Source organism: Pollicipes pollicipes, unplaced genomic scaffold (genome assembly GCF_011947565.3).
Source record: "Pollicipes pollicipes isolate AB1234 unplaced genomic scaffold, Ppol_2.1 Scaffold_3087;HRSCAF=3621_pilon_pilon_pilon, whole genome shotgun sequence".
NCBI lineage: Eukaryota > Metazoa > Arthropoda > Thecostraca > Pollicipedomorpha > Pollicipedidae > Pollicipes > Pollicipes pollicipes.
The window spans coordinates 42,366,497-42,427,787 of NW_023596225.1; the positions used below are offsets into that span (position 1 = coordinate 42,366,497).

General features: G+C 49.2%; 2 protein-coding genes across 2 annotated transcripts; both read left to right on the forward strand.

Moving 5' to 3' along the window:
• Positions 1-31,167: 31,167 nt before the first annotated feature.
• Positions 31,168-53,933, forward strand: LOC119090194 (keratin, type I cytoskeletal 10-like). Its single transcript, XM_037212983.1, has 4 exons — positions 31,168-31,182; positions 32,189-32,256; positions 39,050-39,180; positions 53,902-53,933. The coding sequence occupies exons 1-4, from the start codon at positions 31,168-31,170 to the stop codon at positions 53,931-53,933; spliced, it is 246 nt and encodes an 81-aa protein (XP_037068878.1).
• Positions 53,934-58,748: 4,815 nt separating this feature from the next.
• On the forward strand, positions 58,749-59,088 carry Tmhs (Tetraspan membrane protein in hair cell stereocilia; the record flags this gene model as incomplete). Its single annotated transcript, XM_037213563.1, is given in 1 exon segment — positions 58,749-59,088. A coding segment is annotated over 1 exon segment (226 nt), but the record flags the coding sequence as incomplete, so codon positions are not given.
• Between the last annotated feature and the right edge of the window lie 2,203 nt (positions 59,089-61,291).

Below are 61,291 nucleotides of genomic sequence, written 5' to 3' on the forward strand. Positions count from 1 at the left end.
CTGTTTTCTGGTGGATACAGTGCTCCGTCCCAACCGTCTTCCAGTGCATACAGTGCCCCGTCCCAGTCATCTTCTGGTGGATACAGTGCCCCGTTCCAGTCGTCTTCTGGTGGATATATTGCCCCGTCCCAATCAATGAACACCGGTAGGTCACAAACCCTTATTCCGGTGTCTTACCGTACCCAGAAGAAGTCTCCATACGGTCATGTAGTGCCCCTGTTTAGCTTCCAAGTGGCCGCCGTGTCTCGTCTTCGCGAATAATGTTCGGGAACCCCAGACTTGACATGAGGGATTGTTTTAGACTCAAGTGGTATGTTAACACATATAGGTGCAGTGTTCATGCACAGAACTCCTGAAAAGAAATCGATGGTTATCAGTGTTGTATCAGTGTTGGATTGCCCACGGTCTCGCCCATTGGTCATTGCTGAAAGAAGGCTTAACCATATATGGCAATATTATATTCCGTGGTCGTTGATTGGTCGGCAGTCTGGCCGGTGACGGCTGATGGGTGCAAAGACGAGCATGCACGGGAGTGTGGGAACTGAGCTTTAATTCTTTGTCTGGTTAGTGGCAGTTTTCGCTGATTGTTGGCGCTTGACTGGCAGTTTACAATCGGTTGATGTTGCCAACGCTCGTTTATTGTTCCCGTTACTTAAGTGTGTGCTGTTGTAAATGTGCTGCGATGTTGACATTTCACGAAATAAAGCTCGAATTGACTGAACTGACAACGAAAATGAAACGAGCAGTCTCCACACTCTACCAATGGTTTGCGCGGCATGCTACGAAAATGAGTGTTGCAAAACCCAGGTTATCGTGATCGGCATTCAGCAAATGATGCGGCACGTGCCGCCTGTCTCAATGCAAGTCGGAGACAACGTGATTGAGGGGTGCGGCATGGCACATAACCTTGGGTTGACCTTCGACCGGTCACTCACCTTCTCGACGCATATTGCCAGGATGAAAGCACACTGCATTGGGTTACTTGTGGTCCTGTCTCACATAAAGCATAGATTCCCCACTGAACATAAAGGCGCAATGATGCAGAGCTTGGGGATCGCTAGCTCGCCTCTGCATGTCTGTGTACGGCAGCGCAAACCGGTCACACTTGAAACATGTTTAGTCAATTCTAAATTTGTGTGCGTGAGTAATGCCAGATAGACAGAGGTTCGAGCATATTTAAAACCGGATACATTAAAACTCAGCCCTGACTGTGAGACGGCTTGCATACTGCCACAACGTAACCTTTCTTCATACGATCATCACGACGGGAAAACCAACAGCATTGGAAAATATACTCAGCACAAACATCAACACGACAGAAAGACGCACCCGCCAGTCACAGAACATCAGGTGGTATGCGGTGCGTCAGAACAGTTGCAAACGGCTGGTCATTATCGGGATCCAGTCGACTACAACCTTCTGCCAAATTTCTTGAGGGCTCTTAGCCACTCATGCCTTGCTGCCGCAGTAAGTCGAAGTTTCTGTACACTATTGGAGCTTAAACAAGAATTTTTGATTATTGCAAGATGTGTATGCCTTTTGTTGAATGAATCATTGTTTTTATACTTGGGAATGCTTGAAGACGCTACATAGCTCAGTAATAGCCAAGCGTGTATTTTGTCTGTAGGATGCATGATATATTGTAATGTGCTGCAACATGAACACACACAAGCATAGAGTGTTCATTGCTTGGAAATTGGATTTCATGTACTACGTAGGGGAATCTGGTACAGTAATATTACACAGGGGCTGAATATATTGCAACATACACGATCAGTTCTCTTGTCACTACACCCGTAATGTGCTATGATGCATGATATGTCACAAGGTGCATTGCTTGTAAATGGGATCGTGTGAATTAAGTACGCATTTCGCAGCACAATATCACAGCGTTGTGCAACATACTTTGTATGCCAAACGCAGTTCTTTTGTTACCACGTGCCGATTTTTCTGAAAATTAGAAAGACTTTTAGTTCCTGCTTCTTCAGCAATATGAGTTGAAATATTTTGTGTTGAGTTACTGGCATCTAATACTTGCCAAGAGGTCCTGTTTCTACAGCGGAGTAACTACAAATAGCGATTACAATGACGGTATTCGTTGTTCGAGATGTGCTCGTTCCCTCTTGAGGATAAATACCTTCAGATATACTGAGCACTTCGAGGTGCCTACGAGGTTCACACCTAGCTTTTGGTGGCGTTTACTTGCATGATAAGGCGCACTCCTGTATACGTTTACTGATGCTTACATAAACAATTCACAAACTGGCCTATCTACTTATAGATATTTAGCTTCATTGTGCGTCTAGTGAAGGCTCAAGCATAGCCTTTACTTTCGACACGCGGCCAGCATTTTGAGCCACATTCAACGAAAACTGGCATGCAGCTATGTGGTACCAACAGCTATGGATGTGGCACATGAACCGGCATCGTGTAGCATATGTTGTCAGACGTATACTGAATGACGCCCATGGAAGGTATAAACTATGCAGGCTCGATTTGTGCATGGTTAAAAATTCAATGAAAACAAAAACAAAGTAAACCAACTGCATTCAGGGGAAGGGGTTTCGCACAGCGTACCCCGAGCGTAGTGAACGGGAGGAATGGTTAAACAATTGTACCAAATGGCTAATGTGGTTGTGGACAGCTCTCTCCATACATAAGTGTGTTGGCGACTCTCTCCTATGCCAACCCAACTTGAAAAGTTTTCTTAAGGGCAACACGAACGTCCCCCTACAATACGCTTAAAGGTAGTCTTTCATATTTGTATGGGGTTTTGAGCTGATTAAGCTATCTCGAAGATCATTCGGTGCAGTTCACATTCCTGCATTTTTTCCTAGATCCAAGCCCTTCTAGTTTCTGAGCTATGTACCCGGCAAGGTGTCCTCACTATTTCGGAGAGAGTATTTCCAGGTCACCCAGTTCTCCATGACGCCATGATAATGCGGTTTTGCTCCTGCCATTCCATTGGCAAAGTGATAATCAACGTCAGAATAAAATATTTGTTCAGACGTTCATATATGTTGTTCGTGAGGTCCATTTCCAGACATACCAGCCGTCAATTGACGCTCAATCAATGTTGTGTAAGGTAGGATGACGTCATCAAACAACGACGTTTTGAGGAGCATACGAACTAAACAGGGAAGCCGTGTTGTCAAGAGCACCATATTCCACCAAAAATTATGCCAATAGTTTCAAGTGAGCTCATTTCATCGCATCTGATGCTTACTTCAATATCGTCAAATGTGGAATGTTCCCTTTAACGGAGTGCGACCAGGGGCAGGAGTCTCGCTCAGCGTAACCAGTGCGTAACCAACAGGAGGGGGCCATTGCTAAGGAGAGGATTCAAAAATTTTCAAGATGCGTGACATAATTATGAACAACTCTCTCTCTCTCTCTCCCTCTCTCTCTCTCTCTCTCTCTCTCTCTCTCTCTCTCTCTCTCTCTCTCTCTCTCTCTCTCTCTCTCTCTCTCTCTCTCTCTCTCTCTCTCTCTCTCTCTCTCTCTCTCTCTCTCTCTCTCTCTCTCTCTCTCTCTCTCTCTCTCTCTCTCTCTCTCTCTCTCTCTCTCTCTCTCTCTCTCTCTCTCTCTCTCTCTCTCTCTCTCTCTCTCTCTCTCTTTCTCTCTCAAAAATATGCCGTTGCCGATGTTGGAAAGGGGAGGACAATCGCAAGGTGCCTCATGCCATCCATTCCTTGACTAATATTGCCCCAACTCTACCGTGGTCAACTTAGCAAAACCATTGGTGATACGCATCAACAAATTATCCAAATGCTGAACGGGTTCTAAAACCTAAATATATTTTGCTTAAAGCTGGTAAATGGGTTCAAGGCGGTTGCGTGGAGAGATCGGGGGTCACTTTAAAACCATTCCGGAGATTGATATTGTTTGACGTTATTTGGCACCAAGGCCATGACCAGGGAGCCTCAAATTTTGATACAACTTAGAGCACATGCACGTCAACTCACTCTGTAAAGATTATGTATGTGGCTTTCTTATTCCTTAGATCTCATGAGGCGCAAATAACCCTTCCACCTGATCAAAATGGACTCAACTGACCATGCGGGTGAGTGTTGAAGAAAGATGCCCGTCATTACTTCTAAGGCATGAGCTTATAGCTTTCACCGAAAACGTATCCTTTATTGCAACTTTTAGTGAAAACGTATTCACGGCTTCACTTCTACAACAATGACGCATGTGGGCCTTCCTCATATTCGACGATACTTTTACTACGACTTATATGTGGCATTAGCGGTACACAACAACGCTCAAAAGAAATGAAAATGTAAGCTTTCATCACCTATGCTCGTCAATGCGCTTACTATAAGAACTTATATATTATTCACCTCTAAGATATATTCCATTCGCTGTCAATACGTATGCCCCACACTTTTCTTTTACGATATAGGCCATCCCAAACTTATTCATGTCAGAACTTACATCCACAGGTTAAGCATCACCAAAATTCTAGACAGAACGAAGAATGACAACACCTGGACGGATGGATCAGATTAGAAGTCTCCTGCCCACCCCATGGTATCAGTACAGTAGATGCAGATATGGTGATCGACAGATTCACGACGATCATAATCCTAAGTAGCATTTCTTCTAGCAAAAAAACAAAAACGTTAGGTGTAAGGCCTTAATGGTTCAAATCATGCATGTTACCTGAGGAAAGAAAACGGCTCAACCTGCCATCAAATAAAGAAAAAATGGCGCTATCCCTCAATGTGGCACAATTGTGAAAAAAACACGTAATTGGTTGTCGAGATTTTCAAGATGGAAGTGATTTTCGAGAAGCATGCAAGTGTTGCGTCTTGCCTCACCCCCGGGCCAAGACGCCCCCGGCCGTGCGGCAAGAAGCCCCGGGTATTAAGGCAAAGGACTTCACCAGGAATAGTATCCCACCTCACACCAAAAGTTCAGGTCGGGGTTCAAGCAGATTTTGTGTCTGCCTGCAGTCATCAAACGAAGAATTTCCACCTTGTAAATATCACCTTCCTCAACATCAAAACAGATTAGTACCAAAACAATCAACATTTATGCAGATAACAGTTTTTTAGAGATCTACAAGTCTTTGGAGAACTATTGAGAAATCGAAGTTTTTGCAGAACCACTTTTGCCCTGCAGTACTTATGTGCATTGGCGGTGCATTGTGTATGCATTTAATGTGTGTAATGTCGTCTATCGTATGGCAACCAGAAGCAATGTAACAGCCTCGCCGGAAAGAGTTTGCTGTATCATTACTGTCGTGTCTACGGAATGAAAGTAGATGTAATGCCGTGGCACTCTTGCCGGTAGAAATGTTCGCTGCATCAATAATATTGTGGAACCGCTTGTCACTCGGCGTGGCCGAGCGGCTCGCCCACGGCTTCGCACTGACCGGGCTGGGGTGGGCGCCGCCCTCCCCTCACCCAGCACTATCACGCGGTCTGCGACGGAGGTATATAGCCGGCCGGCCGGCGGCACACGGCACACAGCTCCGGAGCTACAGCCGGCAACATGAGGCGGATGACGGTAAGCAGACGGCTAGTCAGTGGAGACACTCGGCGACTTCAGCAGAGCAAGCCGACAAATGTGATTGTTACAATTGGCAAGATGTATTTAGGCCAGGTGATCGCATGCTTTTAAAAACTTTGCCGTAGGAGAACAACCCGGCATAACATTGGCGGTAGGTCATCAGTATAACATGATAAATCTGGACTTGCCTTCTATTGAAAGGCAGATGCATTGCTGTGTTTATAGTTTTCCATGAGGGATTCCGCAGCGTGCAAGGCGTGAAGTGAATAATACTGTCCATCCATATCGCTGCGACCCCTTTTGGTCATGCTGCTACAAATGATTGGCAAGCATTTCACGAAGTCGCATCGAGCTTGCCGAACATGCTTGCAGGGCGTTAGGAAAACATTTTCGTTTTACATTTGACAAAGCCACCTTCCAGGTCTATATTGCACTGGCGGTGGTGGCACCCAGCTTCACTGGTGGAAGCCTCAGCAGAAGCGGAGCTGGATCATGCGTTTCTCTGTCCAGCGGAGAAGGTAGCAGCTCCACTGGCTACGCAGCTGATCCCAGCAACGGAGGTGGAGGTTCTAGTGGATATGGAGCTCTGTCCAGTAGCGGAGGTGGAGCTTCCAGTGGAGGCGGGTCTCAGTCGAGCCCTTTCGGGCTCGGTGACGTCTACACATCTCCCAGGCCAGCATCTGTCGGACCCTACGGAGGCTCTGGAGCAGCCAGGGAGTCCCAGGCATCGGGATCCTCCGGTGGATACAGTGCTCCTTTCCAGTCGCCTTCTGGTGGATACAGTGCCCCATCCCAGTCATCTTCTGGTGGATACAGTGCGCCGTCCCCACCGTCTTCTGGTGGATACAGTGCCCCGTCCCAGTCGTCTTCTGGTGGATACAGTGCCCCGTCCCAGTCATCCAATACCGGTAGTTCTCAAACGCTTTCCCCAGTATCCTACCAGGACCAGCGGAAATCTTGTCGCATTCAGTATATCGTGATCCTGTGGTCTCACGGAATTTGTTGTGATGGTCCATTCGAGCAAAGTATTACCTATAGGTCATCAGCGTCATAAGATAAACACGAACATGCACTTTCTTGATAAGCAGATTCATTGTTGTAGTCACAGCTTTGCTTTAGGTATGCCGCAGCATTGCAGCCAAATAAACAACAGAACTGTCTACCCGTGCAATGCTTATTACTCAGGCTGACACAATTCATCAGCAAAAAATCCACAAAATCACATCAAGTTTCCAAATATTACTTGCAGTGTGATAATCAAACGTTACAAGCTCGTACTTGAGGACCACCATTCCACGGCCACCTTTCAGGTATATATTGCGCTGCTGGTGGCGACACTCTGCCTCACTAGTGGAAGCCTCAGCAGAAGCGCAGCGGGATCTTACCCTTCTCTGCCCAGGGGAGGAGGAAGCAGCTCCACCGCGAACGCAGCTCATCCCAGCAGCGGAGGTGGAGTTTCTAGTGGATACGGGGCTCCGTCCAGCCGCGGACGTGGAGGTTCCAGTGCATACGGAGCTTCATCTACCGCCGAAGCTGGAGATTCCAGTGGATACGGAGCTCCCTCCAGCGGCGGAGCTGGGGGTTCTCGCGGATACGGAGGTCCGTCTAGCGGGGCAGGAGAAGGCTCCAGCAGATACGAAGCTCAGTCCACCAGCGGAGCTTGGGCTTCTAGTGGATACGAAGTTTCGTCTAGCGGCGGAGCAGGTGGAGCAGGGCACGGAGACTCGTTCATTAGCGGAGGAGGAGGTTCCAGTGGATACGGAGCTCCATCCAGCGGCGGGGCAGGAGTTCCAAGCGGATACGGAGCTCACTTCAGCGGCGGAGGTGGAGGTTCCAGTGGATATAGAGCTCCGTCCAGCAACGGAGGTGGAGGTTCCAGCGGATACAGATCCTCGCCCAGCACTGGAAAAGGCGAAGCCAATGGACCCGGGGCTTCGTCCAGTAGCGGAGAAAGAAGTTTCAGCGCATACGGAGCTCCGTCCAGCAACGTAGGTGACGGTTCCAGCAGATACGGGCCGTCCTATAGCGGAGCTCGATCGTCTGCTGGACACGGATCTTCTGTCGGCCCGTCGGGTGGAGGCGGGTCTCAGTCAATCTCTGCCGGACTCATTGACGCCTACGCATCTCCCACCTCAGCATCTGTCGGACCCTACAGAGGCTCTGGAGCAGCCAGGGGGTCCCAGGCATCAGCGACAGGAGGATCCAGCCGAGGAGGCTATGGGATTGGGCCCTCTGGCGGGAGCGGTGAATCGTCATCGGAATCTTCCGGTGGATACAGCAGCGGTCAGTCACAGGGATCCTCCGGTGGATACAGCAGCGCCCAGTCACAGGGATCCTCCCGTGGATACAGCAGCGGTCATTCACAAGGATCCTTCGGTGGGTACAGCAGCGGTCATTCACAGGGGTCCTCCAGTGGATACAACAGCAACCAGTCTAAGGGATCCTCCCGTGGATACAGCAGCGGTCATTCACAGGGACCCTTCGGTGCATACACCAGCGGTCAGTCACAGGGGTCCTCCGGTGGATACAGTGCCCCGTCCCAGTCCTCTTCTAGTGGATACAGTGCCCCGTCCCATTCGTCTTCTGGTGGATACAGTGTTCCATCCCAACTGTCTTCTGGTGGATACAGTGCCCCGTCCCAGCCGTCTTCTAGTGGACACAGTGCTCCGTCCCAATCATCTTCTGATAGATACATTGCTCCGTCCCAGCCGTCTTCTGGTGGATACAGCGCCCCGTCCCAGTCATCTTCTGGTGGATACAATGCCCCATCCCAATCGTCCAATGCCGGTAGTTCTCAAACGCTTTCCCCAGTGTCTTACCAGGTCCAGCAGAAGACTTCAGACGGACATACAGTGCCCCTGTTGAGCTTCCAGGTGACCGCCGTGTCCCACCTTCGTAAATAGAGCTCGGTAACTTCAGCCCAGAGAAAAGAGTGTTCTAGGCTCAGGTGATATCCTAGCACATACCGGTCGAGAGCTGATGCATACAAATTCTGCAAAGAGTTTGATAAACATTTTACCAATGATGGTTTGTCTAACGTCTTTTATGCTTGCTTTGTGTATGCATATTTGTTCGTAGCATGTGGCGGTGGAGCGTAGGTGAAGTGATTCATAGGATCTTAGTATGTTTATGTTCTATTCCAGCATAGCTAAGTATCACAAATGTTATCTTGAACCTCGACGCGCTAACCCGTCAAGCGAAAGATCTAAACCTGGATCCCATGTGTCTGCATGTGGCGTATGTGTCCATCGTCGGCTATTGACGGCCTCCCCTCTGGTGATATGAACGACGTCGATTGGTCAGCATTTAAAGAGGGCTAAACCATATTTGACAAGACAACATTCTGTAGCCGGCGATTGGTCGGTAGCCTGGACGCTGGTGAGAACGCAGACGGGTAAGCACTGGAGAGTGGGGACTGGGCTTCGAGTCCTTGTCTGGATAGTGACGGCTGTCGCTGGCTGTTGGTGCTCGGTTGAGAGGCAACATTTCGTTGTTGGCGCCATTTCTTGTTTGCCTTGTCCGCTACTAACGTTCTTGCTGTTGTGTGCTTTTTAAGCACGTGTTGTGCTTAACACAAAAACATGTGTTACATTTCACGAGGTGTACTGCTTGTAAATGAGACTGTATGAACTAAGGAGGTATTTGGCTGCACAATATTACAGTCTTGTACAATAAACTTTGAGTTGCACAGGCATTTCTTCTTAGCACGCGCCGATTTTTTCTGAAAATAAAGAAACCTGGTTTATTTGCAGGTTTCCAGCATTATGAGTTGAAATATGTTATATCGAGTTACCGACGTTAAGCACTTACTAGAAGTTCCTGTTTTCGCGACGAAGTGTTGGTAAATAGCGATTATATTGACGGTATTCATGATTCGAGATGTCCTTGCTCTATCTTGAAGATGAATAGCTTTAGAGCTTTAACGTATCTCGAGGAGGGTATGAAGACATTCACCACACACTAAGCCCTCGGTGGCCTTCACCTACATGGTGAAATACACTTCTGGATGCGTTGGATGATGCTCACATAAGAAATGCACGACACGGATGTTTATTTTATAGGCATTTAGCTACATTGTGTGTCTAATAGAGTTTAAAGTTCAGCCGCTTGCTCAAATCTAACCAGGAAGCACACACTTAGATATATCAAGTGTTACGATGTGTGCACGAATATTTTTACCACAAATCGATCTTTTGGTGGCTGGTAATGGCATGACAGGGTGCACTTTTCTGTGCGTCAAGTTTTGCGATACGGTAGCTCTGGGATAGCCAGGGAGTCCCAGGCATCCGCGACAGGAGGATCCAGCCGAGGAGGCTATGGGATTGGGCCCTCTGGCGGGAGCGGCGAATCGTCATCGTGATCCTCTAATGGATACAGCAGCGGTCAGTCACAGGATCCTCCGGTGGATACAGCAGCGGTCAGTCACAGGGATCCTGCGGTGAATACAGCAGCGGTCAGTCTCAGGGATCCTCCGGTGGATACAGCAACGGTCAGTCACAGGGATCCTCCGGTAGATACAGCAGCGGTCAGTCACAGGGATCCTCCGGTGGATACAGCAGCGGTCAGTCACGGGGATCCTCCGGTGGATACAGCAGCGGTCAGTCACAGGGATCCTCCGGTGGATACAGCAGCGGTCAGTCACGGGGATCCTCCGGTGGATACAGCAGCGGTCAGTCACAGGGATCCTCCGGTGGATACAGCAGCGGCCAGTCACAGGGATCCTCCGGTGGATACAGCAGCGGTCAATCACAGGGATCCTCCGGTGGATACAGCAGCGGTCAGTCACAGGGATCCTCCGGTGGATACAGCAGCGGTCAGTCACAGGGATCCTCCCGTGGATACAGCAACGGTCAGTCACAGGGATCCTCCGGTGAATACAGCAGTGGTCAGTCACAGGGGTCCTCCCGTGGATACAGTGCCCCGTCCCAGCGGTCTTCCAGTGGATACACTGCCCCGCCCCAGCCGTCTTCTGGTGGATACAGTGCCCCGTCCCCGTCATCTTCTGGTGGATGCAGCGCCCTATCCCAGTCATCTTCCCGTGGATACAGTGCCCCGTCCCAGGCATCTTCTGTCGGATACAGTGCCCCGGCCCAGTCATCTTCTGGTGGATACAGTACCCCGTCCCAATCATCCAATACCGGTAGTTCTCAAATGCTTTCCCCAGTGTCTTACCAGGTCCAGCAGAAGACTTCAGACGGACATACAGTGCCCCTGTTAAGCTTCCAGGTGGCCGCCGTGTCACACCTTCGTAAATAGGGCTCGGTAACTTCGGCCCAGACAAAAGAGAGTGTTCTAGGTTCAGGTGATATGCTGACACATACCGGCCGATTAACCATACACAAACCCCATGATAAGAGCGTGATTACCATGCTATTAATATTTACTTGTGCAAAGGCCTTTCAAATTTGCGTTGTGTATGTATATATTTTTTTTACCCTGTGACGGGGGAGCACAGAGGAAGTGGTTCATGGCTGTCAGGGTGTTTAATATCTTGTTCTGGGACAAGCATCACAAATGTTATCTTGAACGTCGAGATAATCATCGTTCATCGTTTTACTATCATAAGTATACTATCACACTATCATAATCATCGTTCAATCATCGTTATACTATCGAGCGAAAAATTTAAACCATTCCCTGTGTCCGCTTGTTGCGTACGTGTCCATTGGCAGCCATTGACGGCCCCCTCTGGTGACGCAGGCGACGTCGCTTGGTTAACATTTAAGGAGGGCTAAACCACATTTTACAAGACAACGTTTCGTGGCCGGTGATTGGTCGGGAGCCTGGGCAGTAACGGCTGGCAATAACTCAGACGCGCAAGCGCGGGAGAATGGGGACGGGGATTTAATACCTTGTCCGGATGGTAATGGCTGTCGCTGGCTGTTGGCGCTCGGTTTAGAAGCAACAGTTCGTTTTTGGCGCCATCTCTTGTTTGCTGTGGCCGCTACTAAAGTTCGTGCTGCTTTAAGTGTGCTATGATGTATGACATGTCAAAAGGTGTATTGCTTGTAAATGGGATCGTGTGAACTAAGTATGTATTTCGCAGCACAATATCACAGCGTTGTGCAATACACTTTGAGTTGCGAAAGCAGTTCTCTTGTTACCACGTGTCGATTGTTCTGAAAATACGGAAGACCTTTAGTTCCTGGTTTAGTTCCTAGTTTAGTTCCTAGTAAATAGTATAAGTTGACATATTTTGTGTTGAGTTGCCGGCATTCAGTACTTACCAAGAGGTTCTGTTTCTACAACGGAGCAACCACAAATAGCGATTATAATGACAGTATTCGTAGCTTGAGATGTGCTCGTCCCCTTGGAGGATGAATATCTCCAGAAGTTCTGAGCATTTTGATGTGCTTACGAGGCTCACACCGAGCTTTTGCTGGCTTTTACTTGCATGATAAGGTGCACTTCTGTATGCGTTTAATGATGCTTACATAAACAATACACAGACTCGCCTATCTACTTTATGGATATTTAGCCTTATTGAGTGTTTAGTAAAGGTTCAAGCTTAGCCTTTATTTTTGACACGCGCCAGCATGTTGAGCCACATGCCACGAAAACTGGCATGTAGCTATGTTGTACGAACAGCTAAGGCTGCGGCACATGAACCAGTATTGTGTTGCATCTGTTGTGAGGCGTATACTGAATGACACCTATGGAAGAGATAAAACATGCAGGCTCGATTTGTGTGTGGTGAAAAGTGAAATCGAAAAAAAGAACAAAACGAATCGATTGCATTCAGGGGGAGGGGTTTCGCCCAGCGTAACCGGAGCGTAATAAAGGGGAGGATTGGTTGAAAATAATGTCTAAAATTGGTGATATGGTCGTGGACGACCCTCTCCCAAGAACGTGCGGACGACTCTCTCCTATACCAACTCAACTTGAAAAGTTTCTTTAAGTGCAACATGAACGTCTCTCTACAATACGCTTAAACGGAGCCTTTCATATTTGTATGAGGTTTTGAACTGAAATAACTATCTTGAAGATAATTCGGTGCAGTTCGTATCCCCGCATTTTTCCTTAGAGCTAAGCCCTTCTAGTTTCTGAGCTATACACCCGGCAAGATGTGCAAACTATTTTGGAGAGAGTATTTTAATTCGGAGATATTCGGAGACAATATTCCGGGTCACCCAGGTCTCCATGACGCCATAATAATCCAATTAAGCTCCCGTCATGCCATTGGCAATGTGATAAGCCAACGCCAGAATAAACTATTTGTTCAGAAGATCATATATGTTGTTCGTGAGGTCCATTTCCAGACATCCCAACCGTCAATTGGCGCCCAATCAATGTTGTGCAAGGCACGATGACGTTGTCAATCAAGGACGTTTTGAGGAGCATACCAACTAAACAGGGAAGCCGTGTTGTCTCGAGCAGCATTTTCCACGTAAAATTATGCCAATAGTTTCAAGTGAGCTTATTTCAACACATCTGATGCTCACTTCATTATCGTCAAATGTGGAATATTCCCTTTAACGGAGTGCGGCCAGGGGCAGGTGTCTCACCCAGCGTAACCACTGCGTAACCAACAGGAGCGGACATTTCTAAGGAGGGGTTCAAAAATTTCCAAAATGTGTGACGTAACTATGAACGACTTTCTCTCCCTCTCTCTCCCTCTCCCTCTCTCTCTCTCTCTCTCTCCCTCTCTCTATCCCTCTCCCTCTCCCTCTCCCTCTCTCTCTCTCTCTCTCTCTATCCCTCTCTCTCTCTCTCTCTCTCTCTCTCTCTCTCTCTCTCTCTCTCTCTCTCTCTCTCTCTCTCTCTCTCTCTCTCTCTCTCTCTCTCTCTCTCTCTCTCTCTCTCTCTCTCTCTCTCAAAAATATGCCGTCGCCGATGTTGGAAAAGGAAAATGGCAAGGATATCGCACGGGGACTCATGCCATCCATTCCTTGAGTAATTTTGTCTCAAGTCCACCGTCGTCAATTAAACAAGGCTATTGGGATACGCATCAACAAATTGTCAAAATGCTCGACGGGTTCTAAAGCCTAAAAATATTTTGCTTAAAGGTGGTACATGGGTTTAAGGCGTTTGCATGAAGAGGTTGGGGGTCACTTTAAAACCACTCCGGAGTGTAATATTGTTTGGCGTTATTTGGCCCCAAGGTCATGACCAAGAAACCTCAAGTTTCGACACAACTTAGAGCACATGCAGGTCAACTCACTCTGTAAAGATTATGTATGTGGCTTTCTTATTTCTTAGATCTCACGGGGCGCAAATAATCCTTCCACCTGAGCGAAGTGTATTCAGCCGACCAACCAGGCGAGTGTTGAAGAAATCTACCCGTCATTACATCTAAGGCATGAGCTTGTAGCTTTTATTGAAAACGTATCCTTTATTATAGCTTTAAGTGAAAATGTATTCACGGCTTCACTTCCGCAACAAAGACGCATGTGGTCTTTACTTATATTCGGCAATATTTTTATTACGAGTTGTATGTGACATTAGTGGTGCACAACAACGCTCGAAAAGAAATTGAAATGTAAGCTTTAAACAGCTATGCTCGTTAATGCGCTCACTATAAGAACCTATATAGTACTTACTTCTAAGATATACTCCTTTCGCTGTCAATACGTATGCCCGACACTTTTATTTTATGATATAGGTCATCGAAAACTTATGCACGTCAGAACTTCCATCCACAGGTTAAGCATCACCAAAATCCTAGACAGAGCGAACAATGACAGCACCTGGGCGGATGAATCAGATTAGAAGTCCCCAGGCCACCCTATGGTGTCAGTCCAGTGGATGCAGATATGGTGATGGGCAGATTCACGACAGTCATAATTCTAAGCAGCATTTCTTCTGGCAAAAAAGAAAAACGTCAGGTGTACTGCCTTAATGGTTCAAATTATGTGTGCAGCCTATGCAAGGACAACAGCCAAGCCTGCCCTCAAATATAGAAAAATAGCTTTAGCCCTCAATGTTTTCGGAAAACATGCAACGGGTGGATAGAGTCCCCGACAAAACATGAATCTACTCCACTAGCCTGGTGTTGACTAAATCGCGACATTACTTCTACTGCATCGTCTCATAAAACAATGAGATCTCACACAACTAATGCCTCACATGGCCACCATTAATATTCTCCTACCAATGCTGCAGCCTTCAATCAAACGCCAAGACAAATCGACAAAATACGGTAAGAAAATGACAACATACCGTTTTGCGTCAGGGCCATGATTTGTCATGGCAGTTGTACCCAGCAGGGTCTGCTCCTAACCTGCAATACAAACCTAACCTAACCTAACCACTAAAAGCCTTCCATGCGCTTTGCACTTCCCGGTTAACTATTGGACAAATAAATATTGTTGCGTGTAGGTACACACTAGGCTGCGTGAAGGCAAACGCATTTGTGAAGTAAAAGCAATGCCAGGTCACCATTTATGAAGTTTAGGTTTTGTCGGGTTATGCTAATGACTGCATAAGCTTTTGCAGCAGAAAGAATGTCCTTGGATAAGAATTGGCTGCATAAGTTTTTGCAGTGGAAATAATGACTGATATAAGTTTTTGAAGTAAAAGGTTTTGTTGCGCAGTATTGATGTCGCGCATAACTCTTGTAATATATATAACGTTGTGTGTACACAACAACCCTGAAAACCTTTCCAGTCTTCGTAATGAAGGGCATGCGTTTTTCAAGCAAATTTGGTAGCACATAACTCACGTCGCGTATAGGCTCTTACAATAGATGAGATGTGTGCATCAATGAATGTAGAATGAGGTGGGGCAAGACGCCCCAGAAAATGCCTTTTCCTGAATATCCTTCGTCCTACCTTACTGCCATTGCAAGTGCAATTATTGAAGCATTCTTGGAGCATTTTTACTGATTCATGAAAGATTAACTTCACTTGCTTCATTTCATACGCTTCTGGGAAGTGATTTTAGAGAAGTCTGCAAGTGGGGCGTCTTGCCTCACCCCTGGGGGAAGACGCCCCGTGCCGTGGAGCAAGAAGCCCCGGGCCATGGGGCAAGAAGCCCCGGGTATTAGGGCAAAGAACTTCACCAGGAAAAGTACCCCATCTCACACCAAAAGTTAAGGTCGAGGTCCAAGCAGGTTTTATGTCTGCCTGCAGTCTTCAAACGATGCATCTCCACCTTGTAAATATCATCTTCCTCAACATCAAAACAGATTAGTACCATAACAATTAACGTTTATGCAGACAACAGTTTATTGCAGACCTACAACTCTTTGCAGAACTAATGAGAAATCGAAGATTTTCTAAAGCAATTTTTGCCGTGTAGCACTAATGTCGTGCATTGGCGGTGCATCGTATGTGCATTTAATGTGTGTAATGTCGTCTATCGTACTGCAAACAGAAGCAATGTAACAGCCTCGCCGGAAAGAGTTTGCTGTAGCACTACTGTCGTGTGTAAGGATTGGCACTAGACGTAATGTCGTGGAAGTCTTGCCGGTAGAAGTGTTCGCTGTAGCAATAATGTCGTGGAACCTCTAGTCACTCGATGTTGCCGCGCGGCTCACCCATTGCTTCGCGCTGACCGGGCCGAGGTGGGCGCCGCCCTCCCCTCACCCAGCACTATCATGCGGTCTGCGACGGAGGTATATAGCCGGCCGGCCGGCGGCACACGGCACACACAGCTCCGGGGCTACAGCCGGCAACATGAGGCGGATCGCGGTAAGCAGACGGCTAGCCAGTGGAGACACTCCGCGACTTCAGCAGAGCAAGCCGACAAATGTGATTGTTACAATTGGCAAGATGTATTTAGGCCAGGTGATCGCATGCTTTTAAAAACTTTGCCGTAGGAGAACAACCCGGCATAACATTGGCGGTAGGTCATCAGTATAACATGATAAATCTGGACTTGCCTTCTATTGAAAGGCAGATGCATTGCTGTGTTTATAGTTTTCCATGAGGGATTCCGCAGCGTGCAAGGCGTGAAGTGAATAATACTGTCCATCCATATCGCTGCGACCCCTTTTGGTCATGCTGCTACAAATGATTGGCAAGCATTTCACGAAGTCGCATCGAGCTTGCCGAACATGCTTGCAGGGCGTTAGGAAAACATTTTCGTTTTACATTTGACAAAGCCACCTTCCAGGTCTATATTGCACTGGCGGTGGTGGCACCCAGCTTCACTGGTGGAAGCCTCAGCAGACTCGGACCAGGACCATACGTTTCTCTGTCCAGCGGAGAAGGTAGCAGCTCCACCGGGTACGCAGCTGATCCCAGCAACGGAGGTGGAGGTTCTAGTGGATATGGAGCTCTGTCCAGTAGCGGAGGTGGAGCTTCCAGTGGAGGCGGGTCTCAGTCGAGCCCTTTCGGGCTCGGTGACGTCTACACATCTCCCAGGCCAGCATCTGTCGGACCCTACGGAGGCTCTGGAGCAGCCAGGGAGTCCCAGGCATCGGGATCCTCCGGTGGATACAGTGCTCCTTTCCAGTCGCCTTCTGGTGGATACAGTGCCCCATCCCAGTCATCTTCTGGTGGATACAGTGCGCCGTCCCCACCGTCTTCTGGTGGATACAGTGCCCCGTCCCAGTCGTCTTCTGGTGGATACAGTGCCCCATCCCAGTCATCTTCTGGTGGATACAGTGCTCCGTCCCAACCGTCTTCCAGTGGATACAGTGCTCCTTCCCAACCGTCTTCTAGTGGATACAGTGCCCCGTCACAGTCGTCTTCTGGTGGATACAGTGGTCCGTCCCAGTTGTCTTCTGGTGAATACAGTGTTCAGTCCCAGTCGCCTTCTGGTGGATACAGTGCCCCGTCCCAGTCGCCTTCTGGTGGATACAGTGCCCCGTCCCAGTTGTCTTCTGGTGGATACAGTGCCGCATCTCAGTCATCTTCTGGTGGATACAGTGCCCCGTCCCAGTCGTCTTCTGGTGGATACAGTGCCCCATCCCAGTCATCTTCTGGTGGATACAGTGCTCCGTCCCAACCGTCTTCCAGTGGATACAGTGCCCCGTCCCAGTCGCCTTCTGGTGGATACAGTGCCCCATCCCAGTCATCTTCTGGTGGATACAGTGCTCCGTCCCAACCGTCTTCCAGTGGATACAGTGCCCCGTCCCAGTCGTCTTCTGGTGGATACAGTGGTCCGTCCCAGTTGTCTTCTGGTGAATACAGTGTTCAGTCCCAGTCGCCTTCTGGCGGATACAGTGCCCCGTTCCAGTCGTCTTCTGGTGGATATAGTGCCCCGTCCCAATCACTGAACACCGGTAGGTCACAAACCCTTACTCCAGTGTCTTACCATATCCAGAAGAAGTCTCCATGCGGGCATGTAGTGCCTCTGTTTAGCTTCCAAGTGGCCGCCGTGTCTCATCTTCGGGAATAATGTTCGGTTACCCAGACTTGACATGAGGGAGTGTTTTAGGCTCAAGTGGTATGTTTGCACATATAGGTGCAGTGCTCATGCACAGAACTCCTGAAAAGAATTCGATGATTATCATATCAGTGTTGGATTGCCCACGGTCTTTCACATTTGTGTTGTGTATGTACATGGCATCGTAGCACTTGGTCGTGCGCGACGGGTGAAGTGATTCATGGCTCCTCTGTGTGCTTAAAGCTCTTTCCAGCATGCCTACGTAGCAATATGCTACGGTGAAAAAATCGACGGCCGTCCATGACGATATAGGCGACGTCCATTGGTCATTGCTGAAAGAGGGCTCAACCATATATGACAATATTATATTCCGTGGTCACTGATTGGTCGGCAGCCTGGCCGGTGACGGCTGATGGGTGCACAGACGAACATACACGGGAGTGTGGGAGTTGAGCTTTAATTCTTTGTGTGGTTAGTGGCGGTTTTCGCTGATTGTTGGCGCTTGATCGGCAGTTTACAATCGGTTGATGTTACCAACGCTCGTTTATTGTTCCCGTTACTAAAGTGTGTGCTGTTGTAAATGTGCTGTGATGTTGACATTTCACGAAATAAAGCTCGAATTGACTGAACTGACAACGAAAATGAAACGAGCAGTCTCCACACTCTGCCAATGGTTTGCGCGGCATGCTACGAAAATGAGTGTTGCAAAACCCAGGTTATCGTGATCGGCATTCAGCAAATGATGCGGCACGTGCCGCCTGTCTCAATGCAAGTCGGAGACAACGTGATTGAGGGGTGCGGCATGGCACATAACCTTGGGTTGACCTTCGACCGGTCACTCACCTTCTCGACACATATTGCCAGGATAAAAGTACACTGCATTGGGTTGCTTGTGATCCTGTCTCACCTAAAGCATGGATTTCCCACTGAACATAAAGGCGCAATGATGCAGAGTTTGGGGATCTCTGTAGCTCGCCTCTGCATGTCTGTGTACGGCAACGCAAACCAGTCACACTTGAAACATGTTTAGTCAATTCTAAATTTTTGCGGGTATGTAATGCCAGATAGGCGGAGGCTTGACCATATTTCAAACCGAATACATTAAAACTCAGCCCTGAACGTGAGACGGCTTGCATACTGCCACAACGTAACCTTTCTTCATAAGATCATCACGACGGGAAAACCAACAGCATTGGAAAATATACTCTGCACAAACATTAACACGTCAGAAAGACGCACCCGCCAGTCACAAAACATCAGGTCGTCTGCGGTGCGCCAGAACAGTTGCAAACGGCTGCTCATTATCGGGATCCAGTCAACTACAACCTTCTGGCAAATTACTTGAGGTCTCTTTGCCTTGCCGCCACAGTAAGCAAAAGTTTCTGTACGCTATTGGAGCTTAAACAAGAATTTTTGATTATTGCAAGATGTGTATGCCTTTTGTTGAATGAATCATTGTTTTTATACCCGGGAATGTTTGAAGACGCTACATAGCTCAGTAATAGGCAAGCGTGTATTTTGTCTGTAGGATGCATGATATATTGTAATGTGCTGCAACATGAGCACACACAAGCATAGAGTGTTCATTGCTTGGAAATTCGATTTCATGCACTACGTAGGGAGATCTGGTACAGTAATATTACTCAATGGCTGAATATATTGCAACATACACGGGCAGTTCCCTTGTCATTACACCCGTAATGTGCTATGATGTATGATATGTCACAAGGTGCATTGCTTGTAAATGGGATCGTGTGAATGAAGCATGCATTTCGCAGCACAATATCACAGCATTGTGCAATATACTTTGTATGGCAAACGCGGATATTTTGGTGTCACGTGCCGATTGTTCTGAAAATAAGGAAGACCTTTAGTTCCTGGTTCTTCAGCAAGATGAGTTGCAATATTTTGTGTTGAGTTACTGGCATTTAATACTTGCCAAGAGGTCCTGTTTCTACAACGCAGTAACTACAAATAGCGATTACAATGACGGTATTCGCTGTTTGAGATGTGCTCGTTCCCTCTTGAGGATGAATACCTTCAGATATACTGAGTACTTCGAGGTGCCTACGAGGTTCACACCTAGCTTTTGGTGGCGTTTACTTGCATGATAAGGCGCACTCCTGTATACGTTTACTGATGCTTACATAAACAATTCACAAACTCGCCTATCTGCTTTATAGATATTTAGCTTCATTGTGCGTCTACTGAAGGCTCAAGCATAGCCTTTACTTTCGACACGCGGCCAGCGTTTTGAGCCACATACAACGAAAACTGGCATGCAGCTATGTGGTACCAACAGCTATGGATGTGGCACATGGACCGGCATCTTGTAGCATCTGTTGTCAGACGTATACTGAATGACACCCATGGAAGGTATAAACTATGCAGGCTCGATTTGCGCATGGTAAAAAATTCAATGAAAAAACAAAAAACATACCGATTGCATTCAGGGGAAGGGGTTTCGCCCAGCGTTACCAGAGCGTAATGGACGGGAGGAATGGTTAAACAATTGCACAAAATGGGTAATGTGGTTGTGGACAGCTCTCTCCCAAAAGCGTGTGGGCGACTCTCTCCTATACCAACTCAACTTGAAAAGTTTCCTTAAGGGTAACACGAACGTCCCCCTACAATACGCTTAAAGGGAATTGTATCATGATGTTACTGGCGTACCCCTGAGGCCGCCCCTGCTCGCGCCGCCAGTGCTGCTGCACTTTGGTACGCCGCGGCCCCGAATGGCGGTGTACTGCCTGGGGCGCCACCCGCCGGAGTCGGCGCCGCCCGCTCGCTTCGCGGGATAATACAGTTGCCGTCTCGCAGCGCTCGTGTCTGGTCTGGGCAGACAACACGTAGACTTGAATAGGAATATTTCATATTTGTATGGGGTTTTGAACTGAAGTAGGTATCTCGGAGATCATTTGGTGCAGTTCACATTCCTGCATTTTTTCCGAGATCCAAGTCCTTCTAGTTTCTGAGTTATACACCCGGCAAGGTGTGCTCACTATTTCGGAGAGAGTATTTCCAGGTCACCCAGACCTCCATCACGCCATAACAATGTAATTAAGCTCCTGTCGTGACATTGGCAATGTGATAATCAACGTCAGAATGAAATACTTGTTCAGACGTTCATATATGTTGTTCGTGAGGTCAATTTCCAGACATCCCAACCGTCAATTGGCGCCCAATCAATGTCGTGCAAGGTAGGATGACGTCATCAAACAAGGACGCCTTGAGGAGCATACCAACTTAACAGGGAAGCCGTGTTGTCTAGAGCACCATATTCCACCAAAAATTATGCCGATAGTTTCAAGTGAGCTCATTTCATCGCATCTGATGCATACTTCAATATCGTCAAATGTGGAATGTTCCCTTTAACGCAGTGCGGCCAGGGGCAGGTGTCTCACCCAGCGTAACCACTGCGTAACCAACAGGAGCGGAAATTTCTAAGGAGGGATTCAAAAATTTCCAAAATGCGTGACATAATTATGAACGACTCTCCTCTCTCTCTCTCTCTCTCTCTCTCTCTCTCCTCGCGCTCATCTCATCTCTCTTCTCTCTCTCTCTCAGGACTTCTCTCTCTATCTCATCTCTCTCTCTACTCTCTCTCTCTCTCTCTCTCTCTCTTAGAGATCTCTCTCTCTCTCGCTCATCTTCTCTCTCTCTCTCGCTCATCCTCCTCTTCTCTACTCTCCTCTCTCTTATATCGTTGATTCTAGAGAGAGAGCGAGAGCTACGAAGAGAGATCCTCTCCTCCGATCGATCTCTCTCTCGAGCTCCTCTCTCTCTCTCCTTCTCTCTCTTCTCTCCTCTTCTCTTCTCTCTCTCTCTCTCTCTCTCTCTCTCTCCTCCTTCACTCTATCTCTCTCGCTCTATCTCTCTCATTCTCTCCTTCTTTATATCTGCCGTTGCCGAAAGGGGAGGACAATCGCAAGGTGACTCATGCCATCCATTCCTTGACTAATATTGTCCCAACTCTACCGTGGTCAACTTGACAAACCCATTGGGATACGCATCAACAAATTATCCAAATGCTGGACGGGTTCTAAAACCTAAATAAATTCTGCTTAAAGCTGGTATATGGGTTCAAGGCGCTTGCGTCAAGAGATCGGGGGTCACTTTAAAACCAGTCCAGATTTTGACATTGTTTGACCTTATTTTGCCCCGAAGCCATGACCAGGGAGTCTCAAATTTTGATACAACTTAGAGCACATGCACGTCAACTCACTTTGTAAAGATTATGCATGTAGCTCTCCTATTCCTTAGATCTCATGGGGCGCAAATAACCCTCCTACCTGAGCGAAGTGTACTCAACTGACCATGCGGGTGAGTGTTGAATAAATCTACCCGTCATTATATCTAAGGTATGAGCTTGTAGCTTTCACTGAAGACGTATCCTTTAATATAGCTTTTAGTGAAAACGTATTCACGGCTTCACTTTTACAACAAAGACGCATGTGGTCTTTACTTATATTCGACAATACTTTTATTACTTGTATGTGAAAATAGTGGTACACGACAACGCTCAAAAGAAATGAAAATGTAAGCTTTCAACACCTATGCACGTTTATGCGCTCACTATAAGAACCTATATCTTATTTACCTCTAAGATATATTCCTTTCGCTGTCAATACGTATGCCCGACATTTTTGTTTTATGATATAGGCCATCCCAAACTAATTCATGTCAGAACTTCCATCAACAGGATAAGCATCACCAAAATCCTAGACAGAGCGAACAATGACAGCACCTGGGCGGATGAATCAGATTACAAGTCTCCTGCCCACCTTGTGGTGTCAGTCCAGTAGATGCAGATATGGTGATCGACAGATTCACGACGGTCATAATCCTACGTAGCCTTTATTCTAGCAAAAAAACAACAACAAAAACGTTAGGTGCACTGCCTTAATGGTTCAAATCATATATGTTGCCTGAGCAAGCAAAACGGCTCAACCTGCCCTCAAATAAAGAAAAAAAAATGGCGCTATCCCTCAATGTGGCACAACTCTGAAAAAACACGTAATTGATTGTCGAGATTTTCAGCATGGAAGTAATTTTCGAGAAACATGCAAGCGTTGCGTCTTGCCCCACCCCCGGGCCAACACGCCCCGGGCCGTGGGGCAAGAAGCCCCGGGCTATGGAGCAAGAAGCCCCGGGTATTAGGGCAAAGGACTTCACCAGGAATAGTGTCCCAACTCACACCAAAAGTTCAGGTCGGGGTTCAAGCAGATTTTGTGTCTGCCTGCAGTCATCAAACGAAGAATTTCCACCTTGTAAATATCACCTTCCTCAACATCAAAACAGATTAGTACCAAAACAATCAACATCTATGCAGATAACAGTTTTTTAGAGATCTACAAGTCTTTGGAGAACTATTGAGAAATCGAAGTTTTTGCAGAACCACTTTTGCCCTGTAGTACTTACGTGCATTGAAGGTGCATTGTGTATGCATTTAATGTGTGTAATGTCGTCTATCTTATTGGAAGCGGAACCAATGTAACAGCCTCGCCGGAAAGAGTTTGCTGAATCATTACTGTCGTGTCTACGGATTGAAACTAGATGTAATGTCGTGGCACTCTTGCCGGTAGAAATGTTCGCTGCATCAATAATATTGTGGAACCACTTGTCACTCGGCGTGGCCGAGCGGCTCGCCCACGGCTTCGCACTAACCGGGCTGGGGTGGGCGCCGCCCTCCCCTCACCCAGCACTATCATGCGGTCTGCGACGGAGGTATATAGCCGGCCGGCCGGCGGCACACGGCACACACAGCTACGGAGCTACAGCCGGCAACATGAGGCGGATCACAGTAAGCAGACGGCTAGTCAGTGGAGACACTCGGCGACTTCAGCAGAGCAGGCCGACAAATGTAATCGTTAAAATTGGGGATTTGCATTCAGTATGTCGTGATCCTGCGGTCTCACGGAGTTTGTTGTAATGGTCCATTCGAGCACTGTATTACCTATAGGTCATCAGCGTCATAAGATAAACACGAACATGCACTTTCTTGATAAGCAGATTCATTGTTGTAGTCACAGCTTTGCTTTAGGTATGCCGCAGCATTGCAGCCAAATAAGCAACAGAACTGTCTACCCGTGCAATGCTTATTACTCAGGCTGACACAATTCATCAGCAAAAAATACACAAAATCACATCAAGTTTCCAAATATTACTTGCAGTGTGATAATCAAACGTTACAAGCTCGTACTTGAGGACCACCTTTCCACGGCCACCTTTCAGGTATATATTGCGCTGCTGGTGGCGACACACTGCCTCACTGGTGGAAGCCTCAGCAGAAGCGGAACGGGATCTTACCCTTATCTGCCCAGGGGAGGAGGAAGCAGCTTCACCGGGTACGCAGCTCATCCCAGCAGCGAAGGTTGAGGATCTAACAGATATGGTGCTCCGTCTACCGCCGTAGATGGAGGCTTCAGTACATATGTAGCTCCTTCCAGCAGCGGAGGTGGAGCTTCTAGTGGATACGGGGCCCCGCTCAGCGGCGGACGTGGAGGTTCCAGTGCACACGGAGCTTCATCTACCGGCAAAGCTGGAAATTCCAATGGATACGGATTTCCCTCCAGCGGTGGAGCTGGGGGTTCTCGCGGATACGGACGTCCATCTAGCGGTGCAGGAGAAGGCTCCAGCAGATACGAAGCTCAGTCCACCAGCGGAGCTTGGGCTTCTAGTGGATACGAAGTTTCGTCTAGCGGCGGATCAGGTGGTTCCAGAGGGTATGGAGTCTCGTTCATTAGCGGAGGAGGAGGTTCCGGTGGATACGGAGCTCCATCCAGCGGCGGGGCTGGAGTTCCAGGCGGATATGGAGCTCACTCCAGCGGCGGAGGTGGAGGTTCCAGTGGATATAGAGCTCCGTCCAGCAACGGAGGCGGATGCTCCAGCGGATGCGGATCCTCGTCCAGCAGTGGAAGAGGCGGGGCCAGTGGATCCGGAGCTTCGTCCAGTAGCGGAGACAGAAGTTTCAGCGCATACGGAGCTCCCTCCAGCAACGTAGATGACGGTTCCAGCAGGTACGGACCTTCATCTAACGGAGCTGGATCGTCTGCTGGATACGGATCTGCTGTCGGCCCGTCGGGTGGAGGCGGGTCTCAGTCAATCTCTGTCGGGCTCATTGACGCCTACGCATCTCCCAGCCCAGCATCTGTCGGACCCTACAGAGGCTCTGGAGCAGCCAGGGGGTCCCAGGCATCAGCGACAGGAGGATCCGGCCGAGGAGGCTATGGGATTGGGCTCTCTGGCGGGAGCGATGAATCGCCATCGGGATCCTCCGGTGGATACAGCAGCGGTAAGTCACAGGGGTCCTCCGGTGGATACAGCAGCGATCAGTCACAGGGATCCTCCAGTGGATACAGCAGCGGTCAGTCACAAGGGGCCTCCGGTATATACAGTGGAGGTCAGTCACAGGGGTCCTCCGGCGGATACAGCAGCGATCAGTCACAGGGATCCTCCAGTGGATACAGCAGCGGTCAGTCACAGGGGGCCTCCGGTGGATACAGTGCCCCGTCCCATCCGTCTTCTGGTAGATACAGTGCCCCGTCCCATCCGTCTTCTGGTAGATACAGTGCCCCGTCCCAGCCGTCCTCCGGTGGATACAGTGCCCCGTCCCAACCGTCTTCTGGTGGATACAGTGTTCCGTCCCAGTCACCTTATGATGGATACAGTGCCGTGTCCCAATCGTCTTCTGTTGGATACACCGCCCAGTCCCAGTCATCTTCTGGTGGATACAGTGTCCCGTCCCAGTCATCTTCTGGTGGATACAGTTACCCGTCCGAATCATCTTCTGGTGGATACAGTGCCCCATCCCAGCCGTCTTCTGTTGGATACAGCGCCCCGTCCCAGTCATCTTCTGGTGGATACAGTGCCCCATCCCAGCCGTCTCTTGGTGGACACAGTGCCCCCTCCCAATCATCGAATACCGGTAGCTCTCAAACGCCTTTCCCAGTGTCTTATCAGGTCCAGCAGAAAACTTCAAACGGACATCCAGTCCCCCTGTTGAGCTTCCAGGTGGGCGCCGTGTCCCACCTTCGTAAATAGGGCTCGGCAGCTTCGGCCCAGACAAAAGAGTGTTCTAGGTTCAGGTGATATGCTGACACATACCGGCCGATTAATCATACACAAACCCTTTGAAAAGAGCGTTTCACCGTGTTATTGATGTTTACTTGCGTAAAAGTCTTTCAAATTTGCGCTGCGTATGCATATATTTTTTTCTAGCATGTGGCGGGGAGCGCAGCTGAATTGGTTCGTGGCTTTCACTGTGTGTTAATATCTTTTTCTGGCACAGGCAAGCCTCACAAATGTTATCCTGAACGTCGATACGCTACACCATCGAGCGAAAAATTTAAACCTGGTTTCCATGTGTCCGCTTGTTGCGTCTGTGTCCATTGGCAGGCATTGACGGCCTCCTCTGGTGATATAGGCGACGTCGCTTGGTTAGCATTTGAAGAGGGCTAAACAATATTTTGCGAGACAACATCTCCAAGCCGGTGATTGTTCGGGAGCCTGGGCAATAACGGCTGGTAAGAACGCAGACGCGCAAGCGCGGGAGAGTGGGGACTGGGCTTTAATACCTTGTCTGAATGATGACGGCTGCTGCTGGCTGCTGGCGCTCGCTTTACAAGCAACAGTTCGTTTTTGGCACCATCTCTTGTTTTCTGTATCCGCTTCTAAAGTTCGCGATGTTTTAAGTGTGCTATGATGTATGATATGTCATAATATGTATTGCTTGTAAATGGGATCATGTAAATTAAGTATGTATTTCGCAGTGTAATATCACAGCGTTGTGCAATATACTTTGTGTTGCGAACGCAATTCTTTTGTTATCACGTGCCGATTTTTCTGAAAATAAGAGAGACCTTTAGTTCCTGGTTCTTCAGCGATATGAGTTGAAATATTTTGTGTTGAGTTACTGGCACTCAATACTTACCAAGAGGTCCTGTTTCTACAACGGAGTAGCTACAAATAGGGATTACAACGACGGTATTCGTTGTTCGGGATGTGCTCGTCCCCTCTTGAGGATGAATGCGTTCAGATATACTGAGTATTTCGAGGTGCCTGCGAGGTTCACACCGAGCTTTTGGTGGCGTTTACTTGCATGATAAGGTGCACTTCTGTATGCGTTTACTGATGCTTACGTAAACAGTACACAGACTGTCTACTACTTTACGCCTTCTTTACTTGACGCCTATCTACTTAATAGATATTTAGCTTCACTGTGTGTCTAGTGAAGGTTCAAGCTTAGCCTTTACTTTCGACACGCGGTCAGCATTTTGAGCCACATACCACGAAAACTGACATGCAGCTATGTGGTACCAACAGCTAAGGATGTGGCACATGGACTAGCATCGTGCAGCATCTGTTGTCAGACGTATACTGGATGACACCTATCAAAGAGATAGCAAAATGCAGGCTCGATTTGTGTATGGTGAAAAATTAAATAGAAAAACAAAACAAAGCAAATCGATCGCATTCAGGGGAAGGGCTTTCGCCCAGAGCAGCTAGTGAGGAATGGTCGAAAAATTGGCAAAAATGGGTATTGTGGCTGTGGATGACTCTCTTATACCAACTTAACGTGAGAAGTTTTCTTAAGGCAACATGAACGTCCCTCTACAATACGCTTAAAGAAAGTCTTTTATATTTGCATGGGGTTTTGAACCGAATTAGCTATCTTGAACACCATTCAGTGCAGTTCACACCCCCGCATTTTTCTTTAGATCTAAGCCCTTCTAGTTTCTGAGCTATACACGCGGCAAAATGCGCACACTATTTCGGAGAGAGTATTTCCATGTCATCCAGGTCTCCATGACGCCATAATAATGCGATTAAGCTCCTGCCATTCCATTGGTAATGTGGTAATCAACGCCAGAATAAAATATTTGTTCAGGCGTTCATATATGTCGTTCGTGAGGTCAACTTCCAGACACACCAACCGTCAATTGGCGCTCAGTCAGTGTTGTGCAAGGTACGATGATGTCGTCAAACAAGGACGTTTTGAGGAGAAGCTGAAGCCAACTGACCAGAGAAGCCGTGTTGTCTAGAGCAGCATATTCCACCTAAAATTATGCCAGTTGTTTCAAGTGAGCTTATTTCATCACATCTGACGCTTACTTTAGTATCGTCAAATGTGCAATATTCCATTTAACGGCGTTCGGCCAGGGGAAGGGGCCTCGCCCACCGTAATCAGTGCGTAACCAACAGGAAGGGACATTACCAAGGAGAGGGCTCAAATTTTTTTCAAAATGCGTGACGTAATTATGAACGACACTCTCTCTTTCTCTCCCCTCTCTCTCTCTGTCTCTCTCTCTCTCTCTCTCTGTCTCTCTCTCTCTCTCTCTCTCTCTCTCTCTCTCTCTCTCTCTCTCTCTCTCTCTCTCTCTCTCTCTCTCTCTCTCTCTCTCTCTCTCTCTCTCTCTCTCTCTCTCTCTCTCTCTCTCTCTCTCTCTCTCTCTCTCTCTCTCTCTCTCTCTCTCTCTCTCTCTCTCTCTCTCTCTCTCTCTCTCTCTCTCTCTCTCTCTCTCTCTCTCTCTCTCTCTCTCTCTCTCTCTCTCTCTCTTTCTCTCTTCTCTTAAAAATACGCCCTTGCCGATGTTGGAAAGGGGAGGGATATCCTACGGTGACTCATCCATTCCTTGAGTAATATTGCCCCAACTCTACCGTGGTCAACTAAACAAAACCACTGGGATGCGCATCAACAAAAGGTCCAATTGCTGGACGGGTTCTAAAAGCTAAATATATCTTGCTTAAAGCTGGTATATGGGTTCAAGGCGGTTGAATGAAGGGGTCAGGTTTCAGTTTAAAACCAGTCCAGAGTTTGATATCGTTTGACCTTATTTGACCCCAAGCTCATGACCAAGGAACCCCAAATTTTGACACAACTTAGACCACATGGAGGCCAACTCACTCTGTTACGTTCGTGTATGTATCTCTCTTATTCCTAAGATCTCATGAGGCGCAAATAACCCTTCCACCTGATCAAAGTGTACTCAACTGGCCATCCGGGTGAGTGTTGAAGAAAGATGCCCGTCATATCATCTAAGGCATGAGCTTATAGCTTTTACTGAAAACGTATCCTTTATCATAGCTTTTAGTGAAAACGTATCCATGGTTTGACTTCTACAACAAAGACGTATGTAGTCTTTACTTATATTCGACAATACTTTTACTACGACTTATATGTGGCATTAGTGGTACACAACAACACTCAAAAAGAAATGATACGTAAGCTATAAACAGTTATGCTCGTTACTGCGCCTACTTTTAGAACCCATAAGTATTTACTTCTAAGATATATTCCTTTCGCTGTCAATACGCATGCCCGACACTTTTGTTTTACGATATCGGCCATCCAAAACTTATACACGTCAGAAATTCCATGCACAGGTTAAGCATCACCAAAATCCTAAACAGAACGAAGAATGGCAGCACCTGGGCAGATGAATCAGATTAGAGGTATCCGGCCCACCCCATGGTATCAGTACAGTAGGTGCAAATACGGTGATCGACAGATTCACGACGGTCATAATTATAAGCAGCATTTCTTCTAGCAAAAATGATTTTAAAAAACGCTAGGCGCACTGCCTTAATGGTTCGAATCATGTCTGTAGCCTGAGCAAGAAAAATGGCCAAACCTGCTTTTAAATACAGAAAAATAGCGTTAGCCCTCAATGTGACACAATTTCGAAAAACATGTAACAGGTGGATAGAGTTCCCGACAAAATATGAAGCTACACCAATAGCCTGGTGTTGACTAAAACGCGACATTACTTCTACTGCATCGCCTCATAAAACAATGAGATACCACACAACTAATTCTTCATACGGCCACCATTAAAATTCTGCTACTTATACTGCAGCCTTCAATCAAACGCCAAGACAAACGACATCAGGTAAGAAAATGACAGCATAGCATTTTGTATCAGCGCCGTGAACTTTAATAGCAGTAGTATCCAGCTAGGGTCTCCTCCTAGCCTGCAAAACAAACCTAACCTAACCACTTAAAGCTGTCCACGCACTTTGCACTTCCCGGCTAAGTATTGGCAGTAGAAATATTGTTGCGTGTGGGTACACACTAGGTTGCGTAAAGATAAACGCATTTGTGAAGTAAAGGCAATGGTAGGCTACCATTTATTAAGTCTAGGTTTTGTTGGGTAACGCTAATGACTGCATAAGCCTTTGCAGCAGAAAAAAATGTCCTGGATAAGAATTGGCTGCACAAGTTTTTGCAGGGAAAATAATGACGGGTATATATTTTTGCAGTATAGGTTTTACTGCGCAGTATTGATGTCGCGCTTAACTCTTGTATAGTTATATCTTGTAATAGATATAACGTTGTGTGTACGCAATAACCCTGAAACCTTTTGCAGTCTACATAATGAGGGGCATACGTTTTTCAAGCACGTTTGATAGCATATAACTCACGTCGCATATAAGCTCTAAGAATAGAAGTAATGTGTGAGTCAATGAATGTAGGGCAAGGTGGGGCAAGACGCCCCAGAAAATGCGTTTTGCTGAATATCCTTTGTCGTATCTTACTACCATTGCAAGTGCATTTATTGAAGCATTTTTCGAACATTTTTATTGATTTATGAAAGATTCACTTCCTCAGTCTTCGTTTCATATGCTTCTGGGAAGTGACTTTCCAGAAGCCTGGAAGTGGGGCGTCTTGCCCCACCCCCGAAGCAAGACGTTCCGGGCCGCGGGGCAAGAGGCCCCGGGCCATGACGCAATAAGCCTCGGGCATTAAGGCAAAGTGACTTCACCAGGAATAGTACCCCATCTGACACCAAAAGCTCAGGTCGGGGTTCAAACAGATCTTGTATCTGCCTGCAGTCATCAAACTAAGCATTTCCGCCTTGTAAATATCGCTTTCCTCAACAGCAAAACAGATTAGTACGAAAACAATCAACGCTTATGCAGACAGCAGTTTATTACAAACCTACAAGTCCTTGCAGAACCAACAAGAAATAGAAGTGTTTGCAGAACAACTTTTGCCGCGTAGTACTAATGTCGTGCATTGGCGGTGCATCGTATATGTATTTCATATGTGTAATGTATATTGTATCGGAAGCAGAAACAATGTAACAGCCTCACCGCAAAGAGTCTGCTGAAGCACTACTGTGGTGTATAAGGATTGGCACTAGAAAAAGTGTCGTGGCACTCTTCCCGGTAGAATTGTTCGCTGTAGCAATAATATTGTGGAACTGTTTGTCACTCGGCGTGGCCGGGCGGCTCACCCACGGCTTCGCACTGACGAGGCCGAGGTGGGCGCCGCCATCCCCTCACCCAGCACTATCATGCGGTCTGCGACGGAGGTATATAGCCGGCCGGCCGGCGGCACACGGCACACACAGCCCCGGACCTACAGCCAGCAACATGAGGCAGATCACGGTAAGCAGACGGCTAGCCAGTGGAGACACTCGGCGACTTCAGAAGAGAGAGCCGACATATTTAACTGTTAAAATTGGCGATATGTATCCCGGATAAACGACCGTGGGCTTTCTCAGACTTTGTCATAGTAGAACATTTAAGCATTACATTTGCGGGAAGTCATCAGCTTAACATGATAAATCTGGACTTGCCTTTTATTGAAAGGCACGTGCAATGTCATTTTCATAGTTTTTCATGAGGGATTCCGCAGCGTGGAAGGCGTGAAGCAAATAATACTGTCCACCCATAACACTACAGCCCTTCGTGGTCAGGCCGCTACAAATAATTGGCAAGCATTCCACGAAGTCACATCGAGCTTCCCAAGCATACTTGCAGTGCGTTAGGTAAACATTATCTTTTTGTACTTGACAAGACCATCTTTCAGGTCTATCTCACCCTGCTGGTTGCGACACCCTGCCTCACTGGTGGAAGCCTCGGCAGAAGCGGAGCAGGATCATACCCTTCTCTATCCAGCGGATGAGGTAGCAGCTCCACCGGGTACACAGCTCATCACAGTAGCAAAGGTGGAGGTTATAGTGGACACGGAGCTTTGTCCAGCAGTGGAGGTGGAGCTTCCGGTGGATACGGGGCTCCGTCCTGCGGCGGAGGTGGAAGTTCTAGCGGACCTTCTTCTAGCGGAGCTCGATTGTCTGCTGGATACGGATCTGCCGCCGGTACGTCGGGCAGAGGCGGGTCTCAGTCGAGCCCTTTCGGGCTCGGTGACGCCTACACATCTCCCAGGCCAACATCTGTCGGACCCTGCGGAGGCTCTGGAGCAGCCAGGGAGTCCCAGGCATCCGAAACAGGGGGATCCGGCCGAGGGGGCTGTGAGATTGGGCCCTCTGGCGGGAGCATTGCATCGTCATTGGGATCCTCTGGTGGATACAGTGCCCCGTCCCAGTCGTCTTCTGGCGGATACAGTGCTCCGTCCCCGTCCTCTTCTGGTGGATACAGCACCCCGTCCCAGTCGTCGTCTGATGAATACGGAGCTTCGTCTCAGTTATCTTCCGGTGGATACAGTGCTCCGTCCCAGCCGTCTTCTGGTGGATACAGTACACCGTCCCATTCATCTTCTGGTGGATACAGTGCCCCGTCCCAATCACTGAACACCGGTAGATCCCAAACCCTTACCCCAGTGTCTTACCATAGTCAGAAGAAGTCTCCATACGGACATGCAGTGCCTCTGTTCAGCTTCCAAGTGGCCGCCGTGTCTCATCTTCGCGAATAATGTTCGGTAACCCTAGACTTGACATGAGGAAGTGTTTTAGGTTCAAGTGGTATGTTAACACATATAGGTGCAGTGCTCATGCACAGAACTCCTGAAAGAAATCGATGATTATTATATCAGTGTTGGCTTGCCTAAGGTCTTTCAGATTTGTGTTGTGTATGTACATGGCATCGTAGCGCTTGGTGGTGCAGGACGGGTGAAGTGATTCATGGCTCCTCTGTGTGATTAAAGCTCTTTCCAGCATTCCTACCTAGCGATATGCTATCCTGAAGAAATCGACGGCCGTCCATGACGATATGGGCGACGTCGATTGGTCATTGCTGAAAGAGGCTCAACCATATATGGCGATATTACATTCCGTGGTCGCTGATTGGTCGGCAGCCTGGCCGATGACGGCTGATGAGTACACAGACGAGCATACACGGGAGAGTGGGAACTGAGCGTTAATTCTTTGTCTGGTTAGTGGCAGTTCTCGCTGATTGTTGGCGCTTGATTGGTAGTTAACAATCGGTTGATGTTACCCACCCTCGTTTATTGTTCCCGTTACGTAAGTGTGTGATGTAAATGTGCTGTGATGGCGACATTTCACGAAATAAAGCTCGAACTAACTGGACTGACAACGAAAGTGAAACGAGCAGTCTCCACACTCTACCAATGGCTTGCGCGGCATGCTACGAAAATGAGTGTTGCAAAACCCAGGTTACTGTGATCGACATTCAGCAAATGATGCGGCACGTGCCGCCTGTCTCAGTCCAAGTCGGAGATAACGTGATTGGGGGGAGCGGCATGGCTCATAACCTTGGGTTGACCTTCGACCGGTCACTCACCTTCTCGACGCATATTGCCAAGATGAAAGCACACTGCAATAGGCTGCTTGTGGCCCTGTCTCACATAAGGCATAGTTTTCCCACTGAACATAAAGGCGCAATGATACAGAGTTTGGCTATCTCTATAGTTCGCTACTGCATATCTGTATACGACAGCGCAAACCAGTTAAACTTGAAATATGTCTAGGTAATTCTAAATTTTTGCGCGTGAGTAATGCCAGACCGACGGAGGTTTGACCATATTTAAAACTGGATACAGCCCTGACTGAGACGGCTTGCATACTGCCACAACGTAACCTTTCTTCATAAGATCATCACGACGGGAAAACCAACAGCATAGGAAAATATACTCAGCACAAACATTAACACGCCAGAAAGACGTACCCGCCAGTCACAAAGTCACAGTCAGGTCGTCTGTGGCGCATCAGAACAGTTGCAAACGGCAGTTTATTGGGATCCAGTCGGCTACAACCTTCTTCCACATTACTTGAGGGCTTTTAGCCACTCATGCCTTGCTGCCGCAGTAAGCGAAAGTTTCTATACGCTATTGGAGCCTAAACACGCATTCTTTTTATTAATGCAAGATGTGTGTGCCTTTTGCTGAAAGAATCATTGTTTTTATACCCGGGAATGTTTGGAGACACGACATAGCTCAGTAATAGCCAAGCGTGTATTTTGTCTGTAGGATGCTTGATATATTGTAATGTGCTGCAACATGAACACACACAAGCATAGAGTGTTCATTGCTTGGAAATTGGATTTCATGCACTACGTAGGGGAATCTGGTACAGTAATATTACTCAATGGCTGAATATATTGCAACATACACGGGCAGTTCTCTTCTCACTACACATTGAACTATGGGCAGTTTCTACTAACATCGTAAGCTGTGCATCTATATGCACTAAATCATATCGCGGTATTCAGATGAGAAAGACACGGATTTGCCTTGTCTACACTACCTGGCACTTACGGCGATAGGGTAACATTTCGAGTCACGTTCTTGCAAACATTGCGTGTAGCCATATAGTACCAAAACCTAAGGATGTAGAACATGTCCAAGCATGGCGGAGCATCCCCTGGTACTTCTATGCTAAATTATATCTATGCTAAACATGAAAAATGCATGTTCGACTGGTGATTTCATGCGATCAGCTCAGCACCTCATAACCAGTTACAAATATAACGCCTGACGACAGAGCCTCGTGTTTTTAGACCGACACTTCACTTCAAGACACTTTAAGCCGCGCTTATGGTCACTGGCAAAAGTATACTTTTGCTCCCCCATACTTTCAGGTGGCCCAGGAGGCTCGGGCACGTGGTGGCACTTGCTCATTGTGTTTCCAAAGCAGGCGTGGAGGGCCCATATCTGGTCTGGAAAAAGTTCATCGTACACTCAGAAGGAAGTCGCTTCTTGCCCGTGAAGAGCCCATCTCAGGCTAGAAAGGACTCATTTCAAGACGGGAAAACACTCATGGTCACTTCCAGGCAAGGTATGGGCCCTTTTCTGGCCGAGAAAATGGCTCATCGTGAGCTCAAAAATGGTCCGTTTCAGTTCGGGGAAAAGGCTTATCGTAGGCTCAAAGGGCCCTCTCAAGTCTGGAAATGCCCATCACAAACTCGAAAACGGCATGTCTCATATCAGGCAAGCCCCGCATTACTGCATTCTGGGTTGGGATGCTGTGACGTCATCCTGGGACTAAGTCACATAGCACCAATGCTACGGCCGCGTGAAAACGCTTTTTTTGTGGGCTGGTTTTAACATAAATATTTCCATAAATCGATTATTTGAAGACCTAGGACATTAAATGAAGTATTTTCACCTGGAAAATGGCGTTGGTTTGCACCAGAGCTATAAACTTATTGCTGAAATGCGCTACCAGTCTGCCCCTGGCAGTGAGATGTGGTAACCCATTCTCCAGTGATTTGTCCCGGAGAAGTCTAGCCGGAAGTGCTGAGAAACAGTCTGTGTAAAAGAGAACAACAAACAACAACAACAGTATGGGGTGGAGATAAGAAACGGCGGCGCAGACGGGCTTGCGGCGCCCTGGGACGCGCATTGAGAAGTTGGAGTGCACTTCCTGTAGCCTTAAGAGGAACATTGCCGGCGTGGATGCAGGGCTGGCTTGCCCTAATGGAGGCAGTAAATGGTGAGCCCCGGGAGACGTAAATGCAGAGTGCGCCATTTCAGTTCAAGATAGCAAATTTTCCTGTCAAATGGGACAATATCTGGCAAGCTTTGCAATTTCGGCGGCGATAAAAGGACGGTTACTGCCCATTTATGAATTTTATGTAAACATTATGCATGATAGCCATTTTTTACAAATAGATATGTGTTTCATAAATAGGCATTACATCTAAATGTTCAGGCACGTTTACTTCGACGAATATGTCGCGGGCACTGAGCCTTGAAAATGTGGTTTAGTAGGATCTATTTTCGGAAGCAGATCGTAGTACTGATTTGGCTTTAGAATGTTTTGAATGCAAAATGTACAATATCTATTCACATAACATTTAAATAAAGATGTAAAACAAGATGGCTACCCAGTTCGAAATCTCCTTGGCGAAATCTCCGTTCGTAATCATGTTGATATTATCTACCAACTTTTGCGTAGTATCAGCCAAAAACCATACTACGGGCTACTAAATTTCAGTCCCATGGTGACGTCACGTCTGCGTGGCTTTCTCTAGTAGCCTTAATATCAGGTTATGGGCCCAGTATAGGGTAAAAAACAGAAAACTTTGGGAAGGCCTATCTCACTTTTCGGGCCTAGAAAGGGCCCATCTCTGTTCTCCAATGGGCCCATCTTGGCTCGGAAAGCCAGTAAAGATGGATCTGCGGGGTAAACTATTCTCATGTCTGAGGTAAGGGTCAAAACTTTCCTTTCACTGATAGTGCAGATGGCCCAAGCGGAGCTTCTGGCAGATTTGGGGAAGAGATTCGTTTTTTGTTTGCAATCAAAATAGGAGTGGGGAATCCATCTCAGGTCCGGAAAGGATCAATTTCAGGCAGGAAACCCTTAGAGCTGTTTCAGGCGAAGAAAGGGCCTTTTTGAGACCGGAAAAGGACCCATGGTAGGCTCAGTATGGTTCGTCTCCGCTCGGGACTGGCACATCACAAACCCAGAAGGAGTCAGCCTCAGATCTGGGTGGGGCTCATCGTAAACACAGAAAGGACCCTCTCAGGCCTGGAGAGGGCCCTTCGTAGACACAAGAAGGGCCCTAATTATGTCATGAAATGACTTATTTTAGACTGAGAAAACGGGCATCTCAGGTCCGGAACAGCTACAGCAACATAAAAACAGTGATTCTGCTTTACTTCTCCATTTCTACTAAGACATTCCGGCACCATTTCGCGGTGCTGCAAAAGCCAATCCGTTCAACTCATTAAGCTAGCAGTCGTAGAAGTGAAGTATATACATGGCTGCCTTATAAATTATACGACTTAATGCTCTAAAGTGTGCATAGACAGTTCTTTGAAATGCGCCATCATTTTCGTCCATCCATTGGCCACGGCTTAATGTCAGCCTCGGGACCGAAGCTGTGCAGCCTATGGAGACCGCAACGCCTGGTGTCAAGGCTTTTTAACTAAGGCTTGCGAGCGCGCATGCTCAAAACAGGGTCACACAATTTTTGTCACTGACCAATTCTGCCTGAATGTTCAACATTTCCATTTCCATCTCTTGGCGATGCTAGTGAAATTGTTTACCCGTTTCGATCCATATTCGTGGGTCCTTAATATCTTTGTACAGCCCAGATAAAGATTTTGACAAAGCTTCTGAGTTCTATCGGCTTAGAAACAAGCAGCAGGACCAGCGCCGGCGACTTATTACATGCAGCCGTTTAACGTATGGTTTCTTTAACTGATTGATATAAATAGCAGGTAGAATTGATCTCACCGCAGTTTATGGTTTACACTCGTGTTATATAGGGTGAATATAAAAATATCACAGGAAACATGCGCCAATTGATAAATGGGCCATATTTGACGATTTTGGTGGATTTTACTACCAGAGGATCTTTGTCAAACCTCTGCCCCTCCTTTACCAAGGCTCTGTTTACGCGCCTGTTTTGAAATATGCGGGCCCATCGGTTTTGGGAACCTCGTTAGCGCTTTGCCCTCCCCCATCCCAATTTTGGGTACGCCGCCCCTGTTTGCAAGGCTCAACACGGTGTGAATAGATCTGCCACACGTCTGCCTATTGCCTGCAATCGTTTTTTACAGCATTTTCTCTCACCCGATTGTTTCCAACCAGCAAAACCATTCCGATCTGCTTTGTTTAGGTTCGCCGGAACTCATAGAGTGTACTCTTGATGACCGTTGTATCTGAGTGTGAAAGGCGAATGTGTAGCTGTGTGAAATGTGTATGCTTATGTTTCGCTAGGTTTTTATGTGTGTATCGTTTATTTATTGTGTTAAAGCTGGACTGCCTCTGCCGTTGGGCTTTTGCCTGGGAAAAGCACTTTAATGTTCTATGTATGCTGCAAAAACGTAGGCCCCTCATTACTTCTGCAACAATGATCTATACGGTCTTTACTTATCCTTGAAAAGATTTGTACTGTAACTAAGATTTGTGCTGTACTGTAAGCATGACATTAGTGCCGCACATTAGCACCACCACAATAAATGGCATTATAAGTTTTTGTATTAAAAGCGATGACAGGCATCACTTTTTGTAGCGTTACTTTGGCCGCGTACCACTAATTTCGCGAGTAAGCATTGGCACTTGAGGTAGTATAGCACCCCTGCCGGTAGAAGTGTTCGCAGCATCAATAATGTTGTGGAACCGCTTGTCACTCGGCGTGGCCGAGCGGCTCACCCACGGCTTCCAACAGACCGGGCCGGGGTGGGCGCCGCCCTCCCCTCACCCAGCACTATCATGCGGTCTGCGACGGAGGTATATAGCCGGCCGGCCGGCGGCACACAGCACACACAGCTCCGGAGCTACAGCCGCCAACATGAGGCGGATCACGGTAAGCAGGCGGCAAGCCAGTGGAGACACTCGGCGTCTTCAGCAGAGGAAGCCGACAAACCTGATTGTTAAAACTGGGAATATATATTTAGGACAAGTGACATTATGCTTCCACTGAACCTGCCACAGTGATACATTCGACCATTGCATGTGTGGTAGGTCATCAGCATCGTATGATAAGTCCAGAGTTGGCCAAGATAGATATGCAGATGCAATGTTGTATTTACGATTTTTTAAGTGCCCTTCGTACAAAGGCATTCGTTGACCAGTGTGTGACTATAAGCCGTATTTGACAAAGCTACCTTTCAGGTCTATATTGCACTCCTGGTGGCGACACCCCGTCTCGCTGGTGGCAGCTTCGGCAGAAGCGGAGCAGGGTCATATCCTTCTCTGTCCGGCGGAGGAGGTAGCGGCTCAACCGCGTACACAGCTCTTCCCAGCAGCGGAGGTGGAGAATCTAGCAGATATGGTGCTCCGTCTACCGCCGTAGATGGAGGCTCCAGCAGCGGGGATGGAGCTTCCAGTGGATACGGGGCTCGGTCCAGCAGCGGAGGTGGAGCTTCTAGTGGAAACGTCGCTTCGTCCAGCAGCCGAGATGGAGCTTCCAGTGGATGCGGCGCTTCGTCCAGGAGCGGAGGTGGAGCTTCTAGTGGATACGGCGCTTCGTCCAGCAGCGGAGGTGGAGCTTCTAGTGGATACGGCGCTTCGTCCAGCAGCGGAGGTGGAGCTTCTAGTGGATACGGCGCTTCGTCCAGCAGCGGGGGTGGAGCTTCTAGTGGACACGGCGCTTCGTCCAGCAGCGGAGGTGGAGCTTCTAGTGGATACGGCGCTTCGTCCAGCAGCGGAGGTGGAGCTTCTAGTGGATACGGCGCTTCGTCCAGCAGCGGAGGTGGAGCTTCTAGTGGATACGGCGCTTCGTCCAGCAGCGGAGGTGGAGCTTCTAGTGGATACGGCGCTTCGTCCAGCAGCGGAGGTGGAGCTTCTAGTGGATACGGAGCTCCGTCCCGCGGCGGAGGTGGAAGTTCTAGCGGACCTTCCTCTAGCGGAGCTCGATTGCCTGCTGGATACGGATCTGCCGCCGGTACATTGGGCGGAAGTGAGTCTCAGTTGAGGTCTGCCGGGCTCGGTGACGCCTACACATCTCCCAGGTCAGCATCTGTCGGACCCTACGGAGGCTCTGGAGCAGCCAGGGAGTCCCAGGCATCGGGATCCTCCAGTGGATACAGTGCTCTGTCCCAACCATCTCCTGAGGGATACAGTGTCCCGTCTCAACTGTCTTCTGGTGGATACAGTGCCTCGTCCCAGCTGTCGTCCGGTAGATACAGTGCCCTGTCCCATTCATCTTCTGGTGGATACAGTGCTCCGTCTCAGTCATCTTCTGGTGGATACAGTGCTCCGTTCCAGTCATCTTCTGGGGGTTACAGTGCTCCATCCCAGTCGTCTTCTGGTGGATACAGTGCTCTGTTTCAACCATCTTCTGGCGGTTACAGTGCTCCGTCCCAGTCGTCTTCTGGTGGATACAGTGCTCTGTTTCAACCATCTTCTGGCGGTTACAGTGCTCCGTCCCAGTCGTCTTCTGGTGGACATGGTGTCCCGTCCCAATCATTGAATACCGTTAGGTCTCAAACCCTTCTCCCGGTGTCGTATCAGGTCCAGAAGATGTCTCCATACGGGCACACAGTGCCCCTGTTGAGCTTCCAGGTGGCCGCCGTGTCCCACCTTCGCAAATAGGGTTCGATGATACAGTGCCCCTGTTTAGCTTCCAGGTGGCCGCCGTGTCCCACCTTTGCAAATAGGGTTCGATGATACAGTGCCCCTGTTTAGCTTCCAGGTGGCCGCCGTGTCCCACCTTCGCAAATAGGGTTCGATGATACAGTGCCCCTGTTTAGCTTCCAGGTGGCCGCCGTGTCCCATCTTCGCGAATAGGGTTTGATGATCCCAGCCAAGATCTAATGGAGTGTTTTAGGATCAAGTGGTACGTTGGCACATACCACTACGGTGCTCATGCAGTGAATTCCTGAAAAGAACTCGATGATATTATGTCAGTGTTGGCTTGCTGAATGTCTTTCAGACTTGTATTGTGTATGCATGTGTTATCGTAGCACACCGCGGTTCAGAGAAGGTAAAGTGGTTCATGGATCTTCTGTGTGCTCGCATCTTGTTTCAGCGTGCCTATGTAGCAATTTGTTGTACCAAAACTCGGCACACTGAGATAAAAAGCACAAAAGCTAAACTTGGTCTTCCCTGTGCCGGTACATGGGATATGCCTCCACAGGCAGCAATCGACGGCCGCCAATGACGATATGTGGGCCTTCGATTGGTCAGTGCTGAAAGAGGGCTTAGCCATTGAAGGCAATTTTGTGCGGTAACGTCATATGACAATATGAGATATATATATATATATATATATATATATATATATATATATATATATATATATATGTACATTTCGTTGTCACTGATGGTTCACCGGCCTGGTTGGTGACGGCAGAAAACAATGCTTGACTTGACGGTGACGGCTGCCGCTGGCTGTTGGCGCTGGGTCAAGTGGTAACAGTTGGTTGATGGCGCCATCCCTTGTTTGATGTCTCCGCTATTAAAGTACGGCATCTAATAAGTGACGAAATTTGATAGAACAGCATTTTTCCACGGCTTAATGTATTGCGAGGCGCGAAGGCGGGTCTTTGCTTACCACGCGTTAAATTTTTTTACTGTTTCCACATGTATTATAGGCTGTACATTTATATGCACCAAATTACATGGCAGCATTTACATCACAAAGATAAGTATTTGCCTCCTTATTTTTCAGGTGGCGTTCTTGCGTGCTAGGTGCATTTTGAAGTGTAGCTAGTACTTTCCATACCAGAGTTCCACTTTGAGCCACATGCTTGTAAACATCCCGTGCACTCGAGTATTACCGACAGCTAAGCTTGAACAAGCATGCCTGAATATCTCCTGTCAGGCGTAAGCTGAATAATATCTATGCTAACCATCAAAAATGCGGGTCGTGCTGTGATTTCCTGTCGTCAGCTAAGCTTTCATAACCAATTGCAAAAATTCCAACGGCAGAGCCTCGTCTAAGCAGTGGCGGCGAATCGAAAGTTGAGAAGGGGGAGGGGCAGTCAACTATTCTGGGGTCCCCAAACTTCGTGGGCCCTCTTTGACGTTAGTTGGCCCTGCCCCCCAAGGCATCGGGAGGGACTGTTCTACATTTGTATGGTGTTTTGAACATTTTCAAAGTGATGCCCTGCAGTTCACATCCCAGCCCTTGCTAATGCCTCGAGCCTTTGAGTTTCTGAGCTAGACTCATGCCAAAGATGGTCTACATTCCAAAGCCACTGGTCGAAGGACTTCACGCAGCAACCATCGGTCGCATTGACAGCGCTGACATTTCCAAGCCCTGTTTATGGTCACCCGGGCCTCAAGCCGTGCTTATGGTCACGGGTGACTCAGGCCGTGCTTATGGTCACGGGTGACTCAGGCCGTGCTTATGGTCACGGGTGACTCAGGCCGTGCTTATGGTCACGGGTGCCTGAAGTTGTGTCAATAATCACAGGTATTTCAAGCCCTGAGGATCGGATTGCGAGAGTGACTTCTCAAGACTTTTCAGTGATCATTCCTTAAAACGGAGGGCATTGCGAGGCAAACATCCGTCAGCCATGTCTATAAATGTTTCCCCCGTTGGAGAAACAGCTCTTCCCAGCAGCGGAGCTCTTCGGAGCTCCGCTGTGCTCCGCGGAGCAGCGGAGCTCTTACACAGCTCTTCCCAGCAGCGGAGGTGGAGAATCTAACAGATATGGTGCTCCGTCTACCGCCGTAGATGGAGGCTCCAGCAGCGGGGATGGAGCTTCCACTGGATACGGGGCTCGGTCCAGCAGCGGAGGTGGAGCTTCTAGTGGAAACGTCGCTTCGTCCAGCAGCCGAGATGGAGCTTCCAGTGGATGCGGCGCTTCGTCCAGCAGCGGAGGTGGAGCTTCTAGTGGATACGGCGCTTCGTCCAGCAGCGGAGGTGGAGCTTCTAGTGGATACGGCGCTTCGTCCAGCAGCGGAGGTGTTTCCCCCGTTGGAGAAGCATTTATAAATAAACTAGGGAGACCCTTTGGCCACGGCAGTTTGCCCTGGATCGAAGCGCGGTCCCCTATTGACGTAACAGGATCGCTTACCGGCGTAGAGGGTCCAGTACATGGTACAGGGGCACGATCTTGTCTTAACGAGGCCTGAAATAAGCTGGCTAACCCACCTTCGATACTGGTGCCCTAGGCCTGCAAGGGCACTCCCATTGTGACAATACAGGCCTGTCATTACAACTGATCATATCTGCTTTCATTTTTAGAGCGTTCCATCCAACGAAAAAGACCCTGTGGCACCCGGGTCACGTTCCGTCCCGGCTCAGTAATTGTGCCCCCCATGTCGACACAGGCTGCACAGTCAGGCACTGTGGGCTACGAACCAACGCAATGCTTCAGGCACCCCGACCTATGCAAGAGCCGATCAGTGACAGTCGTGGTCCCATGTCTCTCCTTGGGAGGCGTCTCCAATGTCAAACCGACACGGAGCGGACTGTTCAGTATCGGTGGTCCCTGGCCGACATAGAGGCCCTCACGGCCCCAAGGCGCCCGATGGGCGCAAGAGGCCCCCTGGATGTAATTTGAGCGTATTTCCCTCACATTTGGAAAAACCTGGTCTTCCGCACTCTAGAGGAAACCTTGAGCTCGTCATTGCAGTGGGGCCAGCAATGTACCTACAGGTTCATTCGACACCAGGGCCCCTGTGACTGCTGAAGGTCCATTGGAGACCCGGCTTTCAAACGGTCAATGGATGCTCCAGGGGGCCCTGTCCCTCTTCCCGGTTCCCGACCCGTTAAGTTGGGGCAGTCTGCCTGTGCCAGCCATCCGATCTTTCTGAAGACTCTGCACGGCTAAGATATGGGAATTCCAGTGCTTCGCCGGCCAGCCCAAGACCGCCAATCACGATTTAGGAATTACATCCACTCGCCGCATTGCCATGAAAGTTTCAGCAAGAAGAATAATCAGGCGCATGACGACATCCATGAGTGAATGGGGCCCGTAGCCCTTGGGAACTCGTTTGGATCGGACAAACCAGCGCACTGGGGTAGCTTCATTTGATGAGTTCAGCATGCAGATGTGTGCTGATGACTGTTCATGACTGACTTGCGTGAGGCCTGCCTTGATGCAACAGTTTTGGTGAGAAGGATGGATGAATGTTCAGTATTTGACGTTTACTTTTACTGACGACGTTTTGCAAAAACCGCTTATTTGTGGGTAGCCACCTTAGCAAGCCACTAACTTGGCTGCGCGCTTGCGTACCTTCCACAGACCAATTTCTGTCAGTATAGGTCACCACGTGTTGTATTTGAAGACGGTTTCGGAATGGTGTCTGTGGGTATTTTTCCGGCCCATTGTTGACACACCTTTGGAATGTGCTGTGTTCAGATGTCTTAATGGTCTGCAGCCGACATATTCGCGCATGCGGTGAGCAGATTCAGTCTGTCATGCAATACACTTTGTAAAGCTCCTTGCGAACACTGAACAATATATTATGACAAGTGGGCTTTAAAAGCATTGTTACTTCCCATCCTTCACGGTTTCTGAAGGCAACGAGGTTCCTTTGTTTCTGTTTCGGTATCGTCGACATGATTATACAGCAACGTTTGTTGTAATGTGACTCGCCTTAGCCCAAACAGGTGTTAATCCGGTGTCGTAATGAAAAGCTGCTGAAATGTGTTATCGGCGATTTAAAGACCACTGGGTCAGCGACACGCCATCAAAGCCTTAATAACCGTCAAAAAGAAATGTTGATAGACGTTTCACAAAGTGACGGCTTTGTTAAACTCTATATGTTCCTTTTTGAGCAGATGGTAGTAGCGAACGTGTGATTTGGTATCGTATTATCGTATATTCGATTATTTAAGGCAGATGATCGCATACTTTGACCATTGGTCTGCTTCCATAAGCAAAGCTAAGCATGGAGGGCAGATCGCTCCAGTAAAGCACGTCAACCGTGAGGGATGCTGAAGAACGACCCGAGTCTAAAAATACAACTCACTTTTATGCTTAAGGCAACGGGGGGGGGGAGATGGGGGGATGGGGGATGGGGGAGAGGTCGCCAAGCATAGTCAGAACACAGGTGGGGGCGGGACGGCTAAAATAGACACCAATGTGTAACGTAAGTTTTGGACAGCCTCGCTTAAGACTTATATGTTAATGTACGAACCATTTCTCCAGTGCAATCGGCGTGGAATCGTCAGTATGTCGGTCCTCCGTCTTAGGCCACGGGAAAAGGAGGATCGGCGAGGGTGGACGGATTTGTCCCCATCAAAACAAACCATCAAGGATACGGCGTGCTCTGTCGGCGGATTACTACGCCGCCGGAGCGTGGCGGCCTTGTGGTCATGGCGCGGGTGGGAGCGGGGAGGGATTGTGCATCCAACTCCGCCACAGCAGTTCCGCCGCCAGAACACGACTCATAAAAGCTCCCGGCAGCTCTCCCAGCGCCAGTCCGGTGGCGGAGCGGGTGGCGCGTGACCGGGCGGCTGCCGACGGCGCGGCTCGCTTCCACGTCCGGTACAAGATGGCACGAGCTTGGCTCTGCCTGGCGCTGGCTGCCGCTCTTGACGTGACCACCACGCGCTCGGACCTGCGGGCGGACCAAGGTGAGGCTTGGAGACCAGGCTGATTACAGGGAGGCCGCGTCAGACAACGGCGGAGATGTTTACAAGACACTGGAAATGAGAACCACCCCATCCATGCGAAAAGTCAGTCAAACGTCACAGATGGAGAGGGGGGGGGGAGAGGTCGCCAAGCATAGTCAGAACGCAGGCGGGGGTGGAAATGCTAGAATAGACGCCAATGTGTAACGTAAGTTTTGAACGGCCTCGCTTTCGGGGAGGGGGAATTTTAGGATAATCGATTGCCTGTCCCGAAATTGTTAAAGAGGGCCTAATTTGTGCTGTTATTATAGACAACGCCAAATTCGCATTTCCTCACCCAAGGCTCTACGAATATCGTCAGGTAGGTGTTTATCGTCATTAATGGAGAGTCTGGAGCCCTGTGGCATATCAAATAATGAGAAATGGACACCCGAATTCGGACCAAATCAGTCCCAATGACGTCATTTCGACGTGACCCAGCATGACCTGGTCACACAAATTTGACATCATAGCCGCCGGTAGTTGGTGATCCTGACGGTTCTTTAGGTACTGGTAGTTGTTCTTTGCGCGATGTAGTCCGTGGTATAGGTAGGAGAGCCCACGATTTGGATGAATATAAACAATCAGCAAACTGACTCTCGATCTTGATGAATTGGTCCACAGCATGAATTAATATTACAAATAAGGGAAATTTGTGTCAATTCATCGCAAGTGTTCTTATCGAGCACCCCTCCGCACGTGTTCTTTATGAACAATGTTCATCGGCTACGTCCGAGCCAGTCTTGACAAGGTCAACAGCCAAGGCCACGTCAACAAGCCCGCACAAATCTTGATGGCACTGCTGTGGTGTTTAATGAACGTTCGCAATTGTTTTAATTACGATAGTTCGTTACTTCCAGGATCATTGACCTGCTCACTAACACGCTGCCCCCCCCCCCCCCCCCCCCCCCCCCCCCCCCCCGGTTGGGTTTCTCAGAGGTTTCGCTGTCGACAGGCGTCGCTGGCTTGCTCTGCCTGACGTCTACCGGTCACCTGGGCACGTGTCAATCAGCCGACAGCTGTTCCATCTCAGAAGACATCACCGCCGCCGCCTGTCGGACCGGGCAGCGCTGCTGTCTGGGCGACAGTGGCGCCGCCCCGCGGCCGATCCTCCCGCGCTCTGAGGGCGGCGGCGCGCCCACGGCCCCGGCCCCGGCGGACGGCCGCACCGGACGCACTCGGCGCCAAGCCGGCAGGCGGCGCTGCCACCGACAGCGCGATGGCCTCAGGCGGCGCAAGCACCGCTGCCGCCCGCGCCAGCAGCCGACCCGGCCTGGGCCGCCGTCCTTCCTCGCTGGCATGGACTCGCGGGAGGATGAACACGGCGGCCAGGTCACGGGCGGCGTCCCCTCCCACCCTTACTCCGACCGTAGCAGCTTTCGGTACGTCGGGGGTGATGCGGTGGACAGGCTCGGCGGTCAGGGCACGGGCTTGGTCCAATTCCGCCCGTACTCCAACCCCAGCTACCACCAGGTGTGGCGTCGCCTATATGCCCCGACTAGCCGGAAAACGGCGTGGCACGTCTCGCCGTGATTGGCCGCCCGTGCAGTACGGGTGACTGGGCCGTACGCAGCTGGCGGAAACACAAACTCCCGAGCCGTTGTTGCGCTATACGTTTGGCGCGTCACTGGACGGCCTTCAGCGGGTGGCCGTGGCCGCGCTAAATGTCAGCTCATGTCAGAGAGCAAGCGCAGTTTGTGTGTTTGTTGTTTATTTTCGGTTATGAACAAGGAGCGGTGCATGATACGATGAAAACATTGGTGTCGTGTCGACGTATGTGTCAAGCAGTGCTGCACGCTGTGCTTCGCTGCGAAATTTTGCCTTGACCGTGAACTTCACGACCAGATGATAAGGTCCTGGCTTCCGCGTTAAGAATTGTGGAGCGTGGGCGCTGGTCCCAGATATAAGAGTAATCAGGTTAGGGCCACTTCTTGCGTAACGTATGCACCGGAAATGCTTTCAAATCATTGTAAAAACAATGGTGAATATGGCGAACACACTCAATATAAAGATATGATTGATCTGTGGGAGATCAAACAGAGGCGTGTGATAACTGTCGATAGCTCAAAGAATTATCTATTGAAGTGATGGTCATTATATTTCCCAGTCAGTGTGTGAGGCCTAAGGCAGAACGAAATCGGTTGTGGAGACCAAGGTGGCCATTTCAAGAATAGCGTGAGAAATAAAAAAAAACACAAAAATCACTAATCTGTTTAGAACGACAAAGTTAGAGTTCATCCCCTTCAATGAGAAGCATACCATCTACGCTACGAATACTGGTGGGCGCTGCTTTAACGAGTCGTCGACATATTACACACACGGTCCAGGACGAATCTCAGTTTAGTTATAACAACTCGTCTGGTTTCGTCATGATGGCCTGGTCGCCACCTTAGTCATCATGATTATACGAAACGACCATACATCTTAACACCTCATGCAACACATCTGAAATTCACCGTGAGGCTTCAGCCTTAATTTTGGTTGTCTGGGGTGTTTCGTTCCACCCTAAGATGGTCTCGAAACACCATGACCATGTGGCAACGTACTTATATTCGGCTTCATATTTGTAATGGCCGAAACTGCATTGCTACATATCTGGGAATAAGCGCGAAATGTGGCTTGCGTCGTTCTGCGTCGCTCACGTTACGGTCTGCGAATCGCTGTTCGTTAATTTCCTTTTGTGACAAAAGGTATTCGGTCAATGAATCATTCGGTGATTTTTCTTTCGGTGATTTCATTCAGACATCAGCACATACCTGCATGCTAAACTCATCAAATGAAGCTACCCCAGTGCGCTGGTTTGTCTGATCCAAACGAGTTCCCAAGGACTCCGGGGTCCATCCGCCTACAGATGTCATCACGCTCCTGGTTATTCCACTCCCGCCAGTTGACACCCACTCTTCCCACACCGCAAGATGGGTCTGGCTAATTGGTATCACTTAGCTTCGTATCGCTGCTATATCCGTTCGCTGAAATCCAAGTCCGCTCCCGACCCACGGTCTCTAGCATTGTTTGCGGTTGTGGACATCCCCACGTGCCCTATTTTGTTTAGTAGGGAGGTGAAGCCGTGGTGACGTTGCAATGTTGCATAAATACGCCGCCTGCTTAAATGTCCCGCCTACCTGCCTTGCAAATATTAGAGCGCGCAGCTTTGCAGGAGCTGCAAATCTTGCTGCTGAAGCTTTTATGGCAATGCGGTCAGTGGATGGAAATCCAGTGTCGTGATCGGCGGGTTCGGACTGGCCGGGAAAGCACTGTTTTTCCACATGTTAGCCGCTTAGGGTTTTCAGAGTTAGGACCATTCATAAGCGACATAACAGTTAAATCGTGATTTATCTTTTTCCTGTTAATGCTATTATATTTTTGGATTATATTTCTTAAGCATTGGTGGAGCACAAGTGAAAACACTTCCTTCCCCTTGCTTTCGACGTCGGGTAATTTGTGGATGTACCGAATGTCCAGCGGCCAGATATGACAGGCGCTTGAAACTTTTTTGTTAAGGTTAAGTTTACGGGATGAATTCGCATATCAAGCACCGAATGTCATATTTTGTGTATTCCAGAAGGCCAGCATTGCGCAATGCGTAATTTGTTTAAAAGTACCGTTGGTTTTTAGATATTTCATGGTTTAAACGCTTTGTGATCATGTATAACATCAATGATTAATAACGATGAGTAATTGTCAACATTCTACGAATCATGTAGATTTGGAAAGTATGCACCCTCGATATGAAACGCCGTTTGAATATAGTATTGATATTTGAGACATTAAGTACAGAAAAGGTGACATGTCATCCAGCTTGCTTGGGTTAAACGGGAGCTTGTTTAACAAATGCTTGTTATTGTAGATTCCCTTCATGAGCGACGGAATGCAAATGATACGGAATCACACCGTCAGCCCCTACTTTCTTTGGTTTGGTTAGCATCAGAATTATTTCCACCAGACGCCAGAATGGACCATTTCAGGACTATGGATGGAAGGAGAGTGGATGGTGGCGAGGCAACACGCGCGTACCTGGGATCCCTCCGCCCCGACTTCACCCGCACAGAAGGCTCTCTTCGGGGTATATGCTCGACGCTCGGACGGAGCCCTCTCCGGAGGACCGCTCGTGACTGGCGCAAGCAGATTGCTCCGGGTTTACGCGTCAGGGACCGGTAAGAGGGACAGGGCCCTCACTGCTTCCATGGGCCAGTTGAGAGCCGGGTGCACAATGGAACTTGAACAGCCACGGGGGCCCTGACGTCTAATGGTTTAATGGGTATACACGCTCACTGCCCCCACCCCTGCAATGGGGTGCCCAGAATTTCGTTTCGAGTACGGAAGACCAGGGTGAGGGCCTCTATGTCGACCACAGACCACCGGCGCTGAATTCGCTCCGTGTCAGTCTGACACTGGAGACCAATTCCAAGAGCAGTGAGGGCCTCTATGTCGACCACAGACCACTGGCGCTGAATTCGCTCCGTGTCAGTCTGACACTGGAGACCAATTTTAAGAGCAGTGAGGGCCTCTATGTCGGCCACAGATCACCGGCGCTGAATTCGCTCCGTGTCAGTCTGACACTGGAGACCAATTCCAAGAGCAGTGAGGGCCTCTATGTCGGCCACAGACCACCGGCGCTGAATTCGCTCCGTGTCGGTCTGACACTGGAGGCACTTCCCAAGCAGGGACATGGGACCACGACTGTCACTGATCGCGTCTTGCGTTGGTCGGGTGCCTAAGACACTGCGTCGGCCCGTAGGTAACTGTTGAGTTGTGTCAACAAGGGGGCACGTTTGTCGAGCCGGGACGGAAGCGTGACCCCGAGTGTCAGAGGGTCTTTTCGTTTGGATGGAGCCCTCCGACGATGAAAGGAGACGTGGTTGACTATAATGACAGGTTAATGACAATTATAATGGCATGATGAAAGAGCCCTTGTCAGTCGGGATCACAAGTAGGCAAGGCGAGGTCCCTGTACCATGTATTGGACCCTCTACGCCGGTAAGCGACCCTCTTACCTCAATGGGGCCACGCGTCGATCCAGGGCCAACTGCCACGGTAAAAGGGCCTTGCTCGTCAGGGAGGCAACCGACGCATGATGTACCAGTCTGAGTGCCTCTGGATCGACAAAAGGCCATGGTCCACTGTCGTTAAAATGACAGCCGGCAGACGGCAAATGCCCCACACTGGGAACGAAAGGCTCTTCAGCCCCTGACCGAAACGTAATGTGCTCCTTAGCGTTCTACCATCAGGCTCCTTGGCCGGAAAATGTAAGGGGTCTCCTTAGTCTTCGATGAAGTGAGTTGAAGGGGGGTAAAAACTATAGACTAAGCTGACAAAAGCTTGCCTCACAGTGACTCTCTATCACTAGGCTAAATTGCTCAAAACGTCGGGAGCAGTCGCTCTCGCATTCTGCCCATAAGCTGGACTTGAGGTACTCATGACCATAAGCACGACTTCAGGCACTCATGGTCATAAGCAGGGTTTCAGGCACTCATGACCATAAGCACGACTTGAGGCACTCGTGATCATAAGCAGGGCTTGAAACTCTCGTGATCATAAACAGACCTTGAAATGTCAGAATTGTCAATACAGCTAATGACTGATCTATCAAGCCTTTTAACTAGTGTCCCTGGTATGCAGAAGGTCGTAGCTGGCATGCGTCGAGCTCATAAACTAAAAAAGCATTAAAAAAGGCGTGGGTGTGACCTGCATCGCATAGCTTTGACAATGAGTATCTCCGCACGAAACACCATACTCAGATGTGGAGCAGTCCCTCCAAATACTCCGTGGGTGGGATCCACCGACAGCAAAGAAGACCGATGGGTTTGAGAGAGACTCTTAAAATGGTGCCTCCCCCCTCCTCCCTCCCCCCCCCCCTCCTCCCTCCCCCCCCCCCCCCCGTTAAGGTTCGATCCGCCGCCACTGGTTACAGGGAGCCCTGCGATGAGATGTTTTAGTTGTAGTTCGTTATGAAATACTGAGCTTAAAAGACATATTGAGTCTGTATTTGCATGCCTGGTGAGAACGTCATTCAAATGGTTTCACATGAGATGCTTCGCATTATTCGTCCATGTCCCACATCCTTAGCCTTTGGCACTCTTTGGCTGCACGCGATATTTACAAGCATGTGGCTCAAAATATTACCCTAGTGTCGTAACTGACTGGACTTCATAACGCACTGAACACGCAAAAGGTTGCCCGCGACATAAAGAGGCAAGTCCATGTCTTTGTGTTAATGCCGCCATAGAATTTGGTGCAAATGGATGCACAGCTTATAATGCAACCCCTGAAAAGTTGTTTGTGCCCCCCCCCCCCTCCGAAAATTCGATTCACCGTCACTGGTTAGACAAAGCTCTGTCGTGAGACGTCTTATTTGTTTTATTTGGGACTATGAGATGCTTAGCTGACCACAAGAATGTATGTGTATGTGTATGTACCATGTGTTTCTCATGTAAATCCTATATCCATCTCCTATATGCACTTTTGGTGTATATAAATGCACACCTTATGGTGCAACTAGCATCTGTCCATACCTCAACGCCTGGTGAGAAGAAAACTGCGAGCGCACTTTGCAATGTATTCAACCATTGTACAACCCCGTACTAAGTACAGGTCATCTCATATTCAAACAATGATTATTCGATGTATGTACGCACTCACATTGCAGCACATTCCAATATATCCTGCAAGCTATAAACAGATAAAATACACGCTTAGCTATTACTGTTCTATGTCATGTGTTCAAACGCTCCCGAGTATAGAAACACTCACTCAACAAAAGGGCGTACAGATCTCGCATTCACTGAAAACACGTGTTTACGTTCCGAGAGTATAGAGAAACTCTCGCTTACTGTGGCAGCAGGGCATGAGTGACTAAGAGCCCTCAAGTAATTTGGCAGAAGGTTGTAGTCGACTGGATCCCGATAATGAGCTGCCGTTTGCAACTGTTTTGATGCACCGCAGACCACCTGATGTTCTGTGACTGGCGGGTTCGTCTTTCTGGCGTGTTAATGTTTGTGCTGAGTATATTTTTCAATGCTGTTGGTTTTCCCGTCGTGATGATCTTATGAAGAAAGGTTACGTTGTGGCAGTATGCAAGCCGTCTCACGTTCAGGGCTGAGTTTTAATGTATCCGGTTTTAAATATGGCCGAACCTCCGTCGGTCTGGCATTACTCACGAAAAAAATTTAGAATTGACTAAACATGCTTCAAGTGTGACTGGTTTGCGCTGCCGTACACATACATGCAGTAGCGAACCACAGAGATAGCCAAATTTTGTATCATTGCGCCTTTATGTTCAGTGGGGAAACTATGTCTTATGTGAGACAGGGCCACAAGCAGCCCATTGCAGTGTACTTTCATCCTGGCAATATGCATCGAGAAGGTGAGTGACCGGACCGTACTGTTCGTTCCATTTCTGTTGTCAGTCCAGTTAATTCGTGCTTCATTTCGTGAAATGTGAACATCACGGCACATTTACAACAGTACACACTTTAGTAACGGGAACAATAAACGAGGGTTGGTAACATCAACCGATTGTAAAATACCAATCAAAGGCCAACAATCAGCGAAAACTACCACTAACCAAACAAAGAATTATAACACAATCCGTCTCCCGTGCACGCCCGTCTGTGTTCCCATCAGCCGCCACCGGCCAGGTTGCCGACCAATCAGCGGCCACGGAATGTAATATTGCCGTACATGGCAAGTAAGCCCTCTTTCATCGTTGACCAACAGACGTCGCCCATGGTCATGGGCAGCGGTCGATTGCGGCCGATAGACACATCCAGCATATACGAACACAGGAGGGACCAGGTTTAAATGTTGCGCTTCCTGTTTAAGTGGGCCGATGTTCAGGATAACGTATTGCTACGTAGGCACAACGGAACGAGATTCAGCAAACAGAGGAGTCAATAACCACCTCACGTGCTCTGCTCCGCCACGTGCTACAATACACTGGGCATGCTCGACGCAAAACTGAAAGACTATGCCAACCGATATTAGTAAAATAAACATTGGGTTATTTTCCGCAGTTCTGTGCATGAGCGCTGCACTGGTATGTGCCAACATACCACTTGAACCTAAAACAATCCATTAGGTCTAGACTGGGAATACCGACCATCATTTGTGAAGATGAGACACGGCGGTCACCTGGAAGCTAAACAGGGGCACTGTATGTCCGTATGGAGACATCTTCTGGACATGATAAGACACTGGGTTAAGGGTTTGGGATCTACCAGTATTTAGTGCTTGGGACGGGGCACTGTATCCACCAGAAGACGGCTGGGACGGGGCACTGTATCCACCAGAAGACGGTTGGGACGGAGCACTGTATCCACCAGAAGACGGCTGGGACGGGGCACTGTATCTACCAGAGGGTCCCTGTGACTGACCGCTGCTGTATCCACCGGAGGATTCCTGTGACTGGCCGCTGCTGTATCCACCGGAAGATCCCTGTGACTGACCGCTGCTGTATCCACCGGAGGATCCCTGTGACTGGCCGCTGCTGTATCCACCGGAGGATCCCTGTGACTGACCGCTGCTGTATCCACCGGAGGACCCCTGTGACTGACCGCTGCTGTATCCACCGGAGGATTCCGATGACGATTCGCCGCTCCCGCCAGAGGGCCCAATCCCATAGCCTCCTCGGCCGGATCCTCCTGTCGCTGATGCCTGGGACCCCCTGGCTGCTCCAGAGCCTCTGTAGGGTCCGACAGATGCTGAGCTGGGAGATGCGTAGGCGTCAATGAACCCGGCAGAGATTGACTGAGACCCGCCTCCACCCGACGGGCCGACGGCAGATCCGTATCCAGCAGACGATCCAACTCCGCTAGAGGAAGGTCCGTACCTGCTGGAACCGTCACCTACGCCTTTAGGCGAAGCTCCATACGTGCTAAATCCTCCACCTCCGCTGCTGGGATGAGCTGCGTACGCGGTGGAGCTGCTTCCTTCTCCGCCGGACAGAGAAGGGCATGATGTTGCTCCGCTTCTGCTGAGGCTGCCACCAGTGAAGCTGGGTGCCACCACCGCCAGTGCAATATAGACCTGAAAGGTGGCTTTGTCAAATACGACTTATAGTCGCATACTGGTCAACGAATGCCACGATGCGGAAGGCCGCTTTAGAAATTGAAAAAGAAATAATACATCTGCTTATTTAAGTCAAGTCTAGATTTATCATATGATGCTGATGACCAACTGCAAGCGCAGCACTGGAATGTTCTACTCGATAAATTCCATGAAAACATACTATCACCTATCCTGAACGCATAGCCAAACACAGCTTTAACATCGCATTTGTCGGCTTGCTCTGCTGAAGTCGCTGAGTGTCTCCATTGGCTTGCCGCCTGCTTACCGCGATCCGCCTCATGTTGCCGGCTGTAGCTCCGGAGCTGTGTGTGCCGTGTGCCGCCGGCCGGCCGGCTATATACCTCCGTCGCAGACCGCATGATAGTGCTGGGTGAGGGGAGGGCGGCGCCCACCCCGGCCCGGTCAGTGTGAAGCCGTGGGTGAGCCGCGCGGCAACATCGAGTGACAAGCGGTTCCACGACATTATTGCTACAGCAAACACTTCTACTGGCAAGAGTGCTACATTCTTTCCACTGTCAATCCTTATGCATGACAGAAGCGCTACAGCAAAAACTTCTACCAGCAAGAGAGCTAAGACAGCATTTCTACCCGCACTGACAGGCGACGTTAGTGATGCACGACAAAATTGATGCCGCAAATACTGATACCCGTCTTTACTTTTTCTGGCAACACTTTAACAGTTACAAGTTATGCACATTCCTGGTGTTGCCTAGATGGGTGCACGACATGAGTGCTACACGACAAACTCGATGCTTCAAAAATGGATACCTACTGCTTGTTTTGAAAGAACGTACACAGCTGATATGTATACACCACATTACCGCCTTCTTTAATACTTAGTCGTGGAGTGTAAAAAGCATGGACGCTTTGCAATGGATTAGGAACAATTAGCAGGTTAGGGGGAGCCTAACTAAGTACTATTGCACCTAAAATTTCGTGATACCGATAAGGAAACTTCTTTATTCATTCTGGTCCGCCAGTTGGCGATTCGTCGTGCTTGACGTATAAGTAACGGCTGTAATTTTGGTAGCAGCATATCAATGACGGGATAACTACGAAAAATCAGTATTGTCGTTTAGCGCCAGTGTCTTGTATGAACGATAACGGTAGAAGTAGCATGGCGTATAAGTAGTGTCGCTGTTCAGTAAATACTACATCGCTTTTTGCACTAGGTGTAATGATGGGTGAGAGATACTTAAACATAAGTTTTCAGTACTTTTTAAGTGTTGTTATTAGCACTAGTATCACATGTTACTCATTACGGTATAAGTAATGCCAAGCATAAGTCAAGGCCGCATACCATTGCTGTAGAAGTACTTGGGAATTTTTGTGTTTGCAACATGTATTTTGGTCGGGTAGAACTCGTGTCTTACGACTTTTGCAGTGGAAGCGATGTTGCGTTAAGTATAGACTGCGCAAGTCTTTTGCTGTATAATTTTTGACGGGTAGATGTTTTTGCAATATTGGACTTGTCGTGTACCACTCATGTGATTATGAGTTCTTCACAGCAGAAGAAATGTCGCGTGCAAGTGGAAGCGGCACAAGCTTTTCCAGGAGATGTAATGACAGGTAAATGCTTTAAGTACAAATTTTATATTATAGCACTCATGTCGTGGGCAAGTCCATACAGCTGAAGTAATGTCGCGTATAAGTGAAGTATGCAGAATTATTTTTTAGTTGAACCTTGTCATGCAGCACTGATGTCGTCGCACTCCCGCCGGCAAGAGTACCCACCGCTAATGTCGGTGACATCGTGACAAGCGCAAAAAATGCTTGCTGCAGAGAGAGGCACCACCACACAGCTGCTTGCGCGGCAGCCATCGCTGTGGGATAACCAGCTTTAGGCGCCCATGAGCCACAGGAATGGGCATGGTTGGCTTATTGGTGTGCGAACCATTCCAGCATGTGGGGAATTTCCTGGCGCGTATCTCAACCGTTTCGTTTCGTGAACTGCGGTAGCCTTGGGGGAACATTACTCTGAGAGTCGATGACATTAGCCCCTCAACGGTATCCCCTCCCCTTTCCAATATCTGCAGCTGTGTAATTTTGGCAGAGAGAGTCGTCCATAATTACGTTACGCACTTTGGGTAATGTTTTAACCCTTCCTCCCGTTGGTTACGCAATGGTCACGCTGGGCGAACCTTCTTCCCCTTGGCTGCATTCCACTAAGCGTATTGTGGAGGAAAGTCAATGTTCCCCCAAAGAAACCCTCTAACACGTGCTCGGGAGGGGGTCAATTTGGCCCTCCTACTTCAAAGGTTTTTCCACAATGGTCTCCAAACGCTGCAGCGTAGTCGTGCCAAATTTGGCGTAGCTGTACACAATTGAATAGCGGATCGTTTGACATCAGAATTTAGATATACCTTGTAAGGTCGCTGATCTACGGCAAGTCAAAGTCGGACCATGGATTCAGCGAGGCCAGTTTCTAAGGAATCGTTCAATCTGATGCAACAATGGAGTGTTAGACGAGTCCATACATCTCTGGGTACTTTCTTAGGGAACAAGACAGTTGAATAAACGAATTTCACTGACCTAGGATTAGATATGAGAGTGAGACCAAGGCCAAATTAACCCGTTTTATTACTCTAAGGCCTGCTGTATAGGGTAGATTCTGGTGCTCATTTGAAATTTACTGATGGCGGGAACTGCATCTTAAATTTTCCATGGACTTCTTAAAGGTAAGTGTAAGTCACTGTGTCAAAAGGCCAAAATTTTATTATGACGAATATACTGTCTATGGTAATATTTGTCGCTTATTCAAATGCAAAACTCAAAGCAGTCTTGCGTGATTTTGGCCACCATGACTTTCGAAAGCTCAAACAAGGTCACTGACCTTAATGACTATGTGATATTTTGCTTAAAACAAGTGTCTAGGATCCGGGGACACTTTGGGAGCCAGCTTGGAGTTTGACTTTGTTTGACCTTATTCAAACCGACGGTCAAAACCTAGTAATGCCTAACATCGGCCTGAGTGAGTTCACGGACCGGTCAATACATCCTGCAAATTTGGTATCTGCAGCTTTCCTAGTTCCTGAGATCTCAAGGGGATTAAATTGACCCCCAACCATAGTTTTTTTTTTGGCGTAGGGTATCCAATCAGCCAACCGGGTGCGTGCTGATTTTAGATTGTGATTGGGCAAATAACGGAAATGCTTTAAGCCGAGCGTGTTTTCGATGGATGCGTCTAACTGAATGCTACCTAAATGCGTGTCTTGACGACGTGTCTTGACAACGCGTTTCGGTGATACGTCATCAAACCTAAAGCGTAGGCCTGCACTTACACTAGACCAATTTAGTGCACTCGAAATGCAGCCGTATTTTTTAGCATAAGCCCAAGCGAATGAATCCACCAATGCACAATATCCATCAAGTTATAAGGAGCTCATTGGAAATGAAATGCACCAATGAATGCACGAATGAATGCACCGGTGCGCAATATCCATCAAGTTATAAGTAGCTCAGTGGGAATTTAAGCTGGTTCAATTCATCTGATCATGCATGCAACACCTCAATCCGCAGCGTTGCAACCGGTCGGTGAAGTCCAGTTCCCCCAGGCGCGCCGTTATGCTGGCTGACTGCGGTTTAACGTACAGGGGGAGTCGGCGCGCCAAGCGGCGGGGCCTGGTCGTCACCTGTGGCACGCTTCCGTTGTCTCCGTTTCCAGAGCGTGCGCCGTTATTTGTATTGACAGAACGGGGGGGGGGGGGGGGCGAGGTGGTCATGCCGTGCGGTTGGACGGAACTTGGGAATGCTTGCTGCAGCATGACGGAATGCTTGCTGCATCATGTCTGAAAACTAGCAGCTGGTCCTGCAGCCTACGGCGTACAGCGACGCCTACCGGCGGCTGGTATGCAGTGGTGCCAACGGAATGAAGGGGTGCAGCGTCTCGGACGTTAGTAAAACATTTATTGATGATAAGAGACCAGCGACAATCACACGGATTGCAGAAGTAGCCTAAACGCTTTTTGTTGGTAGCAAGCAGTTCCAAGCAGCGACGGCGGAACATCGGAAGGCGAGCGATGGTGTGACGTGTTTTTTAACTTTTTTCACGCAACGCTTTAACTTAAACGTGAAATTTTCCAGTGATGTGGGGGGCAATGCCCACTCCGGCGCTACCATCTCCAAATCTTACATGGTACATGGTACGCACATCGTCCTTGGTAATCGTAACATGGTAGCCAAATCGGGCCACGGGAGGCTTCTTCATTCGAGTACCCCCTCCCCCCGTCTTCGTCGCTGTAGGGCTCGCTTTTATTCGGGGACCTGTTTAGCCTGATGATCCTATTGCAATGCCCCTGGGGTTCCTCTTATGTTTTAGAAGCGCCTCCTTCGGACATTTTAAACTGGCTGCGTGCGGCCGCTCGTCCTCCGGACATTTTAAACTCTGAAGTGCTGCAGCCTTCAGTTTCAGCAGGCCTCCGCCACCCTCACGGGGTAGGGGCATAGCCTCGAAAGCTCCCCTTGGATACCCCGCTAACAACACCGCTCGCGACACTCAAACCGCGTGCACGACGCCGCGATCCTCAAACGCGGTCACCGCTGCCCGAATAACGCGGAACGTTCCCCGCGACCGTGCCGCATTACCGAATGACGGCGGTGCGCCTCCGGCGCGGATTCACCTGGCGTTAACGGTGGCGGCGGCGGCCGGGCGGCCGGCCCGCCGCGTCCCACCCAGCGCCGCGCGCCTGTTTGTGCGGACGTCAGCGGCGGTCCGGCGCGTCCCAGTCCAGTGCCGTCCGCGCGCGCGCCAGGCGCGACCGTGCGTCGTGTGGTGAAGATCGCCGCGCGCGTGTCACCGGCGCCATCCGTCGCAGCACTCGGCAGCCGCGCCGGCAGCCATGGGCGGCTCGAAGCTGGAGTACGCCGAGCCGGACAAGTACTCGGCGCGGTACCTGCGCAACAGCCGCGCCATCGGCGTGCTCTGGGGCGTGTTCACCATCTGCTACGCCATCCTCAGCGTGGTGGTGTTCGTGCAGCCGCAGTGGATCGGCGACACGGCCGCCTCGCCCGGTTCGGGCTACTTCGGCCTCTGGCGACACTGCGTCCACTCGAGCGCCGCCCAGGTACGCCAGGTCACGAGAGGTCACGAGAGGTCAGCCGCCTCGCCGTCCGGCCGGCGCGGCCCGGCGTGGCGACTGTCGTGCAGGAGGGGGTCTGCATGTCGCAGTGCTTGTCCCGGTGGCAGCGTGAATGTACCTTCGGGAGTGCTCACAGAATTGCAGTCGCGCTCCGTGCCAAGCATATGCGCTTTGGCGTGAAGGCGGTGTTGGCCCATTTGAGAAGCAAAGGCTGCTCATTCTTGTCTGTCCCGTTGTACGAACGCTCTGCTTTTATTCATCTTTTTTTTGTGTGGTAGCAGCGGGAGGAACGGAGCGACCAGAGACCATGGTCCTCCCTCTTATTGCGAAAAGTTGCCGTGAACACCAAGCCCATGTGTGAAAAGAAGGAACTTGAAAAAGCGGTCTGCCGAGCGTCGTTTTCTCCCGCTGGACATTATACCCTGGGACGTGGGGTCATGATGTGCGAGCATGTAGTCTGCTTTCAGCATCGCGCGGCACACGTTGCTATGTAACTATTTGCGATGCGCTGGAGGCTGCTGCTCCACATCAGCGTCCAAAAGTCATGGTGCCAGCCGGGACACGAACCCAAGCCTCCCGCATGGAAGCCGAACACGCCTCCGACCCAGCTGCCGTCTCGAGGATGTGGAATCAAGCCGTCGTAAAAACGGGGTCGCCCGACCGGCGGAGCGCCTGCGCCGCGGGTCTCTCCCTCCCTCTCCCTCTCTCTCTCTCCGGCGTCTGACCCGCCGTCACGGGTCAGGCCCGGCGTGTGCCGGATCAGACAGGCCGGGAGACCGGTCAGAAGGCCGGTCTGAGTGTGCGGCAGAACTTTTGTGAGAAAGAGAGCCTTGGTGGTTTTCGCACATGCACGAGCACGCTCACGGGTCTTAGCTGAAGAACAGGTAGATCTCGATCAGCACCTAATGGGCGACGCGGAGGCTCGAAGCTGTGAAAGCCAGGAGCTTTGTGAAAATATCCGTAGGAGTCAGTTTGATCGGTGGAATGAGGTCGAATGATGGTTGGCTCAGGGATGCAGTTTCGTAAAATAGTTTGGCTGTGACATTGATAACCAGCGTTCCACCTAAATTCGCCTTCTCTTGAACGGTGTATCATAATTTTGCTCCAGGAAACATGATTCGATAAGCGAACTCGGCATTGTCAAGGACTTTCATTTGCCGCTTGGTCACGCTCGCATTATGTTTTTGAAGTCACTGCGACATTTAACGAACCTGTAGGAGCTGTTGCTCTGGAAGAAAATGGTTTGTTTACTGAAAGACATGGATGTCAACTTCGTGATATGAACGGGTGGTTAATGTTAGGCATGTGTGCAGCTCTAGCGCTGTGCATTTGTGCACGACCGATGTAAATCAAAGCCGAGCGCGCACCGGACCGACCTTTGAGGTCAGGTGAGTGCCTTGGGACGCTCGGTGACCCCGTTTCGTTGCGCGCCGGCAGCCAGCTGCGGTGCCAGAGCAATGAACCGGTTCGGCCGTCTCAGTCCTTCCTGAATCGCGGGTTTCGTCTCCACCACGTAAGCCGCTCTTGCCATTGGGCGAAGCGCGCCGGCTTCACGCGAGAGTGGCTGTACATGCCACCGATTAAACCGGGTCGGCAGATCCGGTACGCGAAGTATGGTTTCCGCGTGCGGCATAACTCACGGTGCGATCCGTCCCGCCGTGGCTAAGCCCAGGATATGGCCAGGAATAGCCCGGCCTGTCGTCACCTAGAGGTCACCCGCCCAGAGGTCAGCTCATCACCCGGGGTCAGCGCCCGTCAGCGTTGACCCCTGGCGAGCTGAGCCGGGAGCGTCACCAGCTAAACTCCGCCGTGATCACAACAGGTGTCATGTGACAGCCCGAAACCACACACCAGGATCGTGAAAGTGAGCCCATGTGACCTTGATGTCGTCTCGTCGTCCATGACTGTTTTACTCGTTACCGGTTTTTGTTTGTCTGTCTTTGAAGCCATGCGACAGCTTTATAATAGTGGCGATCTCTCGCGACGATCGGCCGAGCGAGCCGGAACGTCGCCAGCAGCCGGCCTCAAGGCCACTGCGGCACGGCTCCATCATCCCTAGCTCATGTGACAGGGATGTCATGCTTTAATTAAAAGACACCTGGCTCTGGTTTACTTTTTACACCCAGTGATCCGGGTTGAGGGCGTGATGTATGAGCGTCCGTCCTGCTCTGCCGAAGAACTGCCTGTGC

Excerpts from the sequence above, each read along its gene's own strand:
- LOC119090194 (XM_037212983.1), top strand. Across the intron at positions 32,257-39,049 it reads TACAGTGCTCCGTCCCAGCC|CGGAGGTGGAGCTTCTAGTG; the intron begins GTCTTCTGGTGG and ends TTCGTCCAGCAG. Across the intron at positions 39,181-53,901 it reads CGCTTCGTCCAGCAGCGGAG|AGAAGGGCATGATGTTGCTC; the intron begins GTGGAGCTTCTA and ends TCCGCCGGACAG.